The 72,089-nt window shown below is 38.0% G+C and overlaps 3 protein-coding genes, 2 long non-coding RNA genes and 1 pseudogene across 7 annotated transcripts; 4 read left to right on the top strand and 2 right to left on the bottom strand.

Moving 5' to 3' along the window:
- The window catches only part of LOC147480283 (large ribosomal subunit protein eL38z/eL38y pseudogene), a 788-nt pseudogene extending 498 nt beyond the window's left edge, over positions 1-290 (top strand).
- Positions 291-7,257: 6,967 nt separating this feature from the next.
- Positions 7,258-10,738, top strand: LOC147480284 (uncharacterized). Of its 3 annotated transcripts, XR_015205686.1 has the most exons (8): positions 7,264-7,384; positions 7,486-7,565; positions 8,546-8,584; positions 8,675-8,724; positions 9,060-9,136; positions 9,337-9,418; positions 9,849-10,042; positions 10,466-10,738. It is a non-coding gene; the product is annotated as an uncharacterized LOC147480284 (long non-coding RNA). The 3 variants fall into 3 exon arrangements; XR_015205685.1 differs by lacking the exon at positions 8,546-8,584; XR_015205687.1 differs by lacking the exons at positions 7,486-7,565; positions 8,546-8,584 and having other exon boundaries at positions 7,258-7,384.
- Positions 10,739-23,492: 12,754 nt separating this feature from the next.
- On the bottom strand, positions 23,493-27,029 carry LOC147480285 (uncharacterized). Its single transcript, XM_086578610.1, is given in 7 exon segments — positions 23,493-23,687; positions 23,689-24,015; positions 24,090-24,563; positions 25,378-25,451; positions 25,555-25,621; positions 25,732-26,663; positions 26,928-27,029. Coding segments are annotated over 6 exon segments (2,010 nt in total). The 5' UTR covers positions 26,652-26,663; positions 26,928-27,029; the 3' UTR covers positions 23,493-23,539.
- Positions 27,030-27,170: 141 nt separating this feature from the next.
- Positions 27,171-32,433, top strand: LOC147480286 (ASC1-like protein). Its single transcript, XM_086575549.1, has 7 exons — positions 27,171-27,497; positions 28,484-28,713; positions 28,855-29,010; positions 29,687-29,872; positions 31,338-31,522; positions 31,955-32,027; positions 32,120-32,433. The coding sequence occupies exons 1-6, from the start codon at positions 27,360-27,362 to the stop codon at positions 31,984-31,986; spliced, it is 927 nt and encodes a 308-aa protein (XP_086431675.1). The 5' UTR covers positions 27,171-27,359; the 3' UTR covers positions 31,987-32,027; positions 32,120-32,433.
- Positions 32,434-33,209: 776 nt separating this feature from the next.
- On the bottom strand, positions 33,210-37,085 carry LOC147480287 (uncharacterized). Its single transcript, XM_086575548.1, has 6 exons — positions 36,805-37,085; positions 36,583-36,725; positions 36,130-36,270; positions 34,925-35,110; positions 34,342-34,466; positions 33,210-33,707 (listed from the first exon to the last, which is right to left on the bottom strand). Exons 1-6 carry the CDS (start codon positions 37,004-37,006, stop codon positions 33,488-33,490), a joined length of 1,017 nt encoding a protein of 338 aa, XP_086431674.1. The 5' UTR covers positions 37,007-37,085; the 3' UTR covers positions 33,210-33,487.
- Positions 37,086-40,227: 3,142 nt separating this feature from the next.
- Positions 40,228-43,338, top strand: LOC147480288 (uncharacterized). Its single transcript, XR_015206385.1, has 2 exons — positions 40,228-40,307; positions 43,044-43,338. It is a non-coding gene; the product is annotated as an uncharacterized LOC147480288 (long non-coding RNA).
- Positions 43,339-72,089: the final 28,751 nt, after the last annotated feature.

The following is a 72,089-nucleotide window of genomic DNA, read 5'->3' on the forward strand; positions in this document are numbered from 1 at the left end:
TTGATTCTGAGAAGGCTGATAAGCTGAAGTCTCTCCCACCAGGTTTGAGTGTGCAAGACCTTTGAAGGAGTGGAAGGAGATGGATGCCGTGACGGGATTGTTATGTTGCGCCTGTGTTCACTTTGTTGAATTGTTAGAGTTATGACTTAAGTTTTGATTTTGAATTCTAGACAGTAGAGATCGAAATGGAAAACACCGTTGGCTAATTTCTTTAAATTCTCAGATATATGAATATTATGTTGACTGGTTAAAAAAAAGTTAGTTAAATTATCAAAGAGGGCTAAATCCTATAGACCAGTCATGATTTACTCCTGATCGAGTTGCAGTGTGAGTTTAGAATTCTTGTGGTATGAATAGATTTTGGTGTTTGTGCTTTTACTGGATTGTGGTTTATGTTCTTTTTTATTTGATTTGAAGGTATTGCAAATACGAGATGCCTGATGATCTCATGATTCAGTATGAAGCTTGCAAGGACCGTAATTTTTGCACTCTTCTCTATTTACGTTAGTCTTTGGTTTATATTTGCCTTTCTTTTTTACTCTCTAGTGGACTTATGACATGGCTAATGAACGTATTATTTGGTGCTAATCCTGACATATGAGCATTAGAAAGTAGTGCATATTGTAATTGTCTCAACTTTTAAGACATGCATTTAATCAAACTATTACATCCTGGCTATCTTAGCTTCATTTGCACAACATCTAAGGAATCCTCAGCTTCAGGCATTCCTCCAATATTACCTACAGAGTTAAACATGTGATGTCAGTTTTCGCAAAAAAAACAATTTCTAATAAGGAAAATAATATCATCCATTCAATAATTCACCACCTTTCCCCAATTCTTTATTAAGTGAACCTTTTGGTCGACCTCTTTTCCTTGTTGAAACACTCTGTTTGACTAGCCACCCCATCCTCAGATCGGTTTGCAAAGCAAGTAAAGCATAAGACATGTAATTAATTAATTAATATAATTGGTGATCACATATCAAAGAAACGTTGAACACGGTAAAAAATAGAATTACAATGCTATGCAAAGGTTCTGGAACCTGTCGTGTGGGTTGAGTAACATCCTATTTTTTCTGACAGTGCACCAGAGGCTTAGGAAAGCCAATACCCGCAGGATGTTCAGCTTTGACGACATTTGACTGAAGGTGAGAACTAGAATTTTTGTTATGTGAACCTTTCGGTCGATCTCTTTTCCTCGTCGAGGCATTCTCTATTTGACTTGCCACCCCTTCCTCCTGTAGGTCAGTTTGCAAAGCAAGTATAGAAAATTAATTATTGAATATATACTTTTATGGTCACATATCAAAGAAATACATAATGAGAAAAGGATAGAATTACAATGCCACGCGAAGGTTCTTGAATCTGTCCTGTGAGTCGAACAACATCCCCGCTTTTTCGACAATGCACCCGAGGCTCGAGGCAAGGCAATTCCCTCGAATGTTAAACTTCAACGACATCTAAATGAAGGTAAGAGCTAGATTCAATTGATAGATTCCTTCTTACATTAATCAACACTAAAATACCTTTTGCCTTGTAAAACAAATATACGAAGGGTACATAGTTGTCTTGGCTGTACCTTTCAGATGGGGAACATTAGAAAAACCAAAATATATATATGTTAAAAACACAATATCTAGTAACACTAGAATTTTTTTTTTGACCGTTACCATACTCCTCGACTTTAGAGTTGATTCAGAACTTCGCACTCATGACTAAGAGCTCATTCTTGTATCTAACTTGAACAGGGATGTGACTTCTAGAAACATCTTCCTCGACGGGTATCTATCTTGCAGATTAAATTAGTGTCCCTAGGAAGCGACTAATATTTTAGTAGAGGAGAGTCGAGGATTAAAGCGGATGCCGCAACATAAAATAAAAATGTTTCTATAGTATATGGGGAGGGATAGAGCCTCTCCTATAACTTGAATGAGGGGGCTGATTTTCGGTTGAGATTATCTCCTTACCATGAAGATCATTCAACAATAATCAACCCATTTGAATATTTCTAACCTTTTCAAAAGAGTCGGAGAACTGCGGACCGAAATTTAACCATCGAAGAAGCTTATTTGTGGAGTGGAGTCACTTTATAGGACTGTAAATAAAGGAGTGGCTCTATCCTCCCTCCCCAAAATATATTTGTGTTTGCCACAACACAGAAGTAGCAATCAAAAGTTAATCAAACACTATTTTTTTAGAAATGTTAACAAAAGTTACAACATCTCTTGATTGACTTCAGATTTGGGTAAAGACTGTGTAGATAATTCAAAAACTCCGCCGCTCACGAGAAAGTGCTCAATCTTGTATCTAATTTAAACTAGAATGTGACTTCTAGAAACACCTTTTGTAGATGGTAGTTGTGATGGTACAATTGTGGGCTATTGTTGCACAACGTGTTTGGTCCTTGGCGAGGTTTCATCTTTGTTCTATGGTTAATTAAGGATCACCCCTTGTCCAACTTTTAAAAATGTTGTTATCTTACTTTGTACAACCCTATTTTCTTATTCACTAAAGATTAGAAGCAATTGTTATATGGATTTTATTTGTTTGCAGTTCTCTTTATTTGAATAATCATTAAAGTCAGGGAAATGATTTTTTTGTCATTCACTTTATCTTTAGTATTTTTAAGATTTGGTGGGATCAACAATGATCGCTGGGTATTCAATGAAGATGACCTAGTAGTGTAGTGTGGTAGCTGCCCAAGCCTTGTTTTTTTTTTTTTTTTTTAACTTTTGCAGATCAAGAAACTTTTTGGCCAGCAAGAAGACTTCTACCTCGGATAGATGTCAAAGCTCTTAGTTTGTTCGGTGCCTCTAAGAATGTATTTCGAACTATGATGAAGACTAATCACGAGTATTTGACGTGAATGTGACTTAGTCACAATTCTTTCCTAATCCATTCATTTGTATATTATTAAGTACTTATTTATTTATTACCTAAGTACGTCTTGTGTTTATTTTTGCTATTGGAATGTTTAATGGAGTTAGCATTTATGAATGCTATTTGAATTTTAATGGATTATATTTCAGGTGTATATTTGTTGCAGGTCCAATTCAATGTGAAATGTCTGTTTTCAAATATATACAGTTTTTTTTTTAAAAAAAAAATTATAACATTTATCACGGTTTTGCTAGAACTGTCACAAAAGATACGTTTTTTTGTGACGGTTTTTGAGCAGTTGTTACCGTTTTTAATGGCTGAGAGAGGCTAGTCTAGAACAAATATTTGTGACGGTTTTGGGAAAAAAATAAATGACTCTCACTCCGTCACGGTTTTGGAAAAAAAAAAAACAGTGACAAAAGGCTTTTTGTCACTGTTTTTAACAGTGATATAAAGCATTTTTTCTTGTAGTGGATGGGGCCACGTGCTTTGACCTGTGGTAGGTCCATATGGCCCATATTGACTTTTACAACTTCACGTCTTCGTGTAGAGCTCGTCGCACTGATCGCTCACTACAAGAAAATGGGGTTTTAGCCATGGACTCGCCCGGGATAGATAGCGGCCAATTATAAACTGTTGAACCGTTTGCCACTTCGGCTAATCAGCGTTGAAAAACTAATAATAGTTGTGGCAACATATTACACAATTTTACTACCTTTCTCCACGGTGAAAGCCGTTGATATTCCCACGGTTTGGACCGTCGGATCAGATATTGGCGATGTGTTTGTCACACCCGAATTTCGGCGAAATTGAAAAAACATTATTTGTCCCCCCGACTCTTCGATCTCCGAGGTGTGTGGCGACTCTCCACTTCCAAAAGCCCATAAACAGGTTTAAAATATCGCGGATAATTAAAACCAATAAAAATTTTAACTTAAACAAAGTCCTCTTCATTATAAAACAATTTACAAATGAAAATGCAAATAATATTATCTCAACCTGAAAATCTATATCACCTCGAGGGAAAACAAAACACAACCTGAGATGCAATGCTAACGCAAACCACAAGCAGCAACCAATCTTCTTCATCACTAAACATGTCAAAACTTATCAACTATGTTCATTGAATGAACACACCCGATAAGCAAACATGCAAATCGGGTCAGCATTATAAAAATGCTGGTGTGAGTAGCTCTAAAACCAACATATACTTATACAAATATATACATACTCCATACGGCAGTTAGTTCCTCCACCGAGGCGCCTTAACTTTCAACGACTAATATAACATACTCAAGTACAATAATTAAGGCAGGTAGTTCCTCCACTGAGGCGCCTTAACTTCTCACTAACCATACAACAAACTATACGGATCATAAATAAGGCATGTAGTTCCTCCATCGAGGCGTCTTAGGTTCTAACTAAACAAATAACCAGCCAACCATATACAAATCATCTATCTAGAGATATATCCTTTACCAACATATTACCATAATTAGATTATTTCAGGCTTTCTTTGTGTGTCCCTAAAATCACGTCGTATCTATGTCTTACCTAGTTTCCCTGGCTACCACAATCGCTACCCAACGCCGAACATGTACATCCACATGCCTCCCTTACATAATGAGCCACTCCGTGCGTAACCACCCTGAGCGGGATGCCGCACACCAGGTAAATCCTCACACGGAAGCCAAATCTATGTAAGCACTGCCACTATTCGGCATAAAATATTGCGCATCATCGTTCTATTTTGCGAACGGAATAATCAAGCCACTATTCGGCTACGCCAGGAGGGCCGCCCGAAGGCCATTCAGCTTAACTGAAACGCCAGAAGGGCCAATCACATGAGTTGTGGTAGTCAGGTTCTAGGATTTTCGTTACGTAATTTATTCAGGTGTCATACATTAATGACTCATAAACATTCCATTATATCACGTGCAGGTCAATTACCTTATTGCACTAAGCCACAATCTCTAGAAATATCTCAATATATCTCATAACCATATTTCATACTTTCACGTGCCAATATCTTATTGCACTACACCACACTCCCGTGGGCAAATATTCACCAATGCTATATTAGCATTTCACATATAAAATAATGGAGTGTATATACATTTCTCCAAGATATTGCATTAATACAACTATCCTAGCATATTATATCATGTCACCATGCTTCAACGTATCACATACATTATAACGTATTAGGAATATAATATCTCCTAACATCTCAATATCGTCACGTGTCAAAAAATACACAATATCAATGTCAAATCTTTCTTAGATAATGACAACCCAATATACAGGCTTCCACATCATTTTATTACTATATGTGTCCATATAATATACACACAAAACGTAGCACAAATAAACAGTCCACAGTCCACAATCAAAGCCCAATATGCTTTACACACTACTCACGTCAAATCTAAATTAGATAATTTACCAACCAGGTTATACAATATCCGACAGTATTTTATTACTATATATATCCATATAAACAAACATATGAAAAATTGGAAAAGTCAACATTCACAGTCAACGGTCAAAGGTCAACACCTCATGGTCAAGGTCAAACTCAACATGTCATGGTCAAAGTCAAACTGTCATCATCAAAGTCAAACTATCAAAGTCAAAGTCAAAGGTGAAAGTCAACCGTCCATGGTCAAAGGTCAAAGTCAACCATCAAAGTCAACGGTCGATGGTCAAAGTCAAACTGTCCAAGTCAAAGTCAAACTGTCGTTTTCGTGTTCGACAGGTTCATGGTCATAGCCATGGTTCATGGCTAAGGACAAAGGTGTATGGCTCATGGGCTCGTGACTATGGTAATGGTCCGGACCCAACTGGCGAAGCCCAACCTTAAAACCCGAAAGTCTAAAAGTCCACTTATTTATTTTACCTGACCCAATTGGAGACATAAGGACCAGCCTACATATATTAGAAACCGGCCCAAAGAAAACTAATTGGAAAAGGCCCAAACAAAATAACCAAAGCCCAAAACTAAAACAAAAAGGACTGGCCCAAGAAAACTAGTTAGATTTTGGCCCAACCACTAAAACAAATCGGGCCCAACCAAAACAAAACCCATTGGCTTTGGCCCAAGCCCAAGCCCAAATCGGTGAACAGTGCTTCTCCTTCCCCAATTCTCTCCTCCACCACCACCAAAATCCGGCCACCACAAATTCTAATCGTCACCCAAAAATAACCCCGCGGTTTTACTCCAAATCCAAAACCCAACAACATTAACAAAGGCAACCACCTCAAAAGATAAGAAAATCCAAACTTCACCAATCTAGATCTACAAATCGCGACCGCCATTAACAGCTTGTTTCCAAGCTTTTCCCATCACACTCAAGCCTCCTCACTACCCCCATTCCTCAAACAAACAACCCCCAATACCGAAAACACAGTTCAAACAACGAAAATCACAAATAAACCCAAACCCTCAGTATCCCAGTAATGGCGTTCGGCGCCATTAACGCCTCTTGTGAGCTTCCAACAGCTCTATGCTAACCACCAATCTTAATCACGGCTATACGAGTTCAACCCCCCATCAATTCAACCCAAAAACCAACCCAACACAGCCCAACCGCCGGCGTCATTAGCGCCTCTCGAAGCTTCGACAAGCCCGACATCAACCAACGAGTTCAAACAAATAAACACATCATAGTTCCATTTACATAAAAATAGTATTGGCGATTTCTTGGTATTTGGCTTTATCTGCCATTAACGCCCATGCAGCTTTGACAGTCAAACCAACATAGTTTCAGATTTAAACGTTTATAACTACGACAGTTTATCAATACGACAGGAGGAAAAATCGACAATTTAACCAATATATAAAAAAAACAGAAACTTATACACCTATATACGAAAACTGTAACTCCGGTGATATAGCAAAATAGCTACTCACCTGTCTGAACAGCTCCTACGAATCCCTCGTCGTCCGAGCCGTCGCGCTCCACCCTCCAGAAATCCAGCTTCTCTCTGCCTCCATTTTCATTATTTTATTTTTCTCTGAACCCTATTTTCTAGAAAAATGTGTTTATATACTTGGGTCCGAAACCCAAGCCCAACACCGACTCGGGCCCAAAAACCAGACCCACGTATCCCGAGTCCAATCCGACGAATTTTGAAAATAAATAATTAAATTAATTACTTAATAATTAAATATGTCTTTCAAAAATACGGGCGTTACAGTGTTTATGTGTGGATTTTTAACCCACGGTGGTACTTCGACGGGATAGGTCCAGAACTTGTCTAAAATTGTAGGCGCGACGGACCAAAATTTCCCCTAACAAAAATGAGATAACTGAAAAAGAAAATTTGAGAACCATCTTTTATCTCTTTTTTCAGTTTTGTTTCACCATCCTTCTCACCATTTCTCTCGTCTTCTTCTCTCAAAATCCCTCCGATCAACCACCGCCACTCTCACCGTTTGTCACCATTGCCTATCTCACCATCTCTCTCACACTATATTCCTTTCTCATCAAAGATCAAAGGTAATGTTTAAAGTTTTGTTTTTTATTATTAAGGGTTGCTCTTTTCTTTTGTTTTAGATGAAAATAGAGTAAAGGATGTTTATTTTTTTTTATTGTTTCAGCTTCTTGCCAACTCAAAGTTGAAATTGAGTAAAGGGTGTTCCTTTTTTGTGTGTCGATTACACAGAAAAGCGTACCTTCGGTATTTTTCTTGTAGTTCATTATTAGAAAAATAACAAATTCTAGTTTATTTTTGAAAATCTCGTAAGTCTAGAAGAATCGATGACGCATTTGTAGGTGTTACTAAGAAAAGAAATGAGGATGTCTTTGGTTTTTTACTCTTTTGAGGTTTGACGTGTTTTGATTCCTGTTGTTGGTAGTTATCTTGAATAAACTTCATGATAGTGGAAACAATAATCTAATTGAATTACATGTTTAGATCAATAAAATTATGTTATGGTTTTTTTGTTTAAGCATTAATTCCAATTTTAATTTACGAAATGAAAATTCCAGATTATAAGTTTTGGAGAATCTCCAGATTATGGCTTTTCTTGTTTTTTTAAAAAATAAAAAGATGGAGAGATTGGTGCGTTTGTTTTGGTTTTGGTTGGACCAAACCAAAAACAGAAAAGAAAACAGAGAGGAAGAGACAAAAAGGGAGAGGTCATATTGGTTGGGGGAAAATACGTACCTCTTGCTTACCATTTAGCAGGAGCTGGTAGTGCATAGATTACCCAACACATGCAGGTACAAAGAGAAGGATGGGAAGGTTTTAAGGAGGGAAGAAAATGATGGGAGGGTTTTGAGGGGGAGAAAACTCTCCATTTATTTTCCAGCAAGCACCTCACAATAACCATGCGATTCGATGCGTCACGAAAATGCTTAATATCTACTTTAGAACTTAATCAACAGTTTTGAATAATATCCTGTGCAAGTCCTTATGTAATGATTTTATTTTTATCGGTAATGATCTTTTGAAAGCTTAAGTATGCAGGTAAGTAGTATTAAATTTACTTCGACTCAGTCTTCTGAATGTTTCAATTTTCATGCTTTGTTAGATTCTCATTTGTCATTACAGTTTATCATTGATAATCATTTGTTAAGCCATTAGATTTACATTTCATTATAGTCACTTAACGTTGGGTTTCTTATGTAATTGACCATCTTTCTGTGCAATAATAGGAACAAAATTTCTAGTTTTCCTTCCCAGCCAGCCAACTCGTAATCTTCCCTGATCATCTAGTCATATTTCCTATTCATAAAAGACTTTAGCCTAGAGAAATAAACAGGCAAAAAATTTCATTTTTGCAGAGTTGCTTGGTGCTTGAAGAAGGATCTTCCCTGTCCTGGAAAATCCAAATGTAAGTTCACGAACTTGGTATTCGTCATACAGATACAACTTTGGCTAAGTGATGGTAAGCCGAAATATTCATAAGTATTTCCATGTCACCATGCTTACTTACCTTCAGTTTCAATACTACGCTCTTCTCTAATTCCCCAACTCATCCCTCTTGTTCCATTTATAAGCACTTAGTTCCTACTTCAAATCATCTTCACTGCATGTATGGATTTTCATAGTCTAGTTATTCTCTCAAGTTTAGACACATTCGGATGGGGAGTCATTTTTATTAATTAAGCTAGTTTAGGTTGATGGTTGAGCTTGTATTTATCTTTTATGTATACTTGATGTGTCAAGGGATTGAAACAAACGAGTGCTTAGAGAATATTGGAGGATGCTGGAAGGATAATGCTGCTAATATTACTGCATGCAAGGTACATTTTTTCGTCTTGACATTGACTTCGTTTTGTAAATGTGATGTTTTCTCTTTTGTTTTCTTGTATTGTGATAAGTATATAATGAACTTGGTATATGTCGTCAGATCTTTTTATTTATTTTATTATTATTTATCTTTGTTTAGTATTTGTGTTTCTAATGATATTCCTCGTTTTGTACTATACTTTCATTTTTTTAGGATACTTTTTGAGGGAGAGTGTGTGAGTGCTGTGTTGTGCAAGGTGTAAAAATTTTAGGCGATGGTTACACGCATGGTGAAGGTACATACTTAATCCATAATAAATTTTTATACATGATGGTAATTTGTCACATAAGACTTGTGATTAAGTTCTTATATATAGTGAAAGTTGAGTTCCTTGGTCTTATTGATTTTCTTCGTATGTTCAGGAGGTCAAACAGTCTTTGTTTTATGTGAATCAGTACTTTGACTAGACTGTATGATTCAGTTATAGTTCTCTTGCAGGAGCTTTTTCATTGGTCTATCACAAACAAAATTTGTTGGACATTAATTGGTTTCTCATAATTGATTAAATGACTAGCGCATAAATTCTGGTTATTTCTTTATAAACTTACACAAGGGGATTCAAATGCATGTGTTAGCATGATAATTGATTACATTACGTTTATAATATTGTGTGGTCGCGTAGCTCATCTTTAGGTGCATCATATTGACTATCATCTATACTCTAGTCACTTTCTGCAGGTGGACAACAAGTACCAATATTCCTCCAATACTGAAGACATCAAAGTTCACGGGTGGATGAGTATAGAGCACAGATCCACCAGTGGAATTTTGACAAATTACACCAGCCATGCATGAGTTACGTTCAAGAGGGCCTTAGAAGCAACAACTCACCTCGCATGCTGGTCCAACCACTCTCTCGGTAAGAATCTCCATCATCTCATCTTTTTACATTATTAGAACATGTGGCATTATCACTCTGGAGCATCTAGACATTGCTTATAGAAATTAGAAATATATGTTACGCATTTCCACATGATGAATGCGACTTGATTTGATACAATCAGGCAATGTAGAGCAGTCCAAGTTCAACGAGTTATGTAGAGTAGATGTCAAACCCAAGTTAGTGGAAACCATAGTCTATTGATTAATTTCATTTCCTTTAGATGGTATTTTTTAGAGCAAAGTAAAAACAAAGTGAGATGCTAATTTAAGTTTTAATTGTAGCAAATAGAAATGCTCTTGCTATGTGTTATGGTTTTTTTTCCATTTAGCTAGGTCCCAACTTTTAGACTTATGGGATTTTGACTTTAATATCATTTCCTTATGATTTATTTGTATGTAGGTGTTTGTATGCAGGTCTCATGAAAAAGGTTATTAAAGCTAAGGGTTCTATGAAGCTACGACTTCAAATCATTTTCGAAAGTATTCAAGTGCAACAGAATGATAAATGGAGAAACATGCGCGATGTGAACCAAGACATTATTACTTTTATGTTATTGAAAAATATTTAGAAATTCATATTATATTGAGCTTGTAGTAATAAATTCTATGGATTTTTTTTTAATTATTATTATTTTATACTTGTATGAATATTCATCTCTTAATATGTTTTTTGGCAAAGGAATTTTGATTGAGAATATGTGGTTTCTTTGTAATATTGTTATTAGGATGGATGTATTATTAGCTGGATTGAAAAGCGTGCCAAAAGTGGACCTAGGTTAAAACTAGTATATATATTTTTTCTTTTATTTTTTTTTAATTCCAAAACGTTTTAGCCACGGCCAATGTTCGTAGATAGAGCAAAAAAAAAAGTGTGGGAAAGGTACTTTTACTACGAATTATGCTACAGCTTTTATCTCTCACAAAAATGATTTTCCACGGCCACGAACTGTGGTAGTTGCAACAGCTATTCCCACGGTCATCTTCTGTGGCACTTGCTATAGCTTTTGCCACAGTCATTCTCAGTGGGAAGTTCCTACGGCTTGAGCTGTTGCGTGGACCGTCGCATTTACCCACGGTCATTTGCTGTAGCTAAATTTTTCTCGACAGGTCAAAACCCCACGGACTTGCGTTAGCCGATAGCCGTGGCTAAAGCTCTTTACCCACGGATTTTGACAGTGGCTAAAAATCAGCTTTCTTGTAGTGGTTTTGACAGTTCCCGTGCCGAATTCGGAGTCCAGAATTAGGAGATATGATCTTCAAAAGTTTCATGGCTTTTCTGTAACGTTGTCTTCATTTGGACCGGAAATGGTTGGTGTTAAGTTTACGGGATTTAGTCTGGCCTTTTTGAGCTTTAAATGGGCAAAGAGAGAAGACTTCACATTCAAACACTTATTCATGCTAAAACGTAGGTTTGTCTACAAATTTATCGTCAATTGCCGGAACCTGTGAAAACATGAAAATATAATTAATTTACATTTATTAAACACATAATTAACCAATTCGTAGTGTCTCTACATAGTTTATCATACAATTTTGGGTGCTTATCAACCACCCCCAAACAACACTTTGCTTGTCCTCAAGTAAAGAGGAGGCACTAAAACAGATAAGTGGCCAAAATGTGTGGTCTAAGCTCATTCTCATTTCGCAGAGTGCGATTGCATTGACTATATGCAACAAGGCCTTAAACCACTAGGAATTTCCTAGTGGACGAGTTATAGCCTCGTGAGAGTTTTCCAGAGAAGATACTCACAAACTTCATTTCTACTACAATGACTTAGTAACAAAGACTTGTTCCCTTAGTATTCTCAGATATCTATACATCTCATTAGCGGGGAACAAGAACTAATTCCTATGAAACTCAAGTTAATAAATTCATAATAATTAAAACATTTACATATGATCATGCATGCAGTGAATTTTTACAATGAACTATACAAGCAGGGCCGTATCTAGATCCTTTAGAAAGCGTCCTTAAGTGGGTTCTCATAGGTATGTGTCGAAACACAATTTCTTTCATAGTTTTCACCCAGGTTTTGCTTACTCTAGTGTGCAGTGGGCACACATTTCCTCACATACTCAATGACAGTCAGAAGAGCCAAGGTCGATAGATCACAACTACTACTTATTATCACACTACCCTACTCCTAGTTGAGCTAGAGATCTTTATTAGGTATTATGGGGCTTAGGTGGTAGTGTAGAAGAAAATGGAATGGAAACTCAAAAATATGATAAGTATGAGAGAATAGGGTTATCAAAATTTAACACTAGAGAAATCCTTTGGTCTTTCTACTTCTAACTTATGTTTCCATACTCATCCTTTTTTGGCTTTGTGACTCGATCATTTTGATTTAACTTTGAGAGTTCTAACTTTCTTTTTATTTTCTTTTTGGAAACTTATTTCTATTTTTCTTTCCTCTTCTTTTATGAAGCAAGTAACTGATTTTTGTTTGGACAAGTCTTTCTCTTCACTTTTCTGCATTCATCCTATTTCTCACACTCATCAAATAGGTGGGTTTATTTTATTTTGGGGTTAATAGATGGGTAAGAAAATGTTGGTGAAAATAAAAATGACTAAATGAAAGGCTCAATGGGGTGACTAGAGGTAAAAATTTGTACAGGTATGTATTTATGGCTATATCGATCCAAAGAAAGCCTAAATTCTCTTCTAGGATTCGGATGGTGATCAAGTAAGTAGACGTGTGATTTCTCTACTCAAAATAACTACTCTTCTGTGTTATTACTCATAAATCATTCTTGTCGAGGCTTTTAGGCTAGATTCTCACTAGATTTGAAATTAAGTAGTCTAACCGTGGGTCCCAAAGACTTACTGCTAAATACAATCAATGATACTCATGGCATGAATGGTCATGAAAAGATATAAAATTTTTTGCCTACGTATTAACCTAAGTTTCAAAGAACGAATTCTTATATAGTGCTAAAGTGAGATTTCTAGACAATTTTTGATAAAAGGTAAAATGATAGTTTTACCTACAAATAAGCAATGAGACTCAAACGTAAGTAAAACTAAAGCTAATTTCCGCTCAATATTATCAACGTTTTCTACTCTCGATGCTATTGGAATAAGTGGAGTAGAGAATTCGTTCCACTTCTAGTTCTTTTGAATTCAATGTTAACTACAATAATCAGTCTATCAAGGTCAATGAGAGTAACGATGGAATTTATACTACGATGGTAATTTAACTAATCAAGATACGATAATTCAACTACGGAAATACTAAATTGACAATATGATAATGAATTAGGGTAATTTGATTCCACCTTGATTCGACTTAATAAACTAACGAAGAAATGTCGTAATCCGAATTGAAATGCTTTTGCATAACAATTAGGTGTTTCTAATCCCTAATTGTTCATGGTAATCTCTACCAGCTAACAACTAGCATATGAAGCAATCAAACTCATTCTCATAGTGAACTAATTACTTTCTAGAATATAATAGATTTTTACAACCAATTTCTACGCTAACAACAATCAAGTTTCATCAAGGCTTCCTCAAACCCCTCTAATGGAGGTTTTAGCCTTGAATCATCATATTATCATTTCTAAAACAAGAACAATCAAAACAAGTCATTATTGAATAACTAATTAACTTTCTTAATCTAATTTATCAATAGTCTAAGATTCAAATGGATTACAACTGAAATTCAAACTAATCTAGAACTAAAATTATGAATACTAATTATCAATTTAAAACAACTAAATCTATGAATGCAAAATTGAATTCGAAATTAAAGATTGAAATATAAACTAAATATTTTATTCTAAGATTCAAAACTTGTTCTAACAACTAATAGAATTGACAACTAATTAGATTAATCTATATAAACTAATTTAATGTATTAAAACTAAGTATTTTGATCATTCACTCATTAAAAACTAACTAAAAACTAATTGACTGAAAAAGATACTAAGTTTAAAACCCCTTTTTCTGCTCTAGACCTAACTATCCTTAAGAGCTAAGTCTTTGTTTATTAAATGGAGGAGACTAGATCCACAAAATCGTGCATGGGCTGATGAGCCTGTTTTGGGCTAGAAAATCGAGCCCAAAACCTCAGTACTTCAGTCCACAAAGGGTTTTTCAGCTATATTTGACTTCAATAGCCTTTTCGTCCATTTTTGCTCCTTTGATTAGGTCAAGGCTAGGATCATTGGAAAGCTCTTTCCAAGCCGGTCGTTTTGACATAAGGTAGGCCCAATTCCAAGGTCTGAGTCCAAAGATACGGGTCTTCTAAGTTCTCACGACTTTTGTGTGTTGTTTCTGCCCGTTGACTTTGACTTTTCAGCTTTGACCGGGCTTTAAAAAGGCTTTTTCTCCTTGAATCTTGGCTTTTTATCATAGAACTTCTTAGCAACCAACCCTTGCTCTTTTATCTCGCAAAAGGGGCGCATTTCTGCACATATTCGACTCCAATACCTGAAATGCATAAGAACACGATAACAGTACTAACTCTTACTTATTAATCACATAATTGGTCAAAAGCGATATTGTTAAAGGGGTTAAAACTATAGTTTTGGGCTCTTATCAATTTTCATCACCGAAAAAGAAACAAGACTTTGTCACTAAATATGCTTACTTATAAGGAAATTACAACCTAAAAATTTTTAAATTTTTGCAAAAAGGTTCTAACCATGCACCCCCAAACAGAAGGACGCTATATCCCCAAAGTGTAAGAGAGAGAGAAACAAGATACCTTTGAAACGTGAGCAAAAATTTAGCTAGCACACTGCAACAAAATGTTATTTGAGCACAGTAGATAACAGATAAAAAGAACGTTGAAAATAGCACACTAATGCAAAGAAAACAAACAATATATAAAGAAACAAACAAATACAACAAAAAGGGAAGAGCACACCAAATACATATATATATATATATATATATATATATATATATATATATATATATATATATATATATATATATACATCCCAAAATGGAAATTCAGTAGCGTCCAATCTAGGATCATCATGTGTGAAGTGCCACTCTTTAGCATGCAAGCTAGTTAATAATTCCTTAGAGATTCCTTAGACTACACCTTTAGTGTTACAAGCTACACCTTTAGTGTTGCAAGCTAAGTGTTTGTAGAAATTTCTTAGAGAGATTCCCCACCGTTGTTTAGTTCATTGGAAGTCATGACGACCGATAAAGAAAGCTACAAGTAGAGAAGTTTGATGGTACAAACTTCAGCTATTGGAAGATGCAAATTGAGGACATACTCTATCAAAAGGATTTGATGGAAACTTTGATAAGTGAGAAGTCCGAAGATATTCCACAAGGCATATGGGATTTGCAAGATAGAAAGGAATTGGCCACAATCTGATTGAGTCTCTCGAAGTCGGTAGCCTTCAATATTAAAATCGAGAAGACGGCGAAGTCTCTCATGGAGGCACTTACTACTATGTATGAACAACCCTCGGCCGCGAACAAAGTCTATTTGATCACCAAGCTCTTTAGTATAAAAATGTCAAAGGGGACCTCCTTTAAGGATCACCTAAATGAATTTAACTAAACTAAAGACCAATTGGAGTCGGTTGAGATTACATTTAGTGATGAGGTGCTAGCTTTGGCGATACTTGGACAGTTGCCTCCAAGTTGGAAGGTGACTATGGCGGCTATTAGTGGCTCTGCGTGAATGACCAAGTTGAAGTTTGAACACGTTGTTAGTATGGTACTAACTGAGGAAATCCGGGGATAGGATAGTCCTCCAAGTGGTAAGAAAAAAGGGAAGGGGAGATTGAAATCTCAACCCCGATTGCAAAGCGTTGAACACATTCCTCGAGATATAAGTGAAATTATATGCTACAATTGTGGTGAGCCTTGCCACTATAGTAGAAATTGCCCGACACCAAAAACAACAACAACAATAAGAACAAGAAAAATAATCAAGAAGCTAATGTTGTTGAGATGGTAGATGATGCTTTAATATGTTCGATGGAGTATAAGAAGGAGTCTTGGGTACTTGATTCTGGCACATCTTTCTATGCTACCTCACATCGAGAGTTCTTTGAGAATTACACCGAAAGTGACTTTGGAACAGTCATTCTTGGTGATGACCAACCTTGTGACATTGTCGGCAAGGGTGACGTGCATGTTAAGATGAATGGCTTGTCATGGTTATTGAGGGACGTCAGACATGTTCCAGATTTAAAGAAGAATTTGTTTTCTGTGGGCCAATTGGTAAGTGAAGGATTTGTTACAGTCTTCACTGGTAACACTTGGAAGGTCTTGAAGGGTTCAATGGTTGTTGCAAATGGCAAGAAAGATGGTAACTCTCTACATGACTACACATGGTTGTGAGTCGATTGTCATGGCACATGGCAAAGAGGATCCAAATGTTTGGCACTGCAGACTTGGTCACATGAGTGAGAAAGGAATGCAAATCCTTCACTCTTTTGGTAAACTCCCAAAGTTACAGTCGACTGAAATTGACTTATGTGAGAACTGTGTATTTAGAAAGAAGAAGCGGGTGAGTTTTCATAAGATGGGTCAGACACCGAAAGCTAGCAAGCTTGAGTTGATTCATACAGATGTCTAGGGGCTAGCTAATGTCTCTTCACTTGGCAGAAAGTTATATTTTGTGACTTTCATTGATGACCATACTAGAAATATGTGGTTCTATTTCTTGAGACACAAGTCAGAAGTATTTGAAGTGTTCAACACTTGGAAGGCCATGGTTGAGAATGAGACAAGCTTGAAAGTAAAGAAGTTGAGATCCGACAATGGTGGAAAGTATGAGAATTCAGGGTTTAAAAAGTATTGTGCTGACAATGACATCAAGATGGAAAAGACTTTGCCAAGGACACCTCAGCAGAATGGGGTTGTAGAGCGCAGATGAATAGAATACTGACAGAGAGAGCTAGGTGTATGCATACACTAGCAGGCTTGCCCAAACAGTTCTGGGCAAAATATGTTAGCACAGTAGCTTACCTAAACAATAGAGGATCGTCAGTACCTTTGGATTTTAAGATTCCAGAGGAAGTGTGGAGCGGGAAGGATGTGAACCTTTCCCATTTGAAAGTGTTTGGTTGTGTGTCCTATGTCCATATTAGTGACCAAGTTAGAAGCAAGCTTGATGCCAACTCACTAAAGTGTACCTTCATCGGCTATGGCGGTGATGATTTTGGGTATCGCTTTTAGGATGGTCAAAATTAGAAAATCATTCGTAGTAGAGATGTTGTGTTTAATGAGAAGGTGATATACAAGGATAGAGATGAAGCACAAACCAAGAAATCGGTTACAGAGAGTGACATTGAGTATGTTGAGTTGGAAGACTTTGATATAAGTCATGGTATAGTGGGAACCCCATAGTCAGAGGATGACAACAGTAGTGACTCAGATAATAATGAGGATAATACACCACCGAGTCCATCCCCACCTCATGCCCCAAGGAAGACGTCCAGGCCATCTGTACCGAGTACAAGATATCCACCCTCCACCTATGTGAATTACTTGCTACTTACTGATGGTGGCAAGCCTCAATGCTATGATGAAACATTAGATGTGAGTGATACAAGCAAGTGGGAGCTTGCTATGCAAGATGAGAGGAAGTCCCTCATCTCTAATAGCACTTGGGAGTTAGCCAAACTACCCATGGGCAAAAAGGCTCTACAGAACAAATAGGTGTTTAGAGTCAAAGAGGAACATGATGGTTCCAAAAGATATAAAGCGAGGCTAGTAGTCAAGGGTTTTCAGCATAAAGTAGGTGTTGCCTTCACAGAGATATTCTCTCTAGTTATGAAATTGAATACTATTCGGTCAGTGTTGAGTATTGTTGAAGCAGAAGATTTATATCTTGAGCAGTTGGATGTTAAAACTACATTCCTCAATGGTGACTTAGTTGAGGAAATTTACATGCAGCAACTAGAGGGTTTCATTAAGAAGGATAAAGAGAATATGGTATGCATGCTCAAAAAAAGCTTGTATGGTTTGAAACAAGCCCCTAGGAACTGGTATAGGAAGTTTGATAACTTCATGTAAGGAAATGGCTACTATAAGTGCAACACTGACCATTGTTGCTACTTCAAGAGGTTCGACTCCAGTTACATCATCCTATTACTATATGTTGATGATATGTTAGTAGCAAGTTCTGATATGTCAGAAATTGGGAGATTGAAATAGAAGTTGGCAAGTGAGTTCTCTATGAAGAACTTGGGTGCACCAAAACATATTCTAGGGATGAGGATCAGCAGAGATAGGCAGAAAGGTATTCTGGAGTTATCTCAAGCTGAGTATATTGAAAATGTATTGATAAGGTTCAACATGGGTGGTGCGAAACCAGTTTGCACACCTTTGGCAGTCCACTTCAAGTTGTCCAAGGAACACTCTCCCAAGACTGTTGAGGAAAGAAACTTTATGACTAAGGTACCATACGCCTCTGCCATTGGAAGTTTTATGTATGTCATGGTTTGCACGCGTCTGGATATAGCCCAAGCAGTGGGAGCTGTCAGTAGATTTATGTCTAATCTTGACAAGCAACTTTGGAAAGCCGTGAAGTAGATATTGAGATATCTGAGAGGTACTATAGAGAAATGTCTATGTTATGGAAGGGGTGTTGTGAACTTGCAAGGGTATGTGGATGTAGATTTTGCAGGTGAGGTAGATCGCAGAAGAAGCACTAATGGTTATGTTTTTACAGTAGGTGCTACTGTGGTGAGTTGAATTTCTCAGTTACAGAAGATTGTTGCTTTGTCTACCACAAAAGCAGAGTATGTGACCATCACAGAGGCAAGCAAAGAGATGATTTGGTTACAAGGATTGATAGAAGAGCTTAGGATGAGGCAAGAGAGGAGTGTGTTACATAGTGATAGTCAGAGTGCTATACATCTTGCTAAGAGTTCCACTTTTCATTCTAGAACCAAGCACATTGGTTTCCGGTATCATTTTATCCGATCTTTGTTGGGGGATGAGGTCTTATCACTTGAGAAGATCTAAGGGAGTAAGAATCCGGCGGATATGTTGACCAAGACTGTGCCTACTGAGAAGTTGAAGTTGTGTTCAACTTCGGTGGCTCTTCTTGCTTGAAGACCATGATGGATGAGCCTAGCATTTCATTAGTAAATTCGATTTGGATTGAGTTGTTACAATTGAGATATAATGTGCATGTAGAATCTCGAAGGTTCCAAGTGGGAGATTGTTGGGTTATGGAACCGTTGAGCTTTGCTCCGGTGTCCGACCAACATGCTCCCTCACGATCTGACGAGGTCGTTTGGAGGGAAAACTCCTAGAACTCATTTTTCGGATGATCTGTGGAAGTCGGTTAGAAGCAACCCGAGCGACCCAGCAAGGTCGTCTGGAAAAAGCGAACAATCTGTGGAAGTCGATTGGAAGCAACTCAAGCGACCCAGCGAGGTCGTGTGGAAGAATTGAACGATCTGCATGGATCGTTTGGACCCAAAACTTCTGGACTCTTTCGGAATTTCGATAGTTGCTCGATATTTTGGCCCAAAGCCCATTTTCTCACCTTTCTTTATGTGTACCTATATAAAGGAAATAGATTACGGTTTTGAGATTATAACTTTGGAGAGATTCATTTCATGGGAATTGTGGGAGCTCTATTGAGCTAGGGTTTGAGTGAGGCTTCTTGTTCTTGATTCTAGTTAACTCTTGTAAACTTTCCAATCTTTACTATAAAGAAAACTCGGTTTTTGTGTGGACGTAGATAATATTTACCGAACCACCTTAAATATTGTGTATCTTTGCATTTGCTTTCATACTTTTTTTTTGAAAAAGTTATGGGGGTTAAGGCAGAGCCCCACAGGTTTATATTGCAAAAGGGTAAACCTTACAAGCCTCCCTAAGAGTTAGATCATTAAAAGGAGGCACACAAAGACGCAAATCGACAGATTATAAGCCTAACATACCTGAGATCACTAGACATCCTACAATCGAACCCTAAGAAAGTAGAGCTAGGAATCCTACTTCCTAGCCATGATTTCCTTTACAATCTTAGGATGATCTTTCCTAAGATGAGTCTGTGCTTTCTCATAGTTACAAAAGAAACCTTCGCAAGCACAACACACATAAGTGAGTCCCAAAGTGTCATCCCAAAACTCTTTTGTGTAGTCCTCAAGATGTCTCATATTTTTGTTTTTGGTTAACGACTTAACCTTCTTCATCATTGCAAGTGTAGGCTCTATTTCTCTTGAAGAATGCTCTTGGATCCTTTTTCTTCTTTTTGGCTTCACAGTAGTCCATTGATTCTCAGAAGGCGCTGCATACTTTGATGTGCTCTTAGGCAATGCAAGCGTTGGAGCCCCTATATACGTATCCCCAAACAACTCAGATTCACTCTCTGAAAGATCGTCATCTACATCCTCATTTCCAACAACTAACCCTTCATACATGTTTATTTCTCTACTATTTGGGAGTTGGTTAAGAGGAGTAACTCTTTGCTGGTGCCTTTGTATTGGTAGATCCAATACAGTAGGTATACTATGTTCTCCCGCTACCAAGTCTCCTGCTCCAACAGGAGTGTTGGGCTTGTCCTCAGTTCCTTGCCTCTAACATTTGACTGATACCTGGTAGGCGTAGTCATATCTCCACCACCACCACTGGAACTGTTCTGTACCTTCCCTAGTAGCCACTGGCTTATGCCTTACATTACTATCAATAACAAGCTCTCCAGCCCCAGGAATAGCCACTATAGCATTGTTAACTACAGGAGGAGAAGTTGCCACAATGCTATGATTAGTATTGAGTTGTTGAACCGTTACCTGGGCAGTAGATTGTTCAACTTCCCTCACATGATTCTGATTCTCAACTTGAATGTCCGGAGTAGTAACTCCTTGTGCAGCGCCACTAGGCTGACCAATAGAAATATTTACAATAGCACTACTACTAGTAGTGTGCCCTTCCATCCTTGTGTTTGCTCCTTGTGCTGATGCATCAGCCCCATTTACATTGCCATTAGTAGTTCTTGGCACCCAAACTGATCGCGAAGGTGGGGAATCCAGGCATTTTGCCGTTGAATGCCCAAAACGACAACATCTTGTGCATGAAGGAGACTTCGATGGATATTCCACATCAACAAAAACATGTCTACCATGAAGCTTTAGCTTGACATATTTTGGAAACTCAAAATCGAGGGGGATAGTAACACAAACCTTGGCAAAGTCGAGTCTTTTTTTTGAGAAGTTGCACCGTCTATACAGAAAGGTTCACCAATTAGATTAGCGAGAAAAGAAAGTCCATTTTTGGTCCAAAATTCTTTTGGGACTTTGGAAAGTTTTGCCCAAATAGGTACTGAGGTAACATTGTTGCGCTGATTCTCAACTTCCGGTAACCATGGCCGAACAACAAATATCTTACCAGCAATAAAGATGGGACCACCTTCAAAAACCATTTGCTTATCCTCAATAGCATAAAAACTTATGAAGAATAAGTCTCTGTCAGTTGTGATTTCCATGGATCCTTTTAGCTTCCATGTTCTTTCCAACACACTCTTGACATATGGAAAAGCTATTCTTTTATCAAGAAAATAGCCTACCATCATATCTTTCCATTCTGAAATACCTTCATCAATGAGGTCTTGAGGAACCACCGCAGCACCATCATCAATTTCTGGAGTGAAGCTGTTAAGAGCAGTATTCGTTGTAGTTGAACTTGTATTCTGAAAGAGAGAACTCCACAGAAAAGGTTGTGGCGAGGAGGACGGCGAAGTCATATCCTAGAGCAGTTCAGAAAGTAGATCAATCTCTTCTTTTCGAGGTAACTAGCCTGATAAGGAAAGAAATGGAGGGAAAAGAAGATCAGATCTACGACCTAAGGTTTAAAAATACTAAAAGAAGAAAGAATTAGGTGCACTAGATCAAGGAGTTAGTGAACTGTTATGTTACACCGTTTCTCCAACATAACGTCCCCATAATAATTAGGCACACCAAAAGAAGATTTGCTTTCATACTTATTGCTTGCTATTGATTGCTTGTGGATTAAGTAGTAGCCTTTATTGCTCTATCGTGTTTGTTGTGATAACTACCAAAGTCTTGGGTGTGTGATTTCATTGGTGTGAGCTCTAAGAGAAATGATTTGGGATATGATAGAGAGTAACTAAGTTGAGGTGTAAATTCCTAGTGAAATCTCCCAACAAAACCCAAGGAGGCCATCACGACAGTAGTTGTATCCTTGAATGTGTCTGGGGTTGGGGTCAACAACACAGGGAACTATTAGCCAAGGTAAAGAAGTCTCTCCCTTATGACGAATTACACGGGGAGAAAGAGATCTCCAAGATTTGCAGACAGAACCGAACTGAGCCAAATCAAGAAGGGTAAATGTTTTGATTTTTCGACCTAATAAGATATCCGCAGTAAGTTCACTCCAGGGCCCATAATCATTACTCTTTTCCATGAACCCCTCTGATGAACATCGAGACATCGTCATCGCTTTCTTCTTATTATTCTCAGCAGCAGGGAGACAGATTTGACCACCAAAGGAGGAGGAGGGAGACGAAGACTTCATCCGTTTGTTCGGAGGTTGTTGATCGATGCTATTACAATTCCTCGTTTTTGCCATCTTCATCATCGGTGCTTTATTATTAGCAGGGAGACATATGGAGCGAGGTAAGAATAGCATGGTAGAAGATAAGGAGGAGTAATTGTTCTTCTCCATTAATGATGAATGACGAGAAACAGAAACTCGGCGGTTGAAGTCTTGCAGACGAAGAAACAAACTAATTGGGAAACAAACCCACCCCCATATCTCTGCTAATTGCGGTCTATGTATAGGGCGGGCAAGTGCATCGATTCAAATAACAAGAAAATGGGCTTTATATCCAAATCTGGTTAAACCCAAGCCCAACCCGATCTCCAGTTGGCCCCATGCACATAAACTGATAAACCATCGGGAAGGAGAAATCGGAATGGTAATAAAAAGGAAGCCAGCACTCTTGGGTTCACAATGTTTAATGAGTTGGCCTGTAAGTTGTTTCATTATCACAAAGGATTATAGATCTACCTAAAGTTGGTCAGGTTTCTTAATTCTAGTGTAGGAACAAAAGAAGGAACAAATAAAATGGTATCACTTGTATCGATCTCTTTGTTAAGATGAAAATGTCTACTTTTCAACAAGTATATAAATATGTGATCTGTTGATCTGAGATCGCTTAGAGGCAAATATATTCACCAAGATGAGGAGTCTAGTTTTGGTGCACACTGAATTACGGTACTAGTGATTTTGTACCGTCTGTCGGCAAGATCTAGATGTTATTTTGTAAATTAGTAAATAGCATAATTTCAGAAAATATAAAGAGCAATCAAAGTAGCTTAGCCTTGGCTTACAGCCTTACATACTCTCCTACACCCACTGAAGCTCAAAGCTCAATGCTTAAATTTACATGGAATGTCTTGATAAAGAAAAACAAAATAAAGGTTTCTGATTTAAAACTATTTCTAAAAACTATGAAGATTCAGGACAAAATAATCAACATTGCCATTATTAATTTAATAACCTTAGCATTCTTCAATCCCAATTCTTAACTGTTCCCCGGACATCAACCTCTGCTTCAACTACACACACATCATCCACCACGTAACCAGTTGATCCATTCAGTTCACTGAGCGGCAAGAATTTGGGGTAACCCCAATCCCGTGATGATGCACTAAAGCTGATAGTCTTTGCGCCTTTTTAGCTCTTTGTGATTTTGGTTAACTTGATCTATTACACGGAAGGTATATTCCGCTAGGACTTCCATGCCGGGTGAGAGTTGTTCTGGATGTGCCAAGTCCAAATATATGGAAAGGCTCTGTCCCTCCACTGTTTGATTTCCATTCGGATAGACTTTTATTCTCCAGTCATGACCTTTGGTTGTGAATGTATTTGAGTAATAGGATTCGTCTTTCAACTTGGAAAAATTCTCTATCTTCCACACATGCTTGAAAGGACCAGGATACTTAATCATTGACAAGCATTGTCCGTACTTTTGATAAAGAAAAGTTCTGCTCCAAATATACAAGTATCGTCAATGAGATACCCATTTGAAGGCTCATTGAAAATCTTAAGGGTTAAGAACTTGTCAAAACCTGATTCAGGCTTCGTTGCATGAAAGCGACTTGCTCCTTGTACAGGCAAATACTTGTACTGAATATGATCAAACACGAACAAGCTGTACGTTACTAGTATCTCTTTGTTATCAGAATTGTTGTTCACCAACACTAAGTAAAGAGAAATATGATCTTTTGCTTTGTTCCCACGAGGATAAATAGCCAATTTCCACTTGTAATCTCCAGCTTCAAACTCGCATGACTCGACTCTTTCCAAAGAAGAATATGAAAGTGATGAGAATGACTCGATCTTGAATCTGAAGTGAGTTGGTGGTGCGTCTCTAAGTAATCTAGACAATCCAGCTTCCATGATGTCTTCTCTTGATTTTGCGCCTTTGATGGTGCAAGCTTTTATAGTGATACCAATTGCCCCTTTGTCTCCCCGCATGGATATGTGAGTGTAGCCCACATTGTTACCGAGAAGTCTGTTCAGTGATCGAAGCCTGGTTCTTAAAAGCACTTAAAACTTGAGAATGTAATTTGGTCAAGTAGTACAGGAGAACTCAACAGACTTTTGTTAATTGTTACGGTACCAACACCACGTGTTTCCAGCAGCCAATTAAACATTAGTACTAACTGCTAAGGGCTGAATTTCTCTTCAAGTGGAAAAAATTTCCTACAACTGAATCAAGACTCAAGAGTTTATGTTCTTAGACTTCTTCTGCCTATTGATACGTGCTAACTCGCAGTAGAACGAATGGAGTGTGTTTCTAGGGAGGTACTTCTTCTGCCTATTGATACGTGCTAACTCGTAGAATGAATGGAGTGTGTTTCTAGGGAGGTCCTCTACCCGAGGACGTCCTTATAGGGACGAGATCCGTGACCGTTGGATGTGTGATCCAATTGTCCGAAAATCAAGAACAAACTCATATTCTCTCATCCTTTTTGTTTTTGATTTTCGAACCGTTTGATCACACATCCAACAGTCTCGGATCCTCATCCCTATGAGAATATCCTCGGGTAGCTGGAGCCGTTTCTAGGCAACATATTTTTTAATTTCTTCTTGCAATAATTTCATGCTTGGACTAGGAGTGCAACAACACATTAGAATTCCAGATGATCGAAAACAATTATTATATTATAACCCACATTGCTACACTGATTATGACATAATCACATATAGCAAGTTAGCAACCCTTCATTGTTGGCATAAATAACTAGGATAATGCCATGCTCTAATGATAATAAATTTTGATGTAAAATGAAAAAGTTAATTTGCAGGCAGGGCAAACCCTGTCTCATGGTTTGCTAAGGTACCAAGCAAGTGCCCCATAGATCTCACTAGCACCTATGCTTCTCACTGCCATCTTGCCATGGTGTTGATTGTTGAACTAGAAACATCAAACTGTGTATGGACTTTAACGATTCTCACATGATCAACGTGCAAAAAAATCATTTGGATTCGTTAATGGATCGACTGAATATAACTAGTACTGAAATTGCAAATTGTTGTAGTATAACTGGTAAATACTCAAGTACAAGTACACTAGTAGTGAATGAACTATACACAAATACAAAAATACAAAAGCCAAAAAAACTACTCTAAAAATTGAATATAATAAGAGTCGCCAAAAAAAACAAGGTTTCTATTTTGCTACACTTGAACAGGGTCACCTTGGAGTCCCTCGATCCCAACTCTCGGTTGATCCAAGGACCATAACCTCCGCTTCCAACACAAAAGTATCATTAACCAAGAAACCAGTTGATTCATTTAGATCGCTAAGAGGTAATAACTCGCGCCACCCCCAATCCTTCCTTGATGCACCTAAACACATAGTCGTTGAAGGCTTCTTCTCTTTGTGTTTCTGGTTAACTTGATCTATCACACGCAATGTGAAGTCAACAAGGATTTCCGTGCCAAGTGAAAGTTGTTTTGGGCAATCAGCCAATACTAAATACAAAGAAAGGAATTTCCCTTTTGCTGATTCATTGCCCTTTGGATATACCAGCACTTTCCAATCATGGCCTCTAGTTCTAAACCTTGAAGAATAATAAAATTCGTCTGTTAACTCTGAAAATTTCTCCATCTCCCACATATACTTAAAAGTAACAGGATACTTAATCATTGATAAGCATTGTCCCTTGATCGTTTTTGTACTATAAAATATATCTGCTCCAAAGAGGCAAGTGTCGTTGATGAGGTACCCATAGGAAGGGTCATTGAATATCTTATGAGACAAGAACTTGTCGAAGCCCGATTCAACGTGCATTTCACCAAGTTTACTTACTCCTTGTAATGACAAACACTTGTCCTCAATCTGATCAAGAGCCAACAAACTGAATGTTACTTTTAGCTCTTTGTTAGCATCCGAAGAATTGTTGTTCACCAACACTAAGTATAGAGATATGTGATCATTAACGTCTTTTTCCTTGTTTCCGCGAGGATAAAAAACTAGCTTCCATTTGTAGTCTCCTACTACAAATTCAGGAGACTCATATCTCTCCACTGAAGAATTCAAAAGTGCAGAAAAATGTTCAGCTTTGCACCTGAACTGAGTTGTCGGGGCATCTCTACATAATCCAGCTTCCATGTTGATATGAACCTTTGAAGAAGATTATTATGAATTATAAGGAAGAAACATACCAAAAACGAGACAAAATTCCTAGACAACTAAATAATATATAATGAGCATTGTTTCTAAAAACTCAAATGGTTTCCTAACACATATTTAGAAACTTCAGGTTCACTCCTTTTACGTGCAAGTTTCTATATTGGAATCAAATGCCGAGCCTCACCATTTTATTTAATACACTATTAAATTTTTTATCAAAACTAACCACACAAAAATTGCAATAAACCAACTTACCAGTTACCACCAAATATTGCAATCATTGCGTCATGCTCCTCATCCATTGTTGTTGAGAAAATGCTCATCAAAGAATCACAAACATAAATTTATACCTCAAACTTCTCAATCACTGAAGCCCAAGATCCATAATACTGGGCTGGGCTTCAAAACAACCCAAATATCAACTAATAATCTGTTAATATGTTATTTTTCAGTTGGATATTTGGATATATGATTTGGAGAGAGAATAAAATAAATATTTGATTAGATTTAATTTAATTAAATTTAATTAATATTTAAAAGATAAATGGATGTGTGGTGGACGGTGCTTAGTGGACTTTTCGCTCCTGAGCGCTCAGCAGCGAATTTTTTCTCCTATGTATTATTATGAGTTTATGACACACGGAATCTAGAGTGTAGTTTTAAGGATTCTTCCTTAAATTCCTCGAAATGGGTATCAAAGAATCTATAGTAAACATTGATTGGTCAAAAGAATCTTACCCAGTTTATCAAGATTTCATTTTACTTCCTTTCTTCGCCTTGTTCTTCCCAGCAATACGGTTTTTTCTTGACAGATTCATATTTGAGGTATTGCACTACAATTGAAGTGTTTTTTCTTTCTAAATATTTGATCTTTTTAGTTGGGTTTAAGCTTTCATTTCATTTGGTTAAGTATTGATGTTATGGTGTGGTGATTGTTCGTTTTAAGCATTTGATTGCTCTTGCTTTGCTGAAAATATGATTTTTTTTTACTAGTTATTGTGTTTGGGGAAACGTTTAGCATTCATTTGAGAACTTCTGTGTTAGTCACGGCTTTGATCATATGATGTTTGGAAGTTTTAGTCAGTGATTATCTGATGGATATGATAAACTAGCTTCTTAAAAAGTAGAAAAGATAGATTTCTGATTTGTCTTTAATTTAGTAAACTTGGTGGCTTTATGCATAATGCATGGTCTATTTTTTATGTCCAATCAGCTTAGGGTTGCAAGGTTAACCATTATTACTAAAATAGATAGGAGTACAGGACTAGTGGCTACTAGGAAACTAGGCTCCATGACAGAGAAATCATAAACGCCTTTGGCCTGCTAACAAGAATGAAAATCCTCTTCTCCATCCTATCTGTCATTTTGCGCTTGGTCTATAAACTCGGAAGGTCCTATGCCCATTTATCTGGGAATTGAAACTGACTTGAAAGAGAGAATTCTTCTCTTGGGTCAGTTTCCTGGAACGCTTGTTAACTATAAGCAAGTGTGGGAGAAGAAATAGTTTTTCTGAAACACTCTCCCCTTTGCATGGAACATGGAGAATCTATCAATCACGTTTTCATTCAGTCTTCTGTTTCTATGTTAATCTTTCAAACTAATTTATATTTCAACTGTCATTTGTTGGATTGAGGAATAACAACTGTTCCTCGACTGGTCCAAGTTTTAATTTGTTTATTCTTGTTTCCTTACTAAAATTACAAAATGATGTGCATCAGGTCCTGCTTTCTATGTGGTCAGCATTGTTCTTCCCTTACCTTTTACTTTCTGATTCGTTGAATATGAACTGGGTTCTTAATACTTTTTTTCAGAAGGTGGCAAGGCGATTCATATTTGGGAAGGGGCATGGGCTGATTGACTTTAAAACAAAATCAAGAAAGAAAAAGATAAATAAATTCAAGGAGTCGGCATGGAAATGCATTTATTTTCTTTCAGCAGAGATATTAGCTTTATCTGTCACATATGACGAGCCCTGGTTTACTAACACTAGATATTTTTGGGTGGGACCTGGCGATCAGGTCTGGCCCGATCAGAAGATCAAGTAAGTTTATCTGTTAATTTTCCTGGTGGTTTTAGACCTCTTTTGCAGGAGTAATCATATTGCTTAAACTATTCATTTTTTTTTATTGAAAACGATGATCATGCACAGAATAAATCGATTCTCTTTTCTCCCAATGGCCAGAATGAAATTACAGGGACTGTACATGTATGCTGCTGGATTCTACACATATTCGATATTTGCCTTGCTATTTTGGGAAACAAGGCGCAAAGACTTTGGTATTTCCATGAGTCATCATGTAGCAACTGTAATTCTTATAGTGCTGTCATACATTTTCAGGTGGGTTTCAAAAGTTCTAGTTCACATTGTTTCCCAGAATTTCAAAATTGCACTCATTATTTGTTATATTGTGTTCATTGCCTAATGCCTACTTCAATTTGGGGTTGTCACTGTCACTACCTGGTCCAGTGAACAGTATATCATATCTTGTCTCAGACTAGGCCTGAATCATGTCTTAACTGTGGTGTGGGTCTAACCATTCTAATTACTCATGCCTGACACATTTTACTCCTTATTAATTAACATAAGACTAGTCTGAGTTTTTTGGAAATTATCGCAGCCCGTCTTGGACCTTGCTTGGCCTTAGTAGTATCATGGGTCTGAATATATGGTTCATTTTTTTCTCTAACCTGAATGATATGGAGATTCCAAGACTTAAAATCATAGACCATAGTCCATTGATTCTTAATCTCATGCCAAAGAGGAAAAGAAGACCAGACTGAACCATCTGACCTCTCATTGATGCTGTGAGCTATAAATATGGAATTATTACCGGAGGGGTTCGAAGTGAAATAGTAAAAAGAGAAAAACAAAATAAAAGAGATTGTTAATCTCTGTACTGTTCAAATAGTTTAATTCAAAAAGCTATGAATCTAATTGGGAACTAAAGAATTCAGTATTAGACTTTAGTAAAATCATATACTAATGAGATAATACTTCATGTCTTTTGTTTCAGGTTTACTCGAGTTGGTTCAGTTGTTTTAGCTCTTCACGATGCAACTGATGTGTTTATGGAAGTTGCGAAAATGTCCAGATATAGTGGTTATCAAACGGTTGCTAATGTTTCATTCCAAATCTTTGTTTTGTTGTGGGTCATCCTTCGCCTAATATACTACCCATTCTGGGTCCTTTGGAGTACCAGGTGAGTTAGTGACAACAAAGCGACTTTGAGCAATGCTGGTGTACTATTAGACAATTCTCTGCCTTATATCTATGTTACATGGACACGCCATGTTTCAAAAATAATCCGTGGAGAATACGTTTCCGACGTGTTTGTGTCGGACACACACGAACACATATTGTATGTGATATACCTCATTTTTTTCAGACACTTGTATCCGTGTCGGATACGGACACACATATCCGTGTCATTATAACTTGGCCTTATATATATTTCACTAAATGGACCTAGGTAAGGAAACATTGATTACATGTTTTTGATTCTGTAATAGCATGATGGGCCTTCCAACAAAATTTCGAAAAGACGTAGGACCTAGCCTGACTGACACCATAGTTTGCAATGCAAAAGTATTACCCTACATCCATGTAGAAAATATGAGGACATGATTTGTTGAGCCCATCGCTCACATCCATCTGCCTCTCATCATCCATGGCACTCTAGTTGCCAAAAGTGTAGACAACAGAGGCCAAAAGTGTAGCCATTTTTTCACCTTTTAATTGCATAGCAGCATACCTTACTTAGCATATGCTCTGTTCCTGTCCTGTGGTGTATTGGCCTAGGAAGCATGGATACCGATACGCGACACGGATACGACACAACACGGATACGCAGACACGGCATTTTTCAAAAATATAGGACACGGATACGTCATGGACACGTTTGAATAATATATATATATATATATATATATATGGATATATATATATGAATAATATATATATATATATATATAATTGAGCATTTTTCACCAAATTCAAATTAAAATGGCAATTCTCCTTCATAAAATGACCAATTCAAACACATTAAGCAGCAACTTACATGTATAACTTGGATTCACTTCATCTTTCTTCTCTTGCATCTCTTCTTAACTTGGATTTTATTTCACTTGTTTTTTTTTTGTTGAAGTTCCAAAAAAATTTCTTGTATGTGTGAGATTACTGTCCCCCGCGTATCCCCCGCGTGTCGGAAATTAAAAAATTAATTATAAAATCGGATACTCCAAATCGCGTATCCGACAAGTATTGGATGCGTATCGGGACGTATCCGTGTCGGACACGTATCGGACACGGATACTTCACCCTTAAGGACGTATCGGTGTTTCATAGGTATTGCCTTCCTCCAGACCAGATTGACCCACCTACGCTTAGTAGCCTTTTTCCCTCGAAGTACCTCTGATGTGCATACATGCTCATCAAATATTGAACACAATATTGTGAGAAATGGACGTTCAAAAACAATTACTTGTACCTGTGTAATCGGCTCCAATCACGGTCTTCCTTTCTCACTCTCTTTTTTAGTAATATAAGGATGACCTGACTGTACTCTGTCCTTTTCAAGTTTTTTTTTTTTTTTTTACTTCTCTCAGGATGTTCTATAGGTGGAATGCATGTTAGCTCAGGTAATAGTTTATCTGTTTGTGTTGCAGTTATGAACTTATCCAGACCTTGGATAACAATAAACACCCGATTGATGGACCCATCTACTATTATTTGTTCAATACCCTTCTCTTCTGCTTGCTAGTTCTTCACATATATTGGTGGGTTTTAATGTACCGGATGATTGTGAACCAAATCCAGGCAAGAGGTCAGCTCGGAGATGATATTCGCTCTGGTATGTGAAACTATTTCCTTTTAACAGGTTTATTAACAACTACACTTTAACAAAATACAAAATTGTCAATTGACCACGAGCTTGAAAAGCCAACTACAGACACTTTACGCCCAATCATTCTGGGTAACTTGACATTACTTTTTCCAAGAGATTTAAGAAGTTGCTCGTCTTAATATTCCTTGAAATGTCAAAGCATCTATAGTTTGGAATTGATGCTGCCTAAGTTTCATATGGTTGGTTTTGCTCCAAAGGAGGGTGGTAAAATACCTTGCTCGTAGGAAAATAGTAATAAAATAAATATTTAATTGATTAATAAGAAATATGTGGATGACATGTGGCAGATGTATGTCATACCGTATAATACTTAAGTCCATTCTGCACAGCATTTTGTCAATCAACTGATCTTAGAATGCTCAATGTTCTCTGTTGCAGATTCTGAAGGTGAAAACGAACATGAGGATTGAACCCTTGGAGAAATAGGGTTGCCACGTATACACATGCCAAGGTGCTCACAGTACTAAAGCATTAATATTGTTCTTCTATTATTATCTCATGCTTAATCTGATCAGATTCAGGATTCTGTCATTTCTTTTGCAGTTCTTATTCAACCGAATTTCACATATGCATGCTTCTCATTTTAACAAGTGAATCTGTTTTGAGAAATCCATCACGAATGAAGAGATTTGTACAGAAGCTTGACGAACTCGAAGTTATGGCATATCCAGAGAGATTTGATAGTGATCTGATTTTATTAATCCTGATTGCATCGTCTGTGTTCATTCAGGCTCCATACTGAAGTTTTTCGAACACTGATGTTGCAAAAGAAATTCAGTTGTAGTCTGTCTTGATGCATGCATACATGCAAACAAATTATACAATTATACAATACATGGAGTTCTCAGTTTCATTTAGCATAACCTGTCTCTTAAATTCTGTGTATCTGAAAGCGTCACTTACGATCCCAGCACTAAAATTTTCATATGTAGTCCATTTTTTTTTTTTTCATAACAACATAGTACATTTCAACTTATTAAAACTAAGTGAGACATTATAAATATTTACAACTTATCGTTAATCAAACATATGGATGGGTGTTGCTAAAACCTTAAGTAATAACTAATAGGCAGGCTGGATGGCCGTGAGTGTCCAGTGACAGCTGATTAATTTATAGTCAGAGTGACTTCTGCTGGAAGTGTTGCATATTGAAAGTGGTTTACATCGCACACTTTTCGTCCTGTGGTTAAAGAACATTGGCATGATATTCGCAGTTTTGTGCTATGACTTGATATCTGTTGCAAAATCCTCTACTTAATTGTGGTTGTTAAGTGTTACACAGCACAGAAAGTTGTGCATATGTTGTAGGTAATGGTGCGCTTTATTACAGCTTCTTTTTGGCTGTGCACTAATTGGTTGATGTTGGTACTATTTGCCCTGTATGAACGTCAGAATTGGCTGTTCAGATAAGCAAGGGTGCCACTGACTCAACCACTCCCAAATGTGAAAGCCTATGGAAACAACTCCACGATGATTTTTTTTTTTTTTTTTTGATAATGCACGACAATGCAATGTCAATACACTTGTAAAATGCTGTTAACAGTTGATCATGAAAACAGGTTTGTGCGCCTTGTGCCTTTACACATTTACATTACTCAATGAAGAAGAAGAAGAAGAAGAAGAAGACAGCATATACAACCTGATATTGGTTCGTTTTAGTAAAAATACTTTCCCACTAGATACAGTCAGTACATTTTCAAGGGAGGTCAGAAAAGAGAACGTTAGGAATACACATTCAGACATATACATAACTAGATCATACTTCAGGCCAGTGAAATACTTTCTAACTATCATTTTCAAGACCACTGCGCCTTCTAAGTTCCAAGAGCCATTTCTAAGGATAATTTAATTTTATACAGTATTATAGTTAGATTGGAACTTGGTTGCTTAAGTCAATCAGATTCTGCGATCTCAGGTAAACTTTGAGATAAGCTTGTCAACATGAAAAATGATATCATCGATGCGAGGACGAACTGCAGCTTGGGGCTGGAGCGTCCATGTAATAAATTGATGAAGTGCTTCAGGATATGGGGGATTTGGCCCAGGTGGCCACTTTATTTGGGCATTTACAATGGCCAATTGTAAACTTCCAGATTCTCCAACCACAAACTCAAAGGGAGATACACCATACCTGTTAAAAGAAGAGAACAGTGGAATCAGGAAGACAATTCTAAGAAACTTTTGCATGTTTGTGACAAGGAAATCATGCACGCCCACTTTCATACAAAATTATGCTCCAAGTCTAAACAACTAGGCATATTTGTACGCTACACAGAACAGTCGGCGTTTTTGTGACACATTGCCTTCAAAGAGATAAAAAAAATCTTGGATATAGTACACGGTTTGTGGTATATAAATAAATTATGTAGTTGTACGTTCCAAAATTCAAGTTTCATTGTCATCTAATGGTAAATTCTTGAAATCTGAACCTCTTTCACGAGATACTTTTCTTGAAAGCGAACACTTTCTAGTATCAAAAACTAATAGTGTTTAAACATTGTTATTGTTGCGTTCGTGTTCATGTTATTATTGTTGTTCCTGTAGTTGTTAGTTCCAAAACTTAAGTTCTATGTATTACCATGGATCTCGTTTTGCAAGGTCAACAAGTTATGGTCTACCTGCTACAGGTCAAACTGTCAAAGTAATAGAAGAACTTAAGTGTGCACAGAACACAAAGGATTAAATGTTAATGAAAGGTGTACAACTGTACATGTGACAATTACAATGGCTACAAGAAACTAATTAACAAGAGAAACAGTTCTTACATTGTTGCATATAGAGTGCACCCCAGTGACCAAATATCTGTTCTCTCATCTATGTCTGCATGGCTTGGGCAATCCCACAGCTCAGGAGCTCGAAATGGTGCAGAACAGTGCTCTGCTGCCCATTCCTAGGCAAGAAACCAAAAATCCCATTTTAAGCATGTCAACTAGCATAAGTATTTCATGGATAATATTGAAAACGGGTGGATCTAGGAAAACCATCTAACTGCTAGCTATTGATAAAGATTAAAGACAGGCATAAATCATATAATATAAAATGCTGGTACATTATTCACTGTGAGGCAGACATACAAAATCAGATATGATCAGCATCGTTCAAAATACAGAATGGGGGAAAATGAAGTATGAACAAAATGAACAAATATGACATGGGCCTACTGCCTACTTTGAACAGTAAAGCATGCAAATGGCAATATGATGAAATTCATAGTAGGGGACTGCATATTCAATGTAAACTTGGTTTAAGTATGGATCCAGGTCTCACTGAAGAACGAGATGATGTCAACAAGTGATAATTGTCAGGTGCAAGTGCATAACAATTGAAAATGGAGGAGAAATAAAATACCTGCAATTGCAATGCCTCTGAACGTGAGCGTATTTCCTTCCTTGCAGGCCGAGCACTTCCAAAATCCATCAGTATGGCAAGTGGTGGATCTCTTTTTCTATGCGTGATTAGGACGTTACCAGGTTTGACATCATTATGTGCATATGGGGGGTCAAAACTATGCATGTGTTTCAGTCCTGCACAAAGCTGTCACACAAGCTCTTCATTAACAAATGTCAACAAGATGCGCTTATCTGAACAGAGTTTTAGCAAGCAGAAGTATTTGAACATTATCTGAGGAAAGTGTTAACTAGTTTGGAACCCAACAATTAAATGATCATGGCATTCTACCACCAAATCAGATTTATGGTATTATCTCTGCAGCTGTAACCTGTGTGCAATTGTAAATTGGTCAAGTCATCCATCAAAGATCCTTTACGTCGTAAACTTCATCACTTTATAGCAAACCCTCTCCACTTGCTCAGCCTTTGGCACCCATAACAAACCCTCTCCACTTGCTCGACCAATATTTTATTCTTCATAATATTCAAATTTGTATGAAGAAGACATTTGAAGACCAACTCATTCAGAAATCATGCAACTTCAAAAAATTATATCCACAGGACGAAGCATGATAAAATATTAAAAATGAGGGAATTTATGGAAAAAAAAGGGTTAACTAGTGTTAAAACCCCCAAAAAAAAAAAAAACAATACTAGATGAGCCAATAGGAAATTAGGGTCTCCCCCCCCCAAATACACATAAAAAAAAAGTCAAATTGGGTTCACTGTGTGTTTTTTTCAATGTATTTCAGGGGGAATCCTAATTGGCTCATCTAGGGGGGGGTTAATACTAGTTAACCCAAAAAAACAATAATTGAGAAAGAAATCAAAGGAAATTTGAAGATAAACTCTGCGATCTGAATCATATTATTTGTAATTGCAAGTATGTTCTTTGGGAGTGGGTATCTCATCTTCCTACTGTTAGGAATGTGAGTTTTAATTCAATTGCAACGGATTGGGAAGCTACAGTACAACTTTGATGTAGCTACTTATCGGTAGTGAACATCTCACACTGATATTAAAATTTTGTTTTATCGACCCCGAAAAAAATAGATAGAAGCTCCAAAACCTTAGTACTCTAATTCACACATGTTGCATGGACAGTTGTGACGACAAAACTTTGGAACTTGTATTATGCTCAAGAGAAAAGGGAGTATTTTATACCTGCCGGAATATTTGAAGAACATCAAGTGTAGAAAAGAATTCTTTCTTCGCTTTCAAGGAATTGGCATTGTCCAATAAGGTTCCATCCAAATGAACGGGGAACAACAAGTACGCTTCATGATTCCACCCTCCTTGCATTGCCTACACAAGAAATTTGAAACGTGTTAAAGTAACCAAATGATTATCAAATACCCCCATCTATATGAAAGGTTTTAAAGCAGCACTAACACAAGCTCCCAGCAACACGGACATCTTAGAGCTGAAAATCCCGTCTAGACCTTACTATGACATTTGCTCAGTTAATTTGCACATAAATAAATATTAAATATTTTATTTTAGCCTCCTATTTACAGATTATAAGACAGCAATATACAAGCTGAAATCTTTTCTTTTAACATTTTAATTTAGTATACACTTAACAGATCGAACTAGTACTACATAATAAGTTCATACCTTAACAGCAATGATAGCATGATCAATAAGCGGAAGTAAATTAGCATGACTAAATAATCCCGAAACACGAATCTCCTCCTTCACTAACTGTAACTGCTCATCACTTTGAATAACTACTTTCTTTATTGCATACCTTCCATCATCTGAAAATTTACACAATCTCAAATTCTTAACACCCAAACACTATATTGCCAAACTTATAACATGAAAGAAAACACTGACCTGAAATAAGAGATGGGTCTCTGAGTTTTTTACCAACAGAAGAAGAAGAATCTGAAGCAACTTGCTGAACAAGAAAAACAAAAGCAAAACCACCTTCACCAAGTTGTCTTAATATTCTATAACGATTCTCATTTATCCAAACATCTTCACCACCATTTACTGCATCATACAATGCATTTAAACCAGAAAATGAACAGCCCATCTTCTCTGTTTTTAGCTCTCACCTCATTTCTCAACTTGTTCAGAGTTGAGAGTACTTTGGTAGTTGTAATTCTAGTTAGCAAGTCTACTTCATGACCAGACTGTACTTTTGATCTGTGCCTTACACGTGGTAGTTTAATAAGTGTTTTGTGAATCTCTAGGACTTTTTAGTTGATTAAAATTGATGGATCAGAAAACGAAATGGTTCCTGTTGCAGAAATATGGTCCTGCTTGCCAGATTATGACACGTGTCTCACAAAGAACGATCCAATGAAAAATACTGGAATTTCGTTGTATCGATATGGCGGAAAGAGAGAGAGGTGTTTTGTGGATGATCTGAAATACAAATAGATATATTCGCGTGCCAATGTGCTTTCACATGCACTACAATTAGGGGTGTGTGGGTACCCAATTACCCCAACCGGAACCGGAATTGGAACCATTTATAGTGGGTCTGGGTCTTAAAATGTTAGACCTATCTAAAGTGGGTCTTCAAGAACCGATCCAATAAAGAACCGGAACCTTTAGAACCGAATAGTAAAAAACCGATGGGTACCCGAACCGAAACCGGAACCGATTAGTTTGATTTTGATATATAAAATTTAGTATTATATTACGCTAAATAAAGACAAACCCAAATATTATTATTATATATAGTCTATATTTGTTAGGTGTAAAATTATACTAAATATATATAACATTTATCATAATAGTGAATGTGTGTTATTAAATACATCTTTTATAATATTACATTAAATATGTGTATTATAAATATTAATAATAATATTTACGTGTCTTACGTCTACACGTATAGTCGTATACTATGAATTAACTAATGCACTATCTATCTCAATTAGTAGAGTACACCATAATTAACATGGACATTTAAATTGGACCAGCCTTTTTTCTACCACTAAATACCCTTGATCAAATATTAAAACAAATTATTCAATGCCCTTAAAATGGACTATTTCGTCATTTCAGTTTTTGCTTCCGTTTATACCCTTAAGTTTACATAATACCTTTAAGGATTTTTGTGTAAATTCAAGTCGGAAATAAAATGCACGCACCATTTCAATTGTACGCGAGGTACGCTTACCATTAATACCACTTTTATTAACATTTATACCGACTTCATTACTAGAAAACCAGTTACATCGTTCTAGCTTCTCTTTTTCTCTCCAATCTCCTCTCATTATTGAAAAATTAAAAGGTCATGGACAATAAAACCATCTGACTATTTCTCTAAATTAGGTATGATTGTTACTATCAATTCTCTAAATCATGAGAATTTCCTTTTATTCATCAGATTTTGATTTTTTTGATTTTTTTGAGATTTCTATTTGGATTAATTCACTGCTAAAAAAATGATGTAGAGGATGAAGGGAAGGGTTTTGAATAGAGATGGGAAATAGTTATCAGTGTCCCTGATACAGGTCTTTTTTGTTTCTTCTCCTTTATATTTTTTTTAATATATTCATTATTTTTACTGCAACGAGTTTTATTAATACTATGAATTAACTAATACAGGTCTTTTAAATACATCTTTTATAATATTACATTAAATATGTGTATTATAAATATTAATAATAATATTTACGTGTCTACGTCTACACGTATAGTCGTATACTATGAATTAACTAATGCACTGTCTATATTAACTAATGCATGAACGTGTACGTGCTTGATATATTACATGTATATATATTAGATAACGAATACGTGCAATGTTTTTTTTTTTTTGAAGCATTTAGAGGTTAGGCAGACCTCGACCTGTATTAAAGAAAAAACTCATGTTCTAAAATACATTTTCCCTTGAGCATCCTCCTTTACTATTTCTGATAGTTCATAGTCTACAGGAGGTAGGAAATACAATATTGAATGAGTGCTGTATTGGGCGCCACTGAAATTAGATCGGGCAGCCTCCAGCCCAGCCCAAACAACAAAGTCCAAACAAGAAAGCCCAGTACACCCCCCCACCAAATCGCAAACCGGAAAAACCTGTTCCTTCGGTCATCTCTCTCGGTCATCTCTCTGCCAAAACCCTTTGGCCAATTATCACGAAACCTAGCCAAAAAAATTCAAAATCCGAATTGAAGCAATCCAATTGAACCTTCGACTATGAGGAAGGGTTTGTTCTAGTAGCAAGAAAGCCGTGTTTATTGCCAACGGCTTGCCCTTCATCTTTACCTTTTATATCGCCAACAAATTTGCCCTTGATTTCGCGTTTCAATCTTCTTCATCCCGATTCAGTACACGCTCCCCTTTTATCCTATTTCAATTCCCGAACTTTATTAGCTGTTTTACATAAGTAATTAGAATAGTGTATAATGTATGATGGATGGTTGTGAATTCGAAAGTGTATAATGTATAATGTATGATGGATGGTCGTTTGGTGATAATGGATGGTTGTGAATTCGAAGTTTTCAATGTGAAGTTACCCAATTTCAGTAATGGCGTGGGCTACATGCGGTTCTTCCACCAATTGAAGTAGTTGTTGGTTCATTTTCAAATGCCGATCCAACCTCACCCTGAGGGAGTAAGGACACCGATTCGATTTAAAGTAGTTTTAGCATTTATATTCGACTAATAAACATGGGACGTGACATCGACATAGCTTAATGCCGAATGCTTGAGGCATCCAATGATCAATGTTAATCGATTTCATTTAGTAACAACAAAGAGATATATCATGATACTATATGAACGGCATTCTCATGATCTAAATGCTCACCTAGAGCTGGATGTACAATTGTGCAATCGCATTATTTTGGTGGACACTAGATTTACTTTTTCAGTTGACAAGGCTACTCAAGCTGATTCCTACTCTTGAAATTGCTAAGTGGGAGAAGATCCCGTTTAAAAATATCTCATATCTCATTCTCCCGCAAGCCAAAGGGTCTTAGTAGGTTAGATCATGTGCGTAATATCCATCAGGAGAAGCTACAACTGCAACTAAAACAGCCTTAGACCTCACAAGAGACATTCACCATATTCACCATAATTTCATAATAGCACTCATCTCACTTTTTCATAATTTTGTTAATTAAGAAAATGTCTTTTTTCTGATAAGTTACACACCACTTTATTTTGGTGATAATGGATGGTTGTGAATTCGAGTTTTCAATGTGAAGTTACCCAATTTCAGTGCTTGCTTTACTTTGAGTGGCTGCAGAAAGAAGAAAGAAGCGGAAAGGGGAGCTCACGTTTTTGGCTCCACTGCGCCCTCTAAAACCACGATCGTCGAACACCCCGACCAGCAAGTCTCTCCTTATGGGAATGTGATGTTTTAATTAATTCAGGTTAGTTCTTCTTAATTTTAATTTGATGAGTTATGGGAATGTGATGTTTGTCTTGTTCATCTTTATATAGTATGAGAAAATGAGCTCGAATTTCCTATATATTTTCTTCGAGAGAAACTGAAAAAGAGAATCAATGCATTGAAAGTGAACAACAAAAGATTTTTTTTAAGGGTACAAAGTGTACTAAGTGTCGATTGTGGTGAACTAAAGTGAACTAAAGTGTACTAGGTTTTAGTTCCATAGATATCGGTCTCTCAAAATTGTCGATTCGAGAGGGTGTACAAAGTGTCTTGGTAACCAATAATGGAACATCGATAAAACACAGATTTATCTGCAAGTGACTACAAGAGCGATCGCTTGACCCTTAGATGGACCGGCAAGATTGACAAAGGATATGCCTCGAGCAATAAAGCCATCACCGCCAGCACCTAAGTAGAACATATATACAATAAGCTAGTTAACAATGTGGAAAATTAATACTAAACCTAATAATTTGTACTTTCATCAATAATCTTAGTTTGATTGTACTAGTGCCGAAGTTTTTCTATGGCAACTAACTCATCAAGAATTCATAAATGAATATTTGTCTTGTCAAGTATTCAAGTTGTCATATTAGCATTCTTATATGATGATGATTGAACAGGGATTAAGTCGGTCCGTCCAAAACTTGAAGGATCCTTTGAAACACAAAGAACGGGATAGGATTTACCTACTTTTTAATAATGTGGAGTGTTTAGAGGGTCGCAAGCCTAGTTTCGGACAGCAGTGATCTAATTCTTGTTCATGTTTCATGATGAAAAATATCATAACATGAAAAATCTAATGTGGAGTGTTTAGAGGGTTGTTTGAGTGTATTGAAGTTCATGAGTATGTATACAACTTTGTTACCTGTTTGAGTGCCACCGTGCACACTAATTAGCGGGGCACAATCATTCAATTGGTCCACTTGGGCAAGTCAATTTGAAAGAGGCTATAATCGACAAAGAAAATTGCATTGACTGTGTGATTGAAGGCAAATATAAACGCAAGTGCTAGTAGCCAACATCCCGATTGGGACGCAATAATATAGTTGTATACTTGTATTTGTTGACCAAATGGTGATTCGCAAGTTTCAAGTCTTAATCCAATCTAGAATTTAGGAGTAGCAGATGGCCTGTGGGTCCGAACCTCCATCAAGTGGCTTGACAATGTAGACTAACAATCATAGAGGACAGCCCAGGAAAGCATTATGAAAAAAAAAGTCAATACTTAAGTAAACCTCGTCAACCATAATTTAAGGCCAACACTCTAATCGGTTTGATTATCTCTCAAATTTGGCATAAGAAGGTGATTGGCCCATGATTGATATGATATGGAGGCTTAACCACGAGGTTTATTAAAATTCATGGATGATATATCGTATATATATTCTTTAATTAGTTCGAGTATCTTCAGATAAACTAAAGTTGGTTAAAAAGGTATAACAAGAGAGAATATTCTTTTCCGACGAATTGGATAGAAATAGGAGTCCAACAATCCCATCGCTAACTCTTAGTCTTAACTTCAATCCAACAAAGTATCTACTCCTAACTCTTAGTCTCGGCCCAACAGTTTGAGAAGAACAACTTCTATCTAAAAACACAGACTCCATTCATTTTGGTATGTATCGAAGCCTTCATTATGAAATAATACAATATACAACATGCCCCCGAGAAATTTAGTAATTATTCACCAAAGTTTATTGAAAACCCCATTTTGGAACATCTCAGTAGTTTTAGGATAATATACCAAAAAATATATGCACCGAATCAAGCACTAAAAATCCTAGAACTTTTATTCTATTGCTCCTCCAAGATATCCTTGAATGAAATATCTCCACGAACTAACTAGTTGTTTATTGGATAAATGATATATCATCGCTGTCTATTTTCTATTCTCTAATCTATAGAAATTCATGTCTAGCTCATTGTCATCTTTTCTTTTTCGAAGTTGTCGTTATCACTTTCTTTTTCATACTCTACTTTGTTGGACTACAACCTATATTTTGTGAGATAAATTGATGGAACACGATGACGGTTCACAACCAATCAAGATTTCTTGTATAAACTAACAAACGAGAAACCAAAATCATTTTCACTTGATGAACTTAAGAGATTTACGCCAAATCTCGAAAGAATGTAGGTGCCGGTGGGTTTGGAGACGTCTACACAGCGAATTCCCTAATGGTGTCAAAATAGCGGTTGAAGGTACTAAAAGACAAAGAATAACACAAAGGAAATTATGAGGAAACAATTCAAGTCGAAGTGGGCACCATGGGCAAAACTTCCCATCAAAACCCGATCAAACTATATGGGTATTGCTTTGATACCAACATGAAAGCACTTGTTTTACTTAATACGTGGAAAACGGATCATTCGATAAAATTTTGTTCAAGAATCACCTTAACATAGAATGGGGGAAGTTGTATGAGATTGCAATTCAGATTGCAATTGGGCTCTCTTTTCTGCATGAGCATTGTGAGCCACCAATAATTCACTACAACGTAAAGCTTGATAATGTGCTTATTGACGTAAAGACTAAGAGTTAGGAGTAGTGCTCATCTTTCATACCTAGTATTTTCCTTTAGGGCCTGATGTTATAAGAGAAGATACTTTTACCATTTTATGATTAGTGTTTCTGTACATTCTTTTACTCACCTTTCATACTGCTTATGTTCTTGAGTCTTGACTAATGAGTAATGACCTTGATCACATGCAGCTTTTACGAGTACTTGCTTAAGGTCTGGATACAGGGGAACAAAACTAAAGCGGTAAAGCATTATAGGTGAGAAGCTTTCTTTGGTTTTCAAACTTACTGAATGTATGTTATCAAGGTGGTTTTTTTGGGTGGTTTCCCCTATGCTTGACGAGGGACAGAGTCAAGTTCATTTTGTTGTAGAGAGAGTCCAGTTATTTTGTTGTAATACTTGATGTACATAAATGACGGTTCATACAGAAACAGTCTTGTATATATATACATTTTGCACTGTCGTGTAAAAGTTAGGTTATATGTACATATGGTTGTTGGAAGGATGTCATTATTGATTTCCGTGTTATGACGTGTTTTAAGTATATCTAAATGTTGACCAAACAAAGGAAACTCTTCAAAAATTCGATAGAATTTGGATAAGCCAGAACTTCATTCTATTTCTTCATATATACTTGGAGTTATCATAGCAAGCTTATAAGTCTATTAGTTTTACGATAGGATGATCTCTTTTTCTAGTGGTTTTCTTTGTACATTGTTTATTTAAATATGGTTTACTAATACTTGTTTTATTTTTCTTTGTAGCGATGGGTCCTCGATCAAAGAATGTGAAGAATGTAGCTTAAAAAACTACATTCAAGGGTGTTAAGAAATTGTTTGGTGGCGGTTCCTCTAGCGGTGATGCAGTTGGAAGAAAAAGACATAGGGCAGACGGCTTAATCCATCGATCGCTGCGTAGAGGGACCATTTGGAAAAAAGGAGGTTCCCGAGGTTGATTCGTTTAGTGAAGATAGTGTAGATAGTGTAGATAGTGATACTAATGTAGGTTTAGATGTAGGTTTAGATGTAGGTTTAGACAAAGGGAAGAGTATAGTAGAAGAGGAGAGAGAGGAGGAGGAGTGAGGGAGGAGGATGAGGATGATGATGATGATGTTGAAGAATATGTGGTAGAAGACGTTACCACCACCGGGAAGAAGCACCTCCTCGTATTGGATTTCGTAAGAAAATCCAATGATGATTTGGAGTTTCAAAGAGGTGTGTATGGGGAGGCCCGTGATGAGTCGAGTTGTTGTATATGACTATGCGGTGCATGTCGCCGCGATGTTTGGGAGAGAAGGGTAATATTTTGTTTTTCTTGTGTACTTTGATTTTCTTTTTACAAGATCTTTTGTTTCGCTCATATATATCTAATGCGCTTTCGGTTGTTTCGAGAGGATCGCTGAGCATTGAAGTGTGTTTCACACTTAGCTAAATTATCCCAATGGAATTTCAAAATGAATGTGAAAGGTCTCCGATTTGCCGCAAGTATTGAGAAGGATCGGGTTGTTTGATCTCGTGGAAGGTTATCACGAGCATATGGATCCACCATTGATCTCTCTGCGTTTGTGGAGAGATGGCATCCGAGACCAACACCTTCCATATGCCAGTTGGGGAGATGATCGTGACTTTGGATGATGTTGTCCAAATCTGTGGAGTCACAAGCTTAGAGGAAGAGCGGTGCAAGGGGACAAAGGAGCTGAATTTACAACAATCGATTAATCTCTTACATCTTGGTCCGGGGCTCCCTATTGATTTGATTAGGGAGATGGAAGCTAGCAAGTTCACTTCAAAAGTAAGGCTAGAATTCATCCTAAGCATTTTGCGAACAAGATTCATGATAGCCCTATATGTGGACGCTGAATGTGGTAGAGAAGGCCTCGAAGTTTCCGGGATGTTCAACGGATTTATTAGAGCTTTTATTCTGTTTTTCTTTGGATGTGCCATTTTATCGACAAGTCCGGGACGGAGTGCCTATATGTTATCCGAGGCCGTTGTTGAAATTCAAATGAGATAGAAGTATGCATGGGGTGCAAAGCAATTTTGGCGCTTTTATATAGAGGTCTCCTGGCCCCACATGTGGGTGAAAGGGGTTACAGGCTATATGACTCTTCTACGTAAAACTTGAGTATTTTAGAGTTTATTTTTTTAATGTTAATTTTATTACTCTATCAATATGTTAACTATTTGTGTATATCTAGGCATGGATCTATGAGTATTTTCCGGTATTCATGACAAATTCCAAACTTCAACTATATCTCGCCTCACCCGCGTGCTCACAGACACATCCCATCGCCCACACTATTACGACAATAACGATGCATTGCAGCTTTTATCGAAATTTATAATTGATGATTTGAATGAGTTCAATGTAAGTATTAAATTCAATGACAATTTGGTATTTAAGTTTCTTTATATTTATTTTTTAGTAATTGATCATTAGAGTTGTTAATGACACATTTGATTTTGTTTCAGTTGTTTGGCATCCCTACAAAAATATCGTGAGATACAAACCCGATCGATGACATTGCATTTTTGAGGGATTGCTATGTTTTTCAACATTGTCGAGCTTTACTGCCGCAAGGGGTGGTGCGCCACTTTGGGTCACGGCAACTTGTACCTAAAGATCCTCCAATGCCAAATTGGAGAACAAGAACCGGGCGGACGCGGGTATGAGGTGAGCTGACCAATATTGGGCCACTTTATCGAGTCGTGGCGTAATCACGGATTCAACTCGCAACCGAGGACCTATTTCGCCTTATCCATGGGAGTGTCATCAAAACTACATGACTTGGTATGCGAGGAATTCTCATGTAGTTTTGGTGAACCCCGAGCTTCTTCCTATTCATCCCTCCCCGAGACACCGCCTAACCGTTCACCGATTGTAAGTATTGTGATTTTTAATTGAGTTTTCTAACTGCGGATTTTTTGCATTCGATTGGTAACTTATCTTGATTTTTCTTTTTTCGACAGAACGACGTCATCGATGAAACCAGTCGTTTGCTAGAGAGAGGTCTGCAATTGGCTGGGAATGATATGCCAGAGGAAGCAAGGTCCTCCTTCGAACAGGCGTACAACTTGACTAGGTGCAAGTACATTGGTGGGCGCTATAGTTGATTTGTTTCAGTTTAGGGTTTGTAACTTTGTAATTTAGTTTGATGGATGTAATTTGTTTAAGTTTAGGGTTTGTAATTTTGTTAACTTCGAATGAATTGATGGATATGATGTTTGCATGAATGTTTGAATGGAATTTAATGTTTAGGGTTTAGGGTTTAATGTTTGAATGTAATTTGTTTCAGTTTAGGGTTTAATGTTTGAATGGAATTTTATGTATGGATGAATTTGATGAATGAGAGTGTTTGATATCTGATGTTTGAATGGAAAAGTGGAATTTGATGAATGAGAGTGTTTGATATCTGATGTTTGAATGGAAAAGTGGAATTTGATGAATGAGAGTGTTTGATATTTGATATTTGAATGGAAAAGTGGAATTTGATGAATATGAAAGTGTTGTAAAAACAAAACGAATTTTGAAAATTTTTTTCTTCCAAACGATTCCAAGCCAGATCGTTGGCATAAAGGCCAAACGACCTCGCCAGATCGTTTTTCCTTTATACCAAATCGACCACGGCGATCGCTCGCTTTTAATCTCAAACGACCCAGCCAGATCGTTTGGTCTAAAGGCCAAACGACATGGCCAGATCGTTTGGTCTAAAGGCCAAACGACATGGCCACATCGTTTGTTCTAAAGGCCAAACGACATGACCACATCGTTTTCCCTTTAGACCAAACGATCTGGCTGGGTCGTTTTGTATTAAAGCCAAACAACTTCACCGTGTAGTTTCGGTCATTATTGACAACATACTTAACGTTATTTCAAATCACTTTCGATTGGGTCCGAATCAACTAGTCGATCACTTTCGATTGCCATCCGAATCAACTTAGTCAATCATTCGATTTCAAAATCACTCGATTGACGTCCGAATCAACTTAGTCGATCGCTCTATTTCCAAATCACTCGATTGCCGTCCAAATCAACTTAATCGATCACTCGATTTCCAAATCAAATCAAATTAAAGCCCTAACATTATTTCCAAATAACAAACAAATAAAATAAAATTACATTTGTTCCAAAAATACATCAATATATCACTTAGTCGATCGCCGATTTCAAAATCACTGATTGTCAAATCGAATCAACTTAGTCGACACTGATTTCCAAATCAAATCAAATAAAAGCCCTAACATTGATAACATAAAAATCAAATCAAATTACACTTGTTCCAAATTACATCAAAATACAAATTACATCAAAATATCATATCGACAACATACAAACAACTTAGTCGATAACATGTACCGTTGGTCTTCAACGAGCTCATTTTCCCATATTAAATTGGGAATGTTCAATGCCATAAATTGCAATTGCCTTCATCACAATGCCAAATTCCAACTTTCAAAGAATATCATATCGAGCTCTAAGCCATTGGCTCATTCTCGAGGAACCGGACAATCTTCAACAAGTTCAACATTGACAAAATGATTTCCACCAACATGTAATACTTACCCAACACTTGGGTCACTCTCTCAGATTTGCTTGGGTTCTCAGCGCATGAGAAGGAAGCAATCGACGAGCTCCTAAATGCATAAGGACAACATTAAATCTTGAAGCAAATAAGTATCCAAAGAAAAGGCATGCTCATCCACTTATTTAAGGTGCGTGAACCTTCTTCATGTAGGATTTCCTTCATCGAATAAAAACCTCACTTTGATTGTACAAAGTACAATAAAGGGGAGGTTGTCGATAAGCTCTTCGCATAACTCCCTTCTCATCCGTGGCCATTCTTCTTGACTTCTTCCTAATGCAATGCAGAAAGCTCTATAACCGCAGCTTGCCATCGCCAACGGTCATCATGGACTCTAACAATGTATTTATGCATTTCTTCAGAATATCTAACCCGTAATCCTTAGGACACCTCGCCTTTCCAAAGTCTAAGCCATCTCCTCACATTTCGCGGGTGTGACTGTTTTTGAGAAGGCTTATTTCGCGGGTGTGGTTGTTTTTTTGGTGTTTTGGGAGAAGGTTTATTTCTTGGTGTGGTTGTTTTGGTGTTTTTGAGAAGGCTTATTTGTTGGTGTGGTGTGGATGTTTTGGGTTGGTAGTTTTGGAGAAGATTTCTTTCTTGGTGTAGTGTGGGTGTTTTGGGGCGGCTAATGTTTGGTTGTGACGGCACCCACTCTTCATGGTCACGTTGAGAATGTTCAAAATGAGATGGATCTCGCTTTGAAGAGTTATCATCTCCAGTTTGAAGTTTCTCACGCAGCCTACCTTTCGCCGACCTTTGGTTTTTGCTTCCTCACAAGGCGTACTAGCCATGTACTTTCTGGCACGGCAATCTCCATAAGCTTCCTAATCATAACCCTCCGCTTCTTCGTAAAACCATTGCAAACCTATTCATGAACAAGTCCATCGGGTGCAACATCGGACCAACACCCACCGACACATTGGGAGAAGGCATAATGTTTTCCAAAAGGGGTCGATAGCGGTCCAAAGGGATGGACCGCTTTTGCTCTTCAAACTCAATTAATTCATGAGCACATGGCAGTCCATGGCTTGTGCGCAAATAGCACCAACACCTTATCTCTCCATCTTTAACACGCTTTTACGCGGTATCTATTTCTTCAAATAACAAGTCTAAACACTTCATGTGAGACAAGGCCTCCGAAGTTCACGAAAACAAAGGAACCGTGGTGGTGCCGAAGTTACAATCATACTTCTCTCGGCGTAGCTCTAATCTCGACATCCGGATCTCTAGAATCGGGTGGATTAAGCTAAACATACTCAAAAAATCATGACAGTTTGCATTTCCTAGTACACGCTTCACCTGAGCATGAGACCCTTCAACTCTATTGGTCGTTGTACTCCCAAAGTGAATGTGTTGGTCAGTCCAACAACATACGAATCGATCCCTGTGAGGAAACCAAGTCTCTCGCAAATAACAAACAAAATTGGAGTACTTCAACCCTGTAATATTTTTCCAAATCATCCCATCTACTGGAAAATAACCCTCTGTCTTCGATTTGACTACATTGTTCCACGAAACTGGGCCTTCTACAAGTTCTGTAGTTGGAAAAATATCGTAACATTTTGAAAGGACGACGTAGCGATATGCCATCTACATAGATGCTTGTGCGTTAGGAAAAACTCGTCACGGCACTCATCGTATTAAGTCCCCGCCGCATTACGATCACAAGATGGGCTTATGTCACCAAGCAAGCATCTAAAATGATGCAGGCCCACTCATAGTCGACCGTTGTTTCAGATCGGCAAAGACTGACACACGGTGAAAGATTTCCACGCTGAAGTCACCCCAACAAACCGCATTTAAAGGCCACCGATACCGTTAGTTTTGTAGGTAGCGCCTAACATGAAAAACCCGTTGGAAAAGTCCGAGCCAACTTAACACCTTCGGATGGGCCCATAACAATCCCGCTATCTCCTCGGTATTCTCATCCCGCCTCAACTCCTCAAAATAATGTTCTTTTGCTAACAACTCACGCAATCTCCTGAATTGTGTGAGACCGCTCATATCCAATTTTCTCACCTTCTGCCTTTGCGGTGTAGACTTGGGATATACTAGAGATGTTATCATGATACCTATTCTTGATGGAATCCAATATTTGTTTAGGTTTTATTCCACACTTACTCATCATCTCGACAAATACTTTAACTCGAACGGTTAGTCGAGTAGCAAATGCATGTCCTTCAAGGGTCTTCGCCAATGGATGGTTGTGAACACCATTAAGAATGACAATTTTCCAACTATCGACAAAGCGCTTGAAAACACCTTTTAACTTAAATGGACATCCCGATTTCTTGGTTCCCGACCTTCTCTTATTAGCCTTCTCTTCGCCTTCCTTCTTGTGTGACCGATACACACCCGAAAGCACTCGCAAGCCAAATTCAATCTTGCTACTCGGTTTCCTTTGGCACACTCACTTTTCAATGACCACAACAACATTAACTTGTCTTCCTCTAGCGGTTGCCCAATCGATTGCCTCGCTACGTGTATGAAAAGACCTAAACACATAAAACAACAACTATTATTAATACACTAATAAAATTATATTTAGAAAATTAAAAAAAAAAATGAAATCAATGCCTACTAATCATACCTCCTCTTCCGAGTAAAAATTTCTCGTGTGTATCACTTAAAATCGGGTTGACAATCCACATCATTCGAGTTTGCGAAGATCGGTTCCCCGGATAGCGGCAAAGAATTCTACATATAGAAGAATAAAACAAGAGTCTCAAACAATTTGCATTTAGTTTCAAACGACCCACCATGTAGTTTCATCAAGAGTCCAAAACGACCCGCCATGTAGTTCTTCTATAGTGTAATGAAACGACTGCCATGTAGTCTTATAGTGTAATGAAACGACCCAGCCATGTCGCTCTGTAGTGTTGTTAAACTACACCGCCATGTCGTTTTCAGAGTGTTCTCAAACTACAGCCCATGTCGTTTGATAGTGTTCCCAAACGACCCGACCCATGTCGTTTGGGCTCGGGTTTTGCATTCATTCATTTTGCATCCATTCATTCATTCATTCAATCAATCAAGTGTTTTGTATTCATTTTAATCAAGTGTTACCTCATTATTTAGGTTTGCATTTTGTCGTCAACGATTTCTCGGAATTTCATTTGCTCGACTTGTTGCATCTTCAAATTCTTCACCTTGACCTTCAACATTTTGTTCCACTTCTCCACTTTCAACATATCTTCTATTTTCTCCTTCTCTAATTTGTTGTTCTTCTCTAATTTGTTGTTGTACCTCAAACATTACCTCAAATACTTCTTCTTCATCTTCATGTTCTATTTAGAGAAACTTGAGTATTCTATGTAAACCCTAAACTCTAAACTGAGTGAATGAGTATTCTATATATATTTGAAATTTTGATATATTTCAATAATTGAGTGAAATATATTTGTAAACCCCCAAACTAGTTTATTATTTACAATTGAATAAAAAAAAAATGAAAATAACAAGTTTAGATATAAAACAAATTATTATTTTAGATTTGGATAATTTAGTGAAATATGTTTGAAATTAATTTTTTTTTTGTCGGCATTTAAATTTATAAACCCTAAACCCAAACCCCAAACCCCAAACCCCCAAACTAGTTTATGATTCAAAATTTGAAAAAGAAAATAAAAAATAATAAGTTTATAAATAAAACAAATTATTATTTTGAATAATTAAGTAAAATTTGTTAGCACGAAATTTGTAAACAACTCTAAACCCTAAACCCTAAATCTCAACCTAGTTTATGATTCACAATTTTTAAAATAAAATAAAAAATAACAAGTTTAGATATAAAACAAATTATTATTTCAAATAATTAAGTGAAATATGTTGGTACCTAAATTTCTAAACCTTGAACTCAACTCTAAACCCCAAACTAGTTTATGATTCACAATTGAAAAAATAATAATAATAACAAGTTTAGATATAAAACAAATTATTATTTTAGATTTTATAGCATGTTTGATTACATGTTTTAACTTGGTTATAAAGATACTATGTCATAACAGATAAAGAGTGTAGAGTGCATGTAGTTTTATTGATGTAATTGTGTTGTTTCTAACCCAATTTTTTAAATCGGATTTCAATTTTTCTAATTCAATTGAAATCGCTTTGAGTGCATTTGGAATCGCTTTGAGTGCGTGTCCATCGCCGTTGAGTGTACACTCAAACACGCGACCAAGTCGTTTGAGTGTATACTCAAATTACATGTCCAAGTCGCTTGAGTGTATACTCAAAAACTACATGGACAAGTCGTTTGAGAGTGTTACTCACACTAACACACAAACTACGCCGCCATATCGTTTGAGTGTACACTCAAACTACGCGACCATGTAGTTTGAGTGTACACTTAAACTACGCAGCCATGTCGTTTGAGCGTACACTCAAACTACTCGGCCATGTCGTTTGAGTGTATACTCAAACTACATGAACCCGTCGTTTGAGTGTTACTCACTAACACTCAAACTACACGGCCATGTTGTTTGAGTGTACACTCAAACTACGCGACCAAGTCGTTTGAGTGTACACTCAAACGACATGGCCGCAGAGTTTGAGTGTTAGTGTGAGTAACACCGAAACTACGCTGCCATGTCGTTTGAGTATACACTCAAACGACTTTGGATGTAGTTTGAGTGCACACTCAAACGACATGGCCACGTAGTTTGAGTGTACACTCAAACGACATGGACGCCAGAAGTTTGAGTGTAAACTCAAACGACATGGACACGTAGTTTCAGGTGTTAGTGTGAGTAACACTCAAAACGACTTGTCCATATCGTTTAGTATACACTCAACGACTTGGCCATAGTTTTTGAGTGTAACTCAAACTCAAAGTAACACTCAAACGACATGGCCATGTCGTCGAAAGTGTACACTCGCACGACATGGCCATGTCGCTTGAGTGTTACTTTGAGTTTGAGTTACACTCAAACTATGGTTAAGTCGCTTGAGTGTAAACACTCAAACGACATGGGTACACTCAAACGACACCGGTCGCGGTCATTTGAGTGTAAACGTAAACGACTTGACCAAGTCGCTTGAGTGTACACTTAGACGACATGGTCGCGGTCGCTTGGTTTGTAAAATGTAAACGAACGAGGGTTCGTTTTGGCGATACCGGTGAATTGGTTGGCGGGCTTGGGCTTGATGGCAAACTTGTAATATGGCAAATTTGTAAAATTTCTTTTTTTTTGAGGGGTTGCCCAATCCAATTTGATGAGTGCCCAATGGAATCACCTATTGAATCCTCATGTTCCTTGCTTAACTTAGAGAAGTAGTCGCAAGAACTCGATTTGATTCCCCGAACACATGCTTGAAGTCCACCCATTCAAAGTGGAACTTCAAAAGGGCAATAGCGACCACTATGTTGAGGCAAGCATTTCAAGGCGGCTCCTCCGTTCCAAATAGATCCTATCGCCCTTCGAAGTCCGAACATACACAAATCCTTCTCGCCCTATATGGATTGCTCCCTTCATTCCAAACCTCAACTCGCCAAAGAACTCTTGAGTGATAACCGATCTTTTAGTCGAGCTCCTCAGAACGCTAGTTTGACGGCACCAAACTCATCTCGAATAACACCACCATACCCATTAGCGCGTCGGTTTGAGATCACCCCATCCGTGTTGACCAAGAAAACCCCCTGGTTGCGGCTTTGACCATTTGCACCACACGGGGCCGAACTATGTATTGCACTTGATAATCGATCCCGTCTAGAAGTACCTTTGTTTGCATTGTTTCGCACTTCAACCAACATTATTTGTAGATACGCCTTCATCTCTGCCTTGATCTTTGCACATACCGCGCTCGAAGTGCCTCTTACAACGAAATTTCCTTAAGTTCCTCTCTATCCAGATGGCATATATTGTGGCGCAGGTTACCGCTCTAGTTATTTCAGATTCGAAATGGTGCATAACGACAAATCCTGAAGAGGTTGTACCACTCTGTCGATGCTTTCACTTGCGTGTTCAAAACCCAGCCAACCTTTTAACACTAGACCAAACCTCTTTGTATACGGGCAATCGAAAAGAGATGCTTGGAATGCTCCCTAGAAGCATTGCAGAAGCCACATATCGAAAGTGGTGGATTATTTTCTTCTTAACCACCGGTCTTGGGTTGGTAAGCTATTCGAAAATAATCGCCATCCAAGAAACGAAGTGTTTCGTATAACCAACTTACCCCAAACCACCCGATACCATTTAACTCTTGGTCGGAGCTGCTTTTAAGGACATGTACGCTGATTTGACCGTAAATCTACCAGAAGTCGGTGTCCGATGACTGGTCCCGGCCAGTAGCATGTGATTTATATCGGTGCCTTCAATCTTCTTCTTCAAATAAGACTATCGTAGGCTCAAACAATGTGATTCCACCTACCATCGGCAATAAGATCACTAACCAAAGCAGAGTGAGGGACCTCAGAAGCAAAGAAGACCGCTTCATCCCAAAAGATGAACGGAGTGTCATGGCACCATGGGTCATGACATACATATGTTTGCTCGCCTCGCTATCTGGTGCCTAACAAACTTCTGGGCAACTTTGCGGTTCTTTAGGACATTCCTCCGCACCCATGAACAAATCCATTGATCACCATTGTCCAGAAGTGTTGCTTCCGGACATGATGTTCAATTGTCCATTTGACCCATAAAGAGTCCTCATAGCGGGCTATCTTGAACACCAAACCACAAGAAGCTACCTTATTCCACATGCTGGGTCCACAATTCCCAATCCTCCCTGTTTTATCCATTCTAGTGAGGGTGTGACTAGCATGGTGCATCTTCGGTGTCATGTCCGGCCCCCCATAGGAATCTATTACAAAGCTTAGCAATATCTCGCAAAGTTTTTGGGTAAAACAAACGCTCGAGCCCAAGAAAACATGAAGAGAGGATAGGATCGATCAATCAATTGGAGCCTTCCCGCATGAGAGAGCGACTTATTCTTCCAATTAGAAATCTTCTTGGTGACCATTTCCGCCAAGGCCGCATTCATTAAATACCCATTCTTGCCGCAGGAGAGGCAATCCTAGGTAAGTTAATCGTACCAACCGCACTTCCAAAATATCCGCCAGCCTCGTGCCTCGCGGATTACTCATACTTCCAAAGAGGGAGGGGTCGCCTCTTCGCCTACTTAGCTTCGACTGACTAGTGCACGCAGAAAATCATCAATAGTCTTCTTCATCGCCTCACCGCCTTTTCATCCCCTTTACGTAACACCAAGACGCCATTGGCAAAAAACACGATGCGTAATGTCAAGTTTCTTACATTTAGAGTGGTAAGAAATTTCTTTTCGCCATAACATTCGATTCAAAGATTCCACCAAGTACCTCCATGACAAGGACAAACAAGTACGGTGATATAGGATCCCCTTTGTCGGAGGCCCCTACAAACAAAAAGTAACCCTATGGTGTACCATTAACTATAATAGAATAGAATGGTGAGGAATAGCACATCTTTGTCCACTCAATGAACTTCTCATGGAATCTGAATCTCGCCATTACTATCTCAATAGTCCGCCACCGATCAGATCATATGCTTTGGTAATATCAATCTTGATTGAGCATCTTTTAGTCCCGTGTGCCCGGTTATAGCTTCTGATAAGCTCAAGAGCCAACAGGAGGTTATCTTGGATCGACCGCCAGGGATGAAAGCCGATTGTTGTTGCATGGAGATGATGTCGCATATACGGCTTCATTCTCGCGTCGGAGGAGCTTAGATACACACTTATAGATGACATTGCAGCAGGCATAGGGTCTGAATTCTTCTACTCTTGAGGGAGTTGCACATTTAGGGATGAGGCTGATGTGGGTAGAATTGACTCCTCTATTAATTGTCTTCACTGCAAACACCAAAGTAACAGCTTTAACAAACTCCGCCTTCACATGCTGCCAGTTCTTTTTGAAGAAAAATGCATTGAACCTATTAGGCCCTGGGGCCTTATTATCTTCCATCTCAAACAAAGCTAGCTATACTTCCTCGCCCGTAAAAATCCAAAGACATAAGTTCTCCCTGCGTGTGTAGTGAGCACTCTTGGGAAGTGGAGCTCCTCCATACTTGCCGTGATCACATAGAACCGGGGCGTTTGCCCCAACAACCCTTTGTAATAATCTACAAATGCTTCGATACTCCCACCGTCCCTCCCTCCTAAGTCCAAGAGAGTCCCGAATAGCCCATATAAGATTCCCCGCCTTTTCTCTCTTTGAGCCGCCTTGTGGAAATATTCAGTGCATTTATCCCCGCATCCTCATCCAATCACATTTTGTTCTATGTCGGAGGTCCTCCCCTTCCATGATAATAAGTCGACAAAGAGTGGTTCCGCTTCCTTCTCCCCGTATGCTTAACAAATCCATCCATTGATTGCTTTGTTGATCTTTCTCGATGCTCTTGAGCTCTTTTTCTGCCGCTTTTGTCTTCTCGGATAAATCCGAACGTAAGAATTTTGCCCACCCTTTTTAGCTTACTCTTTAGATTCTTCGGTTTTGGGTGAGGACGAACATGGGGCACCCAAACACTCGCTTCATTCCAAAATTTGCCGTAACCGTGCCCCAAAAATCGGGATGCGTAACCCAAAAATTGCCAAACCTGAAAGGGAGACTTACGAGACATTATTCAATAGCGATAATAATGGGTGAGTGGTCAGACATGCCTGGGGCCAAAAAATCAGCAAATGAGAACGAAAAGACGAGCTCTAAGAGCAGCTTTACCAAGCACCTATCTATCTTAGACCACTTCCGCAAAGTTAGTCCAAGTGTAACCCCCCAGAGCTTTAATATCATACGATTCAAATTTTGAACTAGGCAACCAAAAGGCCCCTGCCTCCCCGAAAGCATGCACCGCCCCCTCCAATACGCTCAAAGGAGTACAATACATTGTTAAAGTCCCTCGCAACACACCACTCCCCACGAAGTCCGTGAGTGAATAGAGCAAATATCTCTCCATAATCTCAACACAAGACTTGAGTTGCTAGCATATACCACGCTTAAGAAAAAACGATTGCATAGTAGGTAAATGCTCAACCTTGCCGTGGAATTAGTTTCTCCGCTTTCCATAATTTTCACCAAGGAAATAATGCCCGGATCCCATGATAGCCATACTCGACCACTTGAATTACTAGTATAGTTATGAACAAAGGCCCATGAAGGGCAACAGAGGCTACTGAGAGCCTGGAACTTCTCAATCTTGACTTTTGTTTCCAACATACCAAAAATGCACAATTTATTCTCATTTCTAAATTTATTCATATATCTAGCTTTATTATTGTCATTAAGCCCTCGCACATTCCAAATAGCTATCTTTGTCATTACTATTGTTTGTGTTTCCCTTTCCTACTCGAGCCCTTTTTCTTTCCCTTTCCATTCTTCCGGGCGCTGTCCTGCGCTTGTGACCGTGTTATAACTTGAAGGGGAAGCACAGCTGCAGAGGCTGCTTGATGTGGCTGCTCGTCATTAAAGAGCTCCGTTTCTGGTTCAGAAAGGTCATCATCAATGATTCCTTCTTCCAACACTGTTGCTTCGTAACCCACTTGCTCATCCCGAAATTACAGATCTTCAGCTGTTGCCGGGATTTCCCTGTGGATGATCACTGCAGTACTCTGTACATTATCCTCTGCTGTGTTTTGGAGGATGGCAAATCTACCTCCACTGACATCCAATGGAGCTGCCTCTGGGTTACTGAACCCCGCTGTGCATCCAGTCTCGAGATGGCCTCAACCGACGATCCTCTATGTTGCCCCTCTATTCGACGTTAGCTCCAGCTTAAAGAGTTTAACACTCCAACATTTGGCTCCTCGCCTTTCACTAAGAACTTGGAAACCACCCTCATATGGGACTATTGCCCCGCTATCAATACCACTGTCAAACTCACCTCCTCGTGGAGTGATAGCCACCACTCCTTCTCCCTTTGGCCACCTCTCCATAGTCTCATCGTCTGCTCCCTCGTGGTATCACCTTCATGAGCACCCTCATGCTTAGTAGTATCTCGCATTAGCTTGTGACCGGGTCGCTATGCCGAAGTATTTCGCCTTCCATGCTAGAACATTTCTTCCATGACATTTGTCATCTAAGTGCCCAAACCGATTACATTTTGAACAGAAACCGCCTCCAAGGGTATTCTAGTGGGATTACAACCTCTCGAGTTCCTGCTTTCACTGTTAGTACCTCCTTATACTCGTGATTCACAGGAAATTCAATGCAAAACCTCGCAAATGAAAGCCTTTTCCGATGTGCGGTAGCCGCATCCATAAACACAGGTGTTCCTCCTACTAGACTCGCGAGATAGGACAGCCCATCAAACGTCCACATATCCTTAGGAACATCCATCAACTTGACCTGCACCAGCAATAGGCAACCTTGTTTCTGTAGCTATCCACTTCCACTGTCCAAGGCTTAACAACAAACACTTTCCCAGCTATAAACACTGGTCCTTCTTCCATCACCATTTGCCGGTCTTCAGAGCTAGTGAAGCTCATATAAAACAACTCCTTATCAGTAGTTATTTCAAATGAACCCTTCAATTTCCACTTCTTCTCCAGAAACTCTTTAACCATAAGAAATGGCAGCCTTGAGTCCAGAAAATACCCCACCAAGTATTCATCCCACTGTTGAATACCTTGTTCTAACAACTCTTGAGGGAATTGTGCAACTCCATTTACTAGGACTGGTGTGAAAGCTTTAAATGCTACAGTCGCATCTTGTTGAGTCCCATTTCTATTAAACATGGCACTCCATGAAGTTGGTCGACTTCTAGCTTGTCGGTTCTGGTTTGACGACTGTTGAGGGTTGCTAGATGAAGCCATGCTGACGAGAGCAAGAGAAAAGCGTCCCGAGCTTTTGAAATCCTACTCTGAACTTGCACTGTTCGCAGTGAAGGATTTTACCAGAATAGGGAAGAAACTAAAGTCACTCTCAAGAGAGAAGGGTTTTATCAATAAGGAAGTCAAGGAAATTAGCTATCTTGAGCAAACTCACACTGTAGCTCAGTGGAGGATTTTACCACAAAAGACAGCTAACAAGAAATCTTTCCCGAACTCACACGCTCAAGCAGTGAAGGATTTCACCGGGGTAAGAACAGTCAAAGAGGTCAAGAGAAGAAGGATTCCTTGACGAGAATAATCCTTGGCAAAGAATTTCCTAAAATAGAAGGAAACCTAAAGGTTTAAAGATTAGAACCTGTCTCCCTCTTTGTTTTGTAACTATAAGCGGCAAAAAAAGGGGCACTGGATCACTTAAGCTATTTATGTTATATCACCTCCGGGTTCCGAACTTTTAGTCCCCATTGTTGATTACTCACTTACAGTTGATATGTTCCAAAATTAAATAATACGTGCATATAGTATTTATTCTATATATGACGTATTACGTATAGTATAATATACATATGTTCGATTTAAAATATACACATGCGTATAATGTATGAGAATGTATTTAAAATTTTTAGATAACTTTCAAATATTATTATTGAATTTAGGACCATTACTTCTTATGAGAGGACAAAAATATCGATGACAAGTGTTATAGTCGCCGTAAACCAACTTTAATATCGGTTATATAACTAAAAATAATAATTTTAGCAATAAAAATGTATAACCCGATAAGGAACTGAAATCGAACCGGAACCGACTTAATTAATGGGTATGGGTCTAGATTTTCAAAATATAAAAAAAAAAACTCGAAAGAACCAAACCCGATAGGAACCGCTAAAAATAGATCCAGAACCGAAACTGATAAGAACCGACCGATGAACACCCCTAACTACAATTATGTATGCTCTTTTTTTCTTGCGAGTTTTTAAGTTTTATGAATGAATTAGGTATTATTGCTACACGGAGTGACTTTCCATGAGAGATCCGGAGAAAAAGTAACTGGAGAGGACACCTTGATTTTTTGGGTAATAATTTTTTGGGTTAATTAGTATTACTCCCACTAGATGAGCCAATTAAGATTTCCCCCTTACTAACGGGGAAATTAGAGTCTCTTTTTCCAAAGTACAAACAAAAAAAAAAAATCACTCATCTAGTAAGGGGAGAAATCCTAACTGGTTTGGGGTTTTTTATTTTTTATTTTTATTTTTATTTTTATTTTTTTACCTGGGGAGACCTTAATTTCCCCATATAGTAGGGGGAAATCCTAATTGACTCATCTAATGGGGGCTAACACTAACTAAACCTTTTTTTTTTTATTATTCATAAGGACCGGGTAGATGAAAGGTCAAGTATACCCCTGGTACTAGGGGTGTCTATTTTTGCCGAATTTCCGATTTTTCCGAAATCCAACCCGAAATTGGTCTGGCTCTGGGTGTAATTTTCATTGGCTGATTTTCCGATTTCTGAAAATTTTGAAAAAAAATTGGATCGAATTCGGATATAACTCTAAAAACCGATCTGATCCGAAAGTTCCGATATATAGCCGATCCAAAATTTCCGATATTATTGCCAATTTATTCAGAAAATATGTACTTCTCTCACTATCCACTCGACCAGATCTCGACCGTTCATTCATTTTCTAGTTTTTTACTTCCAAAACAAAACAAAAATATAACCTAGCCGCCACTTCCCCAATTTGAATTGGACCACTCCAATGTCATTACACCGCCTGTCATAACAACAATAATATGAAAAAAATGTCATTGAGTCATACAATGACTTCCGCACTAATCCAAAAGCCAAATTCAATAGATAGAATGTTATGTAAATTAAAGCTACTTAGAGTCCAAGACCGTAATCCATTATTCATGCATTACACTTCACGCTTTAATTTCCACACACAAAAAAGATTGAAACATTACAAATACCTGCACCTCAAATGAATGCAATGCTTGCCGTTGGTGGTCGCAGTTTTTTTTTCTTTTTTTCGATCACTTGTTTGAATGAAAATGGGTTTTCTCAAAAACAAGTGCGTATTGCTATTGGTACATTGGTGTTGTGGACATGGTTTTCTCTCCCTACAATGAACATTGGCGTATGATATTCCAAAATTAATTGAAAGTAAAGAGATCTTTGAAAATTTACCAAGTATTTCGAAATTTCCGAGTTATTCCGAAATTTCTGAAAGTTTCGAAATTGGAAATATATTTTGAATCCGAAAAAAAAATTGGATCGGATTTGGCTAGCATATTAGGTTCTGAAAAAAATTTAGAAAAATTCCGAAGGAGGTTAATCCGATCCGATCCGATCCGAAGTCACCCCTACCTGGTACGAAATAATAATAAACGGTCTGGCCCAACCGAAACGACCCGGTGTATATAGTATGAACAATAATTGTTCATACCTACTTGGAGTACGAACAATCACTGTTCATACCTTAACATGAGCTATGAACACTCACTATTCATATGAACAATCATTACCTTTTTGGGGTATATCTCAACATAATGTATGATCAATAAAAACACATATTGAAGTATAAACAATCAATGTTTATACCTCAACATGAGTTATGAATAATTATTGTTTATACCTCAACATAAACATTCAATGTTCATACCTCAACATAATGTATGATCAATAAGAACACTTATTGAAGTATCTATGAACAAATACCTCAACATAATGTATGATCAATAAGAACACTTATTGAAGTATCTATGAACAACCATTATTCATACTTATTTAGTAAGAACATCTATTGGAGTATGAATAATCATTGTTTATACCTCAACATGAGCTATGATTTTTTTTAACCGGTGTGTTACGCCAGGCGCCAACCTCGACTAATCCCGGCCCCGGGTTGAAATTGACCGGCATCCTCGCCAAAAGAGCCTTAAAGGGAATCGAACTAGTGACCATTGGGGAGCAAACCCAAGGTCGGACCAGTTGTGCTATGAACAATCATTATTCATACATCAATATATTGTATGAGGTAATGCTCACCTATTTGGGTACAAACAATCATTTTTCATACATCAAAGATAAGGTATGAACACTTATTGTTCATAACAAAGTGACGTAAAGGGTAAAATTGGAAAATATTTATTTCAAATCCGGGCCATTTATCTTTAAGGGTTATTTTCACTCAAAAATTGGTTTTCCAAGTTATTTTCATCTGAAATTTGTCCTTGAGAGTGATTAAAAAAAATAACTGGTTTTGAGAGAGATTTTCACTTGAACATGGCCTTGGGACCAATTTCTTGTTATTGCTAATCACTAGTTATTTTTTATTTTTATTTTTTGTTGTTATTAGGGTAAGAGTATCTCAAAGCTGGAAGTGTTACCACTGGGAATTTTATTTTATTTTTTATTTTATTTTTAAAGATAGAAAAGTGCAAACATAATTTTAAAGCAAATTGAGTCATGCTTAATATCGCTTGCAATTATCAATTGAAACCTATGTCACAATGTAGACCATATCTTGAAAGGATGTTAGTACAACTTTGTTCTCTTCACTACCACTAATTTCCTAAACTACCATATCACATTCTTACAGAAAAAATAGACGTTTTGTTCCATGAACTTTGCTGTTTTTTTTTTATCAATTTAGGCCAAGATTTTTTTTTTTTAGCAAATTGGGCCATGACCTTTGCAAAATCTATCACGTTAGGCCACCGGTGTGTTTCTGTTACTTCAAATGTTGATGTGTACTGACGGATGTCAATGGCTTAACAGAAACTTATGTATACTGCTATAATCGACACCTAGGATGTTTCCATTACTTCAAATGTTGATGTGTACTAACGAATGTCAATGGCTTAAAAGAAGCTTATGTGGCGCTGCTGTAATCGACACCTAGGAACAGCTAATGTGGCATGATGATGTCATAATATCGTCATTGTAAAATCACATTTGTTGTACTGTGAATTAGAAGCACATGAATTAGAAACATTGTAATATAATCCCAACCGGCTAAAAAATCCCTCAATAGTTGGTGATTTTGATTAATGTTAATTAATCTGTAATTAAGACAAAGATTAAGTAGAAAATTTTCTGTATTGCTTGAATTATCAGCTGCAAATGATCTGAATGGATTCAAATGTACAGTTGAAAAAGAGTGGTTGGAAGTAGATTAGTACAATTTTGTTCTCTTCACTACAACTAATTTCCTAAACTACCATATCACATTCCAACATTATTCTCAATGTCATACGTAGAGTCGAATATAGGATAGGCAAACCACTGCTTAATCGGGAGGCGGTCCCCCACTTATTTTTTCCTACAGGAGGAGGCCCCATCACCCCTACCAACACCAATGCCCATAGAAATTTCAGACTTCATGATATGGTATTCCAGATTTGGGATTATCATCAAATCCTACCAATAGAAACACATGATTTTGGGAGAATATTCGTCCAATATTATAGCATTCGAGCGAAGAGTGGTAAACTTGGTAAACTATTGTGTAGTGAGCTCCAACCTCTACTATTGGTTGTCACTGCATGATTTAGGGGTGTTGCCTGACCCTCAAACCATAAAAACCCTCATGAATGAAGGTCGGGCCAGCCCGCTCCTAATGTGTGCTGAGGGCCGGGTTGAGTTGGGCCATGACATAAATACGCAAGTTCTTATCCGCCCCTCGCAGGGGCGGATCCAAGAATGTTAAGCTGGGGGGTTGTACTTAAGTTAAACTAAAAAAAAAAATTTAACAATGTCCCACCAAAAACTATACATGCGTCATCTTCACTTTCATATTTCCGACAAACATCATACCAAAAAGTAATCATCTTCATTATACTATTCAAAATGAACACAAACAAATGTCTTCACATAAACATATACTCACAATAGATCTTGACAAGTATAACAAAAGACATCCAAAAGTTAAAACATGACACTAATGAAATCGTGATTTGCGAGGTTTCTTATCAAATTCATCTATTACTAACTCTATATCAATTTTGTTAGCAAACTCCCTTTCGATGTATATAACCATGCAATCCGCAAGAAACTCGTCATCCATCTTGTTACGGAGTCGTGTTTTGACAAGTTTCATAGCTGAAAAGGCTCGCCTCAAGAAATGATGTGGAGATAGGAAGAGTCAAGACAAGATTTAATCAATCTATCAATCAAATGATAAATAGTTGACTTTTTTGTTTCAACTAAAGCTCGACATAACTCAGAAATGGTAGACAATTTCTGAAAACAAGGATGACGAGTCACATCAAGCTTATAATGTTGTAGTTGACTTCTCAAAATAAGTATCTCATGCTTCGTGAAGTCTTCACAATAATATTTATCGGTGAGCCGTTTGCAAATATCATCAATATGAAGAAAGTGCTTAAAAGCATCTTTTGGGTCCAAAACTAAACTAAGAGAAAGAAGCTCCATTGCCTCCTCAGAGAATCTACTCTTCAACTCCACCAACTGGTAATCTATTACAACATTGAATATATCAACGTGGTAGTGGTGCTCAACTGTAATACAATCATTCTCACGGCAAGAACGACGTGTACCCGTCATATGACGAGCTCATATTAAGAATATTAATGTCATACTTCTTGCAAAGAAATCGCATCCCCAAGGAAACTATCCTAACTTGTTTCTCTAAACTCTTGAAGAAGCTCCTTCGTACTTTAGACTAAACCCATGGCATTTAGAATGTCTTGAGACTTCACTTGCAAGGCTTTACATAGTATATTTGTGATTCCCATAGTCTAATGCAATAAATGAAACATAAAGACAAATTGAAAGTCTCTCATAGCAACATAAGAACCCTTAACTTCCCCTTACGATGGTGTTACTAGACCCATTCTTCATGATGAGTTCAAGAACCGCATAAATTGCATCATACATCTCGATCAAGCTACAAATGAATTCATAGTGAGAACTCCATCGAAGTTTCTCCAAACGTTGCAATGACAAACTTGATTAGCACCTCATCCACTATTAAGCTCACCAATTGCTAACAACTTTTCAATTTCCTCTTTTCGAGCTTTAACTCTTTTCTTCCTCTTAGGTGGAACATGGAGATTAACAATGGATGCCAACTTTGAAAAGAATAACCAAACATCAGAAACATCTTTAGAAACCGTGAATCTAATGCAAGTTATAGTTGATCAAAAATAATGCACATAATATGCATAAGGACACTCCTTAAGAAATAGTGCTTGTAATTCATTCCATTGACCACACATATTACTAGCACCATCATAACCTTGGCCTCTCATATTTCCAATAAGCAAATTTATTACTTTAACTTTGAAAATCTCTTTTTCAAAGTTAATGCACAAGTGTCTTCAACACCAACAATAGCAAAAACCTCTCTCTAACAAAACCATCACGATTAACAAATCTTATAATAATTGTCATTTGCTCTCTCCGTGAATCATCTTGTGCTTCATCCACAAGGATACAAAACTTTGCATCACCAACATCCTCAATGCGTATTTTCTTTCTCACATTTTCAAGAAATATATGCAAAAGTGCATTTTGAATACCATGTGAAGTATACATGGCATTTCCCGAACAATTACCTACATACTATTTCAGCAACTTTCTTATTCAACAATTTTGAAAACTCGAACATTGCATGGAAGCTTCCACAATTCTTTGACTCATCATGGCCTCTAAAAGAAAACCCTTGTAGTGCAAGCATCCGAATATATTGAACAACATTTCGGAGTAGGATCCGATTATTTGCAATCGCTTCATTAGAAAGTCTATTGATAACACTATCTATATGTCGAGAAGGATTCATTAGATTCTTATAATACAATGTTGCCGACCTATGTGGAGAACAAAGACCACCTTCATGTTTCAAAAAAGGACATTGCTTCCCACTGTTAACTTTTCTCCAATTTTGAAACCTATCAATGGTAAACACCGGATGCTTCAGAAGATTGGTTTCAAAGAGAAAACAATAGAAACAATATGCTCTATCCTTGTGGAGTGAGTACTCTAGCTGATAAGAGCTCAAAACTGTAGTTTTAACCCCTTAACAATAATACTTTTAGACCAATTATACGAGTAATAAATAAGAGTTAATGCTAATTACATACTTTTATGTATTTCGCATCGAAGTCAATTATGTGCAGAAATGTGCCACTTTGGCGATATAAAAGAGCAAGGGTTGGTTGCTAAGAAGTTCTGTGATTAAAGGCCAAGATTCAAGGAGAAAAAGCCTTTGTAAAGCCCGGTCAGAAGCTAAAAAGTCAGAGTCAACACGGGAAGAAACAGCACACAAAAGTCAGCAGAACTTCCGAAGACCGTATCTTTGGACTCAACCCTCGGAATTGGGCGTACCTTATGTCAAAACGACCGGCTCAGAAAGAGCTTTTCAATGGTCCAAACCTTGACCCAATATCAGAGGAGCAGAAGTGAATGAAAAAGCCTGTTGAAGTCAGAGCCAGCTGAAAAGGGTCCTGTAGACTGAAGAAATTGGGCTTTGGGCTCGATTTTCCAGCCCAAAACATGGACCCTCAGCCTATCCACGAAAATATGGATCTGGTCTCCTCCATTTTCACACACAAGACTTAGCTCTTAAGTATCAATTGGGTTAGGATAGCAAGTAGCCATTAAAGCTTAGTTCTAGATTTAGTTTTTCAATTAATTAATTAGTTGTTATTCTTGTTTTAATTTCAGTATTGAATGATTGTTATTTAGTTGTTAGATCAATAAAATATTTAGTTCTTGATAATCTAGTTTCTTTTTCCATTAATTATTAGCTTCAATTCTTAGATTTACTTATTTGTCATTATTAGTTTAAATCAATTATTGCATGAGTAGTTTCCATTTGAGTTTAAATAAGCAAAGTTTCAATCTTTTTATGATGACTTGTTTAATTGCATATGTAAATGATAGCATAATGATTCTAGGCTAAACCTCCATTAGAGGGGGTTGAAGAAGCCTTGATGAAGCTTAATTTGTGTTAGCGTAGAGTAGTCGTAATTTCCATTCCATTCTAGAAACAATTAGTTCACCATGAGAATGGGTTTGATCGTTCACATGTTAGATGTTAGTTGGTAGAGATTACCATGAACAACTAGGGATTAGGAAGAAACAATTGTTCTGGGAAAGCAGTTCATTCGATTACTTACAATTATGTAGTTAGTAAATTAAGTCGAGTTAAGGTGGAATCAATCCCCTAATTCCTATCATAGATTCAACCCATAACATTTCAGTAGTTGAATCCCATTATCTTGTTAGTATAAATTGATCGTAGTATAATTCAGTAAAACTCTCATTGACTTTGGTAGGATTGATAGTCGTGAGAAAACTTTGAATGCTAAAGAACTAGGAGTGGAACGAATCTTCTATTCCAACTTTACTTCAATAGTATCGGTAGTAGAAATCTTTGATAAGAACTATTATGTAAAATAGTTATAGTTTTTACTTTACGTTTTGAGACTTCATGGTTTATTTGTAAGTAGAGTTATATTTAATTTTATCAGATATCAAATGGCATACCGCCATCTTAGTTCCCTTTAGTATTGTTTTCTTTAGAATTGTTAGTTTTCCAAGTCCCATAACCCACCCACCCTTGTTTGATTCTCACCGTGGTTGTCCATTTTCAAAGATCAAAATTTTCCTCTCGAAAAACCCGAAGCGCCGACCAGGCCTCTAACAAAGTTAACTTCAAGCGCCCGACCAGCGCTCCAAACACCTGAACTCCAATTGACCTGAGTGCCACCGCACTTACTTGGGCCTATTCTCGAGCCTCGACCTACGCCCCTGCTAAACCGCCCGATTTCCACGGGGTTTGTTTCAAATTTCCATTTCTTCATAGTTTTTGGTGTTCTAACTTGTTATACACAATCGAGAAACGCTGCAAACAAGACGCTATTCATAAGCAAAGCAAGGAGGCATTCATGTACTCTTTTCTTCCACACCTCGCGATCTCCTATTAGAGGTTTATACTAACATATCGGAGACCGTTTGGAGTGTTGTTGTGTTTCGTTAAGATTGGCTTAGCCTTGCATGAGATTAAGGTTCGTCAAGAAAAACGCCAAACGTAATCAACCGGCAACGTCAACAAACACACCTTTCTAGTATACCACTCACTACACCTCTAGCTATACTATACACACCACCTGAACTAATGGCTGAAGAAAGAGAGTCTCTTCTCTCTGACTTTTATAAAGCCTTGAACGATAGCCCTAAATCTTGTATCGTTCTATCAGACCCAGTGGGGGATTTCCGAATCCCCCCAAATATATTTAATTTGTTACCCGTTTTTCATGGGTTAGACTATGAAAAGCCTTATCAGCACATGCGTAGGATTGACCAAGTCTTTACTACATTCCACTATCCTACGGTTGGTGCTAAACAAATTAAACTAAGGGTATTTTCTTTCACTTTAGCCGATAAGGCAGCGTCTTGGTTAACTGCCCAAGCGCCAAATTCTGTGGACTCGTGGGCTAAACTTGTTCAACTGTTTATGGAACATTTTTACCCATCACTTTGGAATCGATGAAATGCTTTTCAATTTATTTCTTTAAACCGAATCCTCATGAATCATTTTCAGAGGCTTGGGGCTCGTTTCACCGATCTACTTATAGAATGTCCACACCATAACCTCGAAAGACACGCTAGTTCGGTGCCTTTTCAAGGATTGTTACACCACCACAAGGAGGTGCTTGACATAATGAATGGTGGTAGTTTCCTCCGATGGGGAGCCTCGTAGGCTTACATTTTTAGAAGATCAAACTAAAGCGTAATAATAACGGGGGTAGTGATGATTTCTCCCGTTCAGCTGGATTCTACAAATGCTTAAAGTCGCCGGGTATGTTTGAGATGAAACCCGATCCGAACTTAAAAATTTAATCGAATCTCTAGCTAAAAAGGTAGAGGCTATTTCTATTCAACAAAGGCCATCCCGTCATGAATGTCAACTCCAATCCATGTAATTTCTGTTTTGAGTCCGAGAGCATCCAGACTCTATTGTTCTCACCTATGAACAACAACAAAGCACAACAAGATAATGTTTATTCCATTAATAGCGAACCTAACGCAGCTTAGCACGACAAAACCCCAACCTTGGTTGGCGAAATAATCAACAACCTCCAAATATTGAACCCAAATGTTAGCAACAAACAATTACAACCAAGGTCCACCAAGGCAAGGACAAGGTTAGGATAATTATAATTATAACAAGGACACATGTGATGAAATGCTTCATCCCAAGATAGGCTGAGTGTCGCGCTTTCATGGGTCGCGATGCATACACATATGTTACTTTAAGCCTCTCATATCACGGTGCCTAACAAACTACGGGCAACTTCGCGGTTCTTTAGGACATTCCTCGGACCCATGGAAACGATCATTTGGGATCACCATTGTCGAAGTGTTGCTTCGGACATGATGTTCAATTGTCCATTTGACCCATAAAGTCCTCATAAGTACGGCTATCTTGAACACCGACCACGATTAGCTACCTTATTCCACATGCTAGGGTCCACAATTCCCAATCCTCCCTGTTCTTTATCCATTCTAGTGAGGGTGTGACTAGCATGGTGCATCTTCGGTGTCGTATGTCGGGCCCGCCATAGGAATCTATTACAAAGCTTAGCAATATCTCATGGATTTTTTGGGTAAAACAAAACGTTCGAGCCCGATGGCTATGAAGAGAGGATAGGGTGGTTAATCAATCAATTGGAGCCTTCCCGCATGAGAGAGAGCGAATTTATTCTTCCAATTAGAAATCTTCTTGGTGACCATTTCCGCAGTCGATCCAGGCATTCATTAATACCCATTCTTAACTGCGGAGAGAGCAATCCTAGGTAAGTTCTGAAGTGGGGCATCACCGCACTTCCAAAATATCCGCCGGAGTTCACATTGCTCGTGATTACTCATACTTCCACCAAGGAGGGTCGTCTTAAATACTTAAGCGGTAGTGCACCTTGAAATCATCAATAGTCTTCTTCACTGCTCTCACCGTCTTTTCATCCCTTTGAGAACACCAAGACGTCATTGGCAAAACCACGGATCGTAATGTCAAGTTTCTTACATTTAGAGTGGTAAAGAAATTTCTTTTGCCATAACATTCGATTGACATTCCACCAAGTACCTCCATGACAAGGACAAACAAGTACGTGATATAGGATCCCCTTTGCCGGAGGCCCCCCAAACAAAAAAGTAACCTCATGGTGTACCATTAACTATAATAGAATAGAATGGTGAGGAATAGCACATCTTTGTCCACTCAATGAACTTCTCATGGAATCTGAATCTTGTCATTACTATCTCAATAGTCTGCACCGTGACTGTATCATATGCTTTGGTAATATCAATCTTGATTGAGCATCTTTTAGTCCGTGTGCCCGTTATAGCTTCGATAAGCTCAAGAGCCAACGAGGTTATCTTGGATCGATCTGCCAGGGGATGAAAGCCGATTGCTGCATGGAGATGATGTCGGGCATATCGGCTTCATTCTGTTAAATTGAGGAGCTTAGATACACACTTATAGATGACATTGCAGCAGGCAATAGGTCTGAATTCTTCTACTCTTGAGGAGTTGCACATTTAGGGATGAGGTAGATGTGGGTAGAATTGACTCCTCTATTAATTGTCTTCACTGCAAACACCAAAAATAACAGCTTTAACAAACTCCGCCTTCACATACGCCGGTTCTTTTGAAGAAAAATGCATTGAACCTATTAGGCCCCGGGGCCTTATTATCTTCCATCTCAAACAAAGCTAGCTATACTTACGCCCGGGAAAAATCCGGCACCATAAGTTCCCTCATATGTAGCGGAGCACTCTTGGGAAGTGGAGCTCCTCCATACTTGCCGCATCACATAGAACCGGGCGGTTTGCCCTAACAACCCTTTGTAATAATCTACAAATGCTTCGAGCACTCCCACCGTCCCCTCCTCCTAAGTCCAAAGAGTCCTGAGATAGCCCATATAAGATTCACGCGCTTTTCTCTTTTTGAAGCGTCTTGTGGAAATATTCACAGCATTTATCCCCGCACCTCATCCAATCACATTTTGTTCTATGTCGGAGGTCCTCCCTTCCATGATAATAAGCCGACAAAGAGTGGTTCCGGCTTCCTTCTCCGGTATGCTTACCAATTACCATCCATTGGATTGCTTTGTTGATCTTTACGGATGCTCTTGAGCTCTTTTCTTCTTTGCTTTTGTCTTCTCGGATAAATCGAAACGAAGAATTTTGCCCACCCCTTTTTGCTTACTCTTTAGATTCTTGAGTTTTGGGTGAGGGGCGAACATGGGGCACCCAAACATCGCTTCATTCCACTTGCCGGCGTGCCCAAAAAATCGGGATCGGGTAACCAAAAATTGCTGAACTTGAAAAGGGAGACTTCTACGAGACATTATTCAATAGCGATAATAATGGGTGAGTGGTCGACATGCCTGGGGCAAAAATCAGCAAATGAGAACGGAAAGACGAAGCTCTAAGAGCAGTTTTTACCAAGCACCTATCTATCTTAGACCACTTCGGCAAAGTTAGTCCAAGTGTAGAACCCCCGGTAGCTTTTAATATCATCCTCATTCGGCTTGAACTAGGCGTCCTAAAAAAGGCCACATCTCCGAAAGCATGCACCGCCTCCTCCAATATACGCTCAAAGGAGTACAATACATTGTTAAAGTCCCTGCACACCACTCCCCGAAGTCCGGTGAATAGAGCAAATATCTCTCCATAATCTCACCGTCACAAGACTGAAGTTGCTAGCATATACCACGGTTAAGAAAAAATTGACATAGTAGGTAACAGCCAACCTTTGTTGTGAATTAGTTTCTCGTTCCATAATTTTCACCAAGGAAATAATGCCCGATCCCATGATAGCCATACTCGACCACTTGAATTACTAGTATAGTTATGAACAAAGGCCCATGAAGAGCAACAGAGGCTACCGAAGAGCACGGAACTTCTCAATCTTGACTTTTGTTTCCAACATACCAAAATGCACAATTTATTCTCATTTCTAAATTTATTCATATATCTAGCTTTTATTATTGTCATTAAGCCCTCGCACATTCCAAATAGCTATCTTTGTCATTACTATTGTTTGTGTTTCCCTTTTCCTTTCGAGCCGCTTTTTCTTTCCCTTTCCATTCTTCCCGGGCTGCTTGCCCTGGCCTTTGTGACCGTTTATAACTTGAAGGGGAAGCACAGCTGCAGAGGCTGCTTGATGTGGCTGCTCGTCATTAAAGAGCTCCGTTTCTGGTTCAGAAAGGTCATCATCAATGATTCCTTCTTCCAACACTGTTGCTTCGTAACCCACTTGCTCATCCCAAATCAGATCTTCTTTGGCTGGATTTCCACACGTGATGATCACTGCATTTCTCATACATTATCCTCTCATGTTTTGGAGGATGGCAATCTACCTCCACCGACATCCAATGGAGCTGCCTCCGGTTCTTGAACCCCCTAGTGCATCCGATCTAGGAGATGGCCTCAACTGACGCATCCTCTATGTTGCCCTCTATTCTGACGTTAGCTCCAGTTAAAGAGTTTAACACTCCAACATTTGGCTCCTCAGTTCCTTCACTAAGAACTTGGAAACCACCCTCATATGGGACTATTGCCCTGCTATCAATACCACCTGTCAAACTCACCTCCTCAGGAGTGATAGCCACCACTCCTTCTCCCTTGGCCACCTCTCCATAGTCTACTGTCTGCTCCCTCGTGGTATCACCTTCATGAGCACCCTCATGCTTAGTAGTATCTGCATTAGCTTGTGACTGGTCGCTATGCTGAGTATTTCGTCTTCTCCATGCTAGAACATTTCTTCCATGACATTTGTCATCTAAGTGCCCAAACCGATTACATTTTGAACAGG

This window comes from Coptis chinensis, chromosome 8 (genome assembly GCF_015680905.1).
Source record: "Coptis chinensis isolate HL-2020 chromosome 8, ASM1568090v1, whole genome shotgun sequence".
Lineage (NCBI taxonomy): Eukaryota > Viridiplantae > Streptophyta > Magnoliopsida > Ranunculales > Ranunculaceae > Coptis > Coptis chinensis.

Coding starts and splice junctions, on each gene's coding strand:
- LOC147480287 (XM_086575548.1), bottom strand. CDS start 37,006: ATGGGCTGTTCATTTTCTGGTTTAAATGCATTGTATGATGCAGTAAAT. Junction 35,111..36,129: donor TTCTTCAAATATTCCGGCAG/GTATAAAATACT, acceptor CTTGTGTGACAG/CTTTGTGCAGGACTGAAACA. Junction 34,467..34,924: donor CAGAGGCATTGCAATTGCAG/GTATTTTATTTC, acceptor TTTCTTGCCTAG/GAATGGGCAGCAGAGCACTG.
- LOC147480286 (XM_086575549.1), top strand. CDS start 27,360: ATGGGTATCAAAGAATCTATAGTAAACATTGATTGGTCAAAAGAATCT. Junction 28,714..28,854: donor TGGCCCGATCAGAAGATCAA/GTAAGTTTATCT, acceptor CCCAATGGCCAG/AATGAAATTACAGGGACTGT. Junction 29,011..29,686: donor GTGCTGTCATACATTTTCAG/GTGGGTTTCAAA, acceptor CTTTTGTTTCAG/GTTTACTCGAGTTGGTTCAG.